Source organism: Hirundo rustica, chromosome 3 (genome assembly GCF_015227805.2).
Source record: "Hirundo rustica isolate bHirRus1 chromosome 3, bHirRus1.pri.v3, whole genome shotgun sequence".
Taxonomy (NCBI): domain Eukaryota; kingdom Metazoa; phylum Chordata; class Aves; order Passeriformes; family Hirundinidae; genus Hirundo; species Hirundo rustica.
The window spans coordinates 96,573,656-96,630,011 of NC_053452.1; the positions used below are offsets into that span (position 1 = coordinate 96,573,656).

Below are 56,356 nucleotides of genomic sequence, written 5' to 3' on the forward strand. Positions count from 1 at the left end.
CCTGGAGACTGTTAGAGAAATTCGGTACATTGTTCCCAAGCACAGGGACAAGAGCTGTTCCATGTGGTTTAAACTGGTTGCCTCCATGCTGCCTTGCTGGTGAGACTGGGCTTGAGACAGCACCTACCTGCTGCCTGAGTTTCTCTACCTGACAACACCTACCTGCTGCATCACACCAGGGTGGCATTTCTCTTCCTTGCCATTTTTTAATTGTCCATGAATCATCTTTAGTTAAGACAATGAGTAACTCAGTGATGCAACAGAAACTACAGCTCAGAATTCAGCTCTTCAGGCACTGTAAGTAAAGCGTGATACTTTTTGATTGATCTATTGTCAAAATAACTGCAGTTTAAAGCAGCATTTAATTTCAAAGGGTTTTCATTTATTTCTCAGGGCTGTGGCATAAGGATTTCTCTTTATCTGATTGGGAAAAACACAGGTGGTAGAAAACTCAGTGCTCAGTGAAAAACACTCAGGGCTCACTTCCATGTGGAAATGCACTGGAAAAGGCATTCCCCAATAACTGTATCTGATGAAGAAATGAGAGCTGTATTATTCCAGAATAATTTTAATACCTATTTTCTATGCAGCCACCCAGTTTCTGAATTAGCTCTGAATAAGGATTAGATTCAGACCAAAAAAGCATTCCTACTCTGAAATAGAAGCATCCAGAGAAGATGTACGCCCAAATAATGTTCTGGAATAGCTATTTCAGAAACTTTCCCAGCAGTGAGGAGCCCTGAGGGCAGGCAATCTGAGGTCTTCCAGCAGCATCAGGGTGGCCAAATTTTGGACTACTGTGAAATCTTGGGTAGAGCAGGGAAAGCTGCCACTACCAGCCCTTTGCGGAGCTCCTGGAGAAGTTCAGTGTGCAGGGTTTCTTGCAGAGAAACAGATCCTATCCTTGAACACACACCTCCAGTTCACAAATGTGAGTACACATGATGCCAAACTGGCCTATGTCCGTCAGTCCAGGATATTTTTGCTTGACCTCCTCTCTCTCTCTCTCTCTCTCTCTCTCTGTTTGGCAGACCGGTTATTTTTATAGAGTTAGCCCAAATACATACTGAATATACTGAAAATACTTATTTCAATTTCTTCTTCACATTTGTCCTACAATATCTTACATATAAAAAACTCTTCTGTATCCCTTTTTTGAAGGCCAAAATTCAGTTTGGGAACTTCTGACTATTCAAGAAAAATTGAAATAAAACTTTCATGTGAAACATTTTTTCTTGCACTGAACAGTGAGATAATTTTTTGAGTTTCATTTACCATATAATGAATGTATAAATGAGACTATAAAATATGTGCATATTATTTTTCCTAGTTTCTTTTATGGAAATACAATTCCCCCCCTCTATTGCATTGCAGCCTATCTACACATACAATCATAGTCTTCCTTTTTGCTAGTGAGTCAACAGCCATGCCGTGTTCTAAATGTTCCTATTATTTTCTGATTACTGCAGACAAATGTTATCAAGTACGTATCTATGTAAGTAACTTTATGTTCCTCATAGCTTTGAATGCAACACAAAGTGTATTTGCATAACTCAAAACAAAAACAAGCTTATTGTTTACCATTTATAGTAGGTTGACCCTGGGTAGATGCCAGGTACCCACAAAATTCATTCTCCCTTCTGCTGTGCAAAGGAGAGAGAAAAATATACCAAAGAGTTCATGGGTTGATTTCAGGACACAGAGAGATCACTCACAGGCAAAACAGACTCAAATTGGGGATATTAATTGAATTTATTACTTAAAAAATCAGAGCAGGATAATGAGAAGTAAAATAAGATCTTAAAAACACCTTCTTCCCACTCCTCCTTCCCAGGTCTACCTCCTCCCCTGGCAGTACAGGGAGATGGGAATGGGGGTTATGGTCACTTCATCACAGGTGGTTTCTGCTGCTGCTCAGGGAGAGGAGTCCTTCCCCTGCTCCAGCTTGGGGTCACTCCTACAGGAGATGGCTGTTGATGAACTTCTCCAACGTGAGTCCATCCCACAGCATCACTCCTGCCCAAACTGCTGCAAGGTGGGTCACTCTGCCACGGGGTGCAGTCCCTCAGGCACAACCTGTTCCAGCCTGGCTCCCCCATGGGGTCACAAGTCCCACCAGCAAACCTGCTCCAGCGTGGGCTCCTCTGTCCGTGGGTCTGCAGGTCCCTGCCAGGACCCTGCTCCAGCACAGGCCTCCCACAGGGTCACAGCCTCCTCTCAGCCATCCACCCGCTCCAGTGTGGGTCTCCTCCATGGGCTGCAGGGGAGTCTCATCTCTGGTGCCTGGAGCACCTCCTGCCCCTCCTTCTGCCCTGACCTTGGTGTCTGCAGGGCTGTTCCTCTCATGTTCTCATCCTGCTCTTCTCTGGCTGCAATTACAACTATGCAATAACTTTTCCCTTCTCAACTGCGTTATCCCATAGGTGTTACCACCATTTCTGATTGGCCCAGCACGTCCATCCTGCTGGCAGCTGCTCCAGAAGCCACTCCTGCGGCCCCTCCACTACCAAAACCTGGTCGTGCAAACCCAATACAATTTTTTATAAAGTTTGTTGTTTATTTTTTTTTAAATCTACACAGTATCTACAAAGTACTTCTATACCTCCACTGAAACTTTTACTAGCTTCATGCAAAGGAGTAACCTACCTCACTGGTTTGTGTCATCAAACTAACTCACTTTGGAAGTTTCAATCCTCTCTTGGCATATGTTCAAAGACACCAGAATGGCTCAGCTGGCTGGCGCTGCAAGAGGATGGGAATCCTATTCCTGCAGGAACATCCAATATGGAGCAACAGAAATGCTAGGGTAACCAAAGCTGTCATTGTTTCTCAATTGCCTAAAAAAAGGTGAAATCTGAGCCTAGAAAACACTGCTCTGATAATATTGGCACTGTTTTGATGACTTAACACTGTTATATTAATAAATTATACTGACAAAAAACATGATTTTTTTCCCCACCTTTTCATAGTTTGGAAAATTACATTAAGCTCTACCAACAAATCCCACCAAAATGGAAAGGCTAAGCCCAAAGGGATAAGGAGGAAATATTGTACTGGTGTTTGGGATAATTTGGCTTGGTTTGCTGTGGTATTTTAACCTACAACAAATGCATATAATTTCCTCATTTAGTGAGGAAATATTACTGCTGTGAATTCAGTCTGTAAATGAAGGTACAATGGGCTCACTTAGATGGTTTCATCCTCTTCAATCACTGGCTATCAGACACTAGATAGAAAATAGTAAGCATTTCACTGACTCTTTTGTTCACCATAGACTATTAAGCCTTGAAGGCAAGGAAACCTCAGACATACCTGTGAGGCAGGAGAGTATTTTCTGTTTATTGGTATATAAATCAGAGGGATGTCTGTTCTGATGTTTGCCCTAGCTGGATGCCTCCTGTACACATGATTTTCTTAAAGCTAATTTGAGTGTCTCTGCCTGACCCAGCTCAGATGTGTGCCCTAGCCCAGGCAGTCCCAGATGTGGTTAAAGGGTGGTATGGGGTCTCTTGAGGGCAGAAAATCCTCCCCCATGCATCATTAGTCACTGAGCATCCTCACTCAGCCATACCCTGGGCAGGGCAAACAGAGACCTCATTTAATGCCCACCCCACACACTGGGGCTAAAGGTACCCTTTAAACTATTTGGCAGGAAGGCAAATGGAGTCACCTGCTCTGCTCTGCTTCCAGCAGTGCTCCACAGCCCCCAGTAGTGCTTTGCTTTACATTCAATCACTTACAACTGTGCAAAAGGGCAGAAAGCCCCCACAAGTATGCAGAAGGGAGTAAAAGGTTACTCCCACACTGCATTTCTTTCCACAAGCTACAATATTTAGAGTGTGATGAGTCTGCTGACTGCAGCTTAACATTTTTAAATTGGCAGTCAGTATTTCTGCCAGAGCATTGCCTATAGCTGATCCAAAAGAATGAGATTTAGGGAGTTAATTCTCCGTACAGAAAGAAAGGAAAAAAAAAAAAAAAAAAGTTTTACTATTATTTACTGGAAGCTGTCCCATAGATCATTCAAGGTATAGAAAAGGCTAACTGCTACTAATAGAGGATTTCGGTGTTTCAGATATTGAAAGGTTTCAGACAGCATCTCTAAAACTGAATATCCATAGTTAAGGGTTAGGCCAGTTCTTTTCTTTCCTGGTGCTTAGGGACAGAAATCTTCCCAGCACTGTTTCAAGATGGTGACATCTGGAATTGTTCGGCAGCTTTTAATTCCATTCCCTTTAGGTGTCTAAACATGGATTTAAAAAAAAAAAATAGTATCTACCTCTGATCACAATTTTTTCCTTCCTTACATATGCTAAAAGAGTCCCCCCTTGTGCTCACATTTATGGGTAAACCCAGCAAGTTTTTAGAAGAAATACAGAATTTGATTGAAGTGGGTCACTGTCGTTATTTTCATTATGTAGGTCCCTAAAACAAAGCTCAGAGTAACAGTAATACTCTATAGTTTGTGCCTATTACTCGGGAATCTCAAAAAGCATTTCTGAAACACTGAGCCAAGTAAAGAATGCAACACATCTATTCATATTTGGAAGGCTTCTGCTAGGTAAGTAGTATACCAATTTTGCAAGTGAATGAACTGAAGTTTGGTAAGAGTCACATAACAAAAGCAAAATTTAAACTGGAGATAAATTACTGCAATAGTAAATAAACAAACACTTTGTAATTTGTTTTTGTCATCTGAAATTTTCAATCTCTGATATTTGTTTAGTTGATTTGCTTTCTTCCCAGGACTAGGGCAAGCATTCTTCTAGGTTTGATTAGATTTAGATCTCTCTCTTGTTCCAGCCTTGTAAGGAAGCAAAATGAGGTGCTTTATAATACCGAGGATCTGATTGCACTTCTTTTCTCCAGCCTTGGTTTCAATTACCCTTTTTTTTTTATTTATTTTTTTTCCAGCTTTTTTTAACATTTCTCACTTGTCTTGCACTTGTGCTTTGCCTCTGGAAGGCTGTGTCTCCATGTGCTGCCTGGTGCACCCATGCTAGGGGGTACAGTGTGAGGAATCATCCTTGGCCGTGCTGAGGCTGTCTGACAGACTGCAGGATTGGGCTGCTTTCTGTGGAAACTGAAGTGCAGGGAAGCCGTGTTGGATGCACAGCTCTGCAATCAGCAGCTCAGATTCAGTACAAAATCTTGGCGGTCAGGATCTCTGCTTTGCAGACCTAGACCTGCAGACCTTTAAAAAACAAGATGCCCTGTCGTTCTAGTATTTACAAGGATGAAAAAACAACCAAACAAATAAACAAATAAAAACACTAATGAAGTAGCTTATATCACCAGAAAAAAAGTATTTTTGTTAATTGAGTAATTCTACAGAAAAAATATATACAGAAGAATGGCTCCTCCATGTAGGGTTTATTTAGTGAGGGTTTTTTCCCCATACAATCCTGTGCCATTCCACACACAGATAAGCTTTTAAGGAAAAATGGGGCCACACAAAGCTCTAGGATCTACAGTTTTAACATTTCCACCTTGCTCTGTTACACTGCACTTGGATATAACAAAATCTTCAGCTCACTGAGTAAAGCTGGACACTTTGGATGTCACATTTTACACCATGCACAGCAATTTTGAACTGAATATAAAATTTACCTTTTCACTTTATTTTTGCTTTCTACAGGTCATGTCATAACCTTAGTAACACACTTATTTCTTTTGTTTTACTGTGTCATAGGTTAAATTCTTATCAGCTACAATCTTTTCAGTAATGTCAGTTCAATAAGAGCTCACTAAGCTTCGATTCAGTTTTCATCCACAATGGAATATCTTCAAGCCACAACTTGCAAACCTCCCTAAAGGACTCAAATACTATATTGCAGCAGCCTGGTAACACAAGCATAGGCACCGGCAGTGCTAAGTCATGAGCTTTAGATTTCTGTACAACAGCTTGCAATGAAATATCTTATGAGACGTGGCTGAGGGAGTCAGCAAGGAGGTTCTGCATATCAATGTTTTTCTGTGATGAAGAACACCTTAGTTCTGTTATAAACTACATTTTTTCAAGTACTGTAAATCATTCTTCCACATCAAAGTTAAAAACTGCACTTTCTAGTGGACAAATACTACTATAAGACAGCACAAAACTATTTTCTTTGAAATTATGTTTATGAATTTTATAACAGCTCTTACTCATAGCTATCTTGGTTATTCACAGGTGGGAAATATAAAAATCAGATAACAAAAAGGGTGATAGTAATAAGCATGAAAAATTTCTTACAGTTTGTTTTAAACTTAATAGCATACAGATTTATAGCACAATATTACACTAACAGTCGTTTCAACTAAGACATTAAAAACCTAATAAATGTTCCATTAAATATAATATGCCATTTCTTTTATGCTGGATGGAAGTTTTGCTTATTCTGTGGTTGAAATTACAGATCACTGCAATCATGGATCTCCTTCATTATCCTTCATTTGCAGAGTTGGGTTAGGAAGTGAAACGGAATTGTCTTTCCCTGGGACTACCACTGTTGCTACAGGTGATATTCCCGCTGTTAACCACTGCACTGGACTACCCTGCCATGTGTCACTTACCTTGTCAAGGTAAGCAAATTTACTGGCAAAGTCACTGTTTTTTACCAGTTAAACTAGTAAAAATGACCACTTACTCTGCAATCGAGGTATTTTCTATTGCTGACCTAACTTTGTGAGCAATGTCTGCCTGCAGAGAAAAGCCAGTATACCTAGAAATATGTAATTCTACAGGACAGTGACAAGCTCCTCCATTCAAAAATGTGGGCTTTGGAACTACAAGGATATTCAGTTAGGCTATGCTGGATTTCTGGAGGGCAATTGATCATAATCTACATCTTCCTAGTAAGCATACCTAGGAATTACCCGTGGGAAGTATGGGTGGATAAGTCACCATCTAAGTCACCTTCCAGCTGTGTTTGTACAATTTAGACATGGTGCTTCTCATCTAAGATTATGCAACATTATTAACTTCTCCTGCTTTCAGAAAGCAATTAAAACCCCCCATAAATAAACAAAAACCCCTCAAATCTCTTTTGGACATGATGTTTCTGTAAGCTACTCCACGACTCATGTGCATCAAAAGCCCTGCTTGGGATAGTACTGAAACAAAAAAACTAGATTTGATTAATGTTGCATTCATGTTTCCACAGACCGTAAGGAGAAATGCCAGTGGCTTTTTTCATAGAAGGGGGTCAGCACTAGGATGGGTATTTTGATTGAGTAAATCGATTGATTCTTATGCTAGTGTAATTCACAAGTTTACTCAGGCATTTCCCTGCAGGCTCATTTAATGGAGAAAATCTGCATATATGTATGACCTGCAGAATTTCTATGGACTTGTACGTGATTAGGTTAAGAACTTTCACTTTTTTTTTTGCCTAGTTGTTGTTATACTTATTGTCAGAGATATTGTAATGTCCAAGTCTTCAAAAATTACACAGTAAAATTATGCTCCAGATCTCTAAAGAACACAAGGATCAAGAAATTAAAGAAAAATATGTAACATTTTATACATTCAAGTACCTGCCACCTAAAAAATTCTCATTCTTTTTTGCAGTGGCAGTGAAGTGGCACATGACCTCTGCTAGGCAGAAACCAAATGTTTATAGGAGCATCATGAAAGGAATTCCTCATTTTTGTGGGCTCAGGTCCTGCCTGTTGTGGAACTCTCCTCAGTAGCATGATGGTCACTCTGGTCACTAAAAAAACTGGGAATTGATGTGCCACTGTTTGGTCTCCGTGCTTAGTCATCCATCAGAGGGCATTACCCTTGCTGTATCTGTGCAGACTGAAAAGACTTACGAGGGCCAGGCAACCAAAAGCTCTTTGAAGGAGGCTAACAAAAATGAGATTGTTTTCTTCTTAATACTGGGCTGATGAGGGGGTAAGCGCCCAGCTTCACATCTCCCAGCAACCAGCTGCTGTGACACCCAGGGATGCTGCAGAGCAGGGAACTTGCAGGTCCTGTACTTAGGAAGTTTGTGGTTTAGCTTAAACTGTAATGAAAGCAGCCTTTCTGGATTGCAAACTGGGATTTAGCAGAACACCAGACCCCAGCACAGGTTAATGGGATGTGCTGCCTTCCCTCTGAAATTACCTCACTGATAGGTTTTCATCAGTGTACACAAGAAAGATGTGGTGCAATACATCAAGTTTCCAAGTCTTTATTTGCAAAGAACACAAAAGAGGACCATTAAAATTTATCATGTACAAATAGATTAATTTGGTGGCTCAGCTGAGTTATCATGTGCCATTTGAAACAGTTCAATACTTGCCTTTGAAGGCAGTGGCAAACTGATCCACTGCAGGCTCCTATGCTACTGAACTCATCCAGAAACCTTGCACAGGACAGCTAAACCAGATGTTATTTGCTCTGAAATTCAAAGGAAACTTTACTTACTAAGTAGTTCTTAAGCAAAAGGCAGGATGACTGACTTTGCGTGCACACATAATGGCTGCTTCCCTTCAAGATCAACACTGAGGTCAATGTGGAATTGCCAAATCAAAGATGAAGTTTTAAAAACAGTTTTGCAGAAGTAGAATGATGAGATTAGAGCACTATACAACAGCACAACAGACACAATACAAGACACAGCAGGCAATGCTGTTTCTAAATGTAAACGTTTTCCCTCATAGGAAATGTAAGTTTATTCGTTTTGATCAATCTTCACCTTTCCTGAAGCATATGAATTTCTTGGTTCCAAGTAACTGATGTTTTATTTCTTTTTGTTGTTTGCAATAGATATAAATTCCTGACCAAATGGACAACTATATAGTAAACTATTATGGTATTAAAAGCAAAAGGATTTATGTAAATTATGTATTGAGCCTGCTAAAGTGAGGAGGAAGATACAGTGGAATTTCAAAGATGTTAGTGATTTTACAGTGTATCTGTAATAGGTGAACATGTAAACTCATCAACAGTGGATGAAATAAAGGCAGGGAAAGCTATGGAAAAAATAAATTACATTATTTTAAATCTAAATAAAAGCTATGCAAATTTAAGCTATAAAATTCTTATGAGAAATAAGTACTGGTATGCAAATATATCTACAGAAGATAAACTCTTCTAATTGAAGCCTTTCCTAAAGTCTCTGAACTCTCTAAATAAAAGTAAGCTTCTTAAAGCATAAGGAAATTCTCAGCCAGTATAAATCTCTCCAGCTTTAGCCTAAACTGAATTCCTATATTGGCATAAGCCCCTTGTGGCTAAAGCAAGCTTTATATTCCCTTGCTGCCAAACATAAGGGACATAGTCTCTGTTATCTGGCCTACACTAAGCATAACACACGCAAAAAGCAATGCAAGCTTTCAGAAAGTAACGCTCACCTGTATCTGCTTTACAGTAGACCTTTCTGTTAAGTAAAACTGGTCATGTTACTAGTGAACACCTGGGGAAAAAAATATTTGGATCTAAAATTTTAGGTGCTGTATAAAAGGTGGAAAGTCTAGATTATTGCAGGTTTACGTCTCACTGGGGATATGTGAAGGAAATTGTAAAGTAGCAAGCTGCCAGTTTCTTTGGGGATCCACACTAGCTTTATATGCTAGTGCCTTGAGAACAGCAAAAAGCAAAAACTGATTGGTGAAAACTTGATTTTGGAAGCACTTTGGTTTTTAGTTCTGCTTTTGGAATATCTAAGTGCTGAGAAAATATTGTCTTCGAAGCTGAGATTAGAGACAAGAAAACCTTAATGACTTTATGATTCTATGAAAACTGAGGGATGCAACCATGGAATCCGTTTACAAGTTTTCTAAATTTAAATAATCTACACAGTTGGATAAATAATACCAAAACAGAACTTAAGACACTGCTCCAACATCCACTAGATTTTTTTACGCCCATAATTTCAAATATTTGTTCAGGAACATTTTAGATAAATCTCTGTCTGAAGAAATGGGGCTAACCTAAGGTCTGCTTTCAGTTTAGGTACTGCTATGATCAAGAGGAAAAAGACATGGAAAAAAAAAAAAAAATCACTCCTTTCACTAGGTTTTGAACCAACTGAAGCGAATCTTTCTCTTGTGAAATTTAACTGGATAACAAAATCTCTTTTTTAATACTGATCTCAAAGGCATAAGAGAGAAACCAAGAAGTAATCTGATAAAACACCTCTTTAGATTACACTGATATTTCTACACTGCACATATTCAGATTTTTCCTCTCCCTTCTGTATGAAGTTATTTTGAATTAAATTACACTTCTGCTAAAGTCAGGGAAAACTTTATCAATTACATCAATGAGGTCAAGATTTCAGCAACTTGATCTAAACATAGAAAGAAAAACACACCTTCATCTTGCATCATTAGCCCATGCATGGGAACTTTTTTTTTCATGCTAAAGAAAATTAATACAAACGGCAAATTTGGGCAAGTGTCACTGACTCCTTCATATGTTATTAGAAAACTAATTAATAATCAAAACTGAGTAATAACTTCTGTAGAAATATTTATAGCTCTCTTCCTGACTTTCATTATCCAGGACTACAGCAGTCTCCTATATTAGCATGTCACACTCACATTGGTTATGCAGAAGCATTCAGGAAAATTATCTGAACCACCTACAGGTGTGACTTGGAAGTGTATTAGTAAAACTGCCTTTAATTCTGTGTGGACACAGCTTCAGAATTAAAGCACTTTTAATTTAATTTTGCATATATCAGAAGCAAAGTAAACAAACTGCAATCGAAGTCAAATCAACAGTAAAACTGTATAGGTAAGAATTAAATATAATTTAATCCACATTTTAAAGGCTTCCAAAGTACAGTAAGCAAAATCCTTAATTGCAAAATGTTTTCTTCTGAATAAGATTTACTTGCAGTTTTGTTGAGATCAAAGTAACTTGCATTAAAATTATTTTAAATTTTCAACTTTCATGAATATGGCGTGCATAGGGGTTTTTTTTCCTACAGAATTTTATGGAAAATATATGGTCACAATTTCATGAGCCATAACTCTAACTCCATCTGTTAGGCATTTGGGACAGTTTTGGTGCTTAGCTAGTATTTATACTTCTTCCAATGCCATTCAATCTTCTAATTTTCTCAGTGCCTTTGATTGCATTATCCATAGTATGCTTCTATACTATGTATAATTCTATATCTCTTTACAGTAGAAACCAAGTACATTTCTCAGATTCTGGATTCCACTGGCCTTCTCCTAGTCACAGATTATAGACTGCCAAACGTTTAAAAGGGCAGGAGATTATGTGTCTGTATTGCATCATAACACTTGAGATGCTTAATGGGCTGTTTGGACTTGACCTTTATCCTTTGCCAGCAAGAGAAAGTTAAATTACTGTAAATTCCGTCATCCCCTGAAGGTCTATGCTTGAGCAGAAGCATACCTGAGTTCTGAGCACCCTGGCTGTGGGCAGAGATGGGTGGAAAGTAAGGGGCTGTTCAGGTGGTCACAGGGCTGTCCTGCAGTGACATACAGGGGGACATTTTGCACTGCATGGCACTGTTCCACCCACAGGAATATGACCAGGTGACCCACATAAGGTTTCCCATCATGCTATTAACATTCCTAACTTCTGTTCCATAAAAGCCAAGTTTTTTGTGTGGTTTTCTTTCTCATTACATTTAAAAAGAAAAGAGAAATGTAAATACATATTATGGAGAAAAGTTGAATCCATAGTGAAAACTCATGGCACAGAAGTCCATCAGGCTTTTTAAAACCAAAGATTCTGATATAGTCTCTAGAATAGGAAGCTAATACTGGCAGGACATGCCATGGGAAGTACCACACTGTACTTATTCCATGCCTGGTGTCTTTTCTTAAACATCATTGTCAGAGACGGGATGCTGGGGCAAATGGACTTTGGGCTGATTCAGCCATACTGAAATATATGTCCCTTTAGGGTTCCAAAAGGATAAGCAATGTCACTTCTCATTCCCTGGTTTGCATCTCTTCTGCATTCCTCACAAACCTGCCTATTGCTACAACTGCACAATAAACAGCTTTACACCTTCCCTTCTCTCCAGCAAGAGGATATTCACACTCTTTCTCTGCAGAGAGAAGCATGGTATTTAGGTGTCTTCACAACTTTTGTGAGGAAATGACTGCCTGCCTGCATTTTGGGCTAACAGTGGAGAAAATAAAAAGTCTTTCTCAGATGTGACGTTTTCGTATCACATTGGTCAATGCAAAGCAATAGAAAACAAAACCACAGTGGGACAATAGCTTTGAGGGAACAGGGCATGGTGGAACTGGAAAATTGATAAGAAATTTATAAATGAGGCAACATCTATGTGCCTATTCTTCTGTAGGCTTGAAAAAAGCTTCTGTGGCTTTGGGAAGGTTGTATCACTTAGATGAGAATATTCTGAGGTTTTGATAGCTTAAAAAATGTATTTGTAGATATGCAGTCCATGACTACTTGGTGACAGTTCTGCAACAGTGCTTGTTAGTGTAGATGTGGAATTGGAAAAGAAAGTGCGCTAGTGGATAAACAGCGAGAATGTGAAGTCAGGATGTTGCTGCTTGTTTAGTAAAAGATCTGATAGTGCTTGCTAGAAAATCTGTGTATTTTGGCTTCAAGCATACTAAGTGCTTTATTATTAATCATGATTTGTTGTTTTATTCCAGTAATAACTAACTTTGAAAAAAAAAAAAAAAAAAAAAAAAAAAAAAAAAAAAAGTAAGCTGGAGTTCTCAGCTATGAAGATGTATTTTGACTAATATGTTGTCAGGATTAATTCACTAATATGTAAGTGAGTACTTTCAGATCATTTCACCAAAGTTGCACTACAAAGGATGTATGCAATTTGTTTTCTCACATCTGAAGTCCATTATCAGTACGACAAATAAAGAACATTTTAAATGTCAGGGAAGAATAGAAATTACGAATAAACAAAATTCTGTCTTAAATCATACATGACATATAAAAAAGCAGGCTTGCTCACTGCAGAACAGTATTTAATATTTGCCTAGACTATTTATTCTTCCAACACTTTTTCATTAATGATCACTTGAGATGTTTATAACACAATGGGCAGCAGACACAAGACCTATTCATCAGTCTCCTCCTGGTCACAGCCAAAGTAGCCTTTCATGCCACCATGAGACACAAACTCAATGAGGGTATCCTGCCAACTGCATCATCTGCTTCCAGTCCCTCATCTTCTCATGCTGACAAAGAGAGCACTGGTGGGCAGCACCCATGGCTTCCCTGGACACATTCCAGGAGTGACTGATGCAGTTGGGGGCTGCCCTCCTCCAGTGCCCGTCAATCTACTTTTGAGCCTGATACACTCACACATTTTCCTTTTAGTCTTTTTTTGTCCTCTGGAATCACTTGTTCTCATACTTCTTTTTTTTCTCCAGCCCCTTCTGCTCAGAGGGCTTGAAGGGTTGGTTACAGTTGGGCTACAACTTGTCTCTAAAAAGGAGAAAGACAGCTAACATGGTTTAAACAGGACTTAATTAAAATTTTTTGCTCCTTTCTGCAGGGTCTAGTGAGAGCTTATGTGCTCACAGCATCACTGAGAAATACTTGAGGAATAATTGGTCCCAGGAGAGTCATATGCGGGTGCCTTGAGATTCCTCCTTTACACTGAGTAGTTTCCTTTGTTATCTTTCCACTGCTGATGTTAACCAGCAGAATAAGCATTGAACTGGAGTGTTTCAGTCATATTTTAATTCACCAATCTCTTTCTGCTGTCCATCTTTTTGGAGGGTTTTTTTTTTTTTTTGTGATTAATAGCCTCACAATTCTCTGAGCAAGAAGACAGCTTGGAGGTGAGCCTTGTGCTCTTCAGTGCCCTTGTGCTGTAAATTTGGATCAAAACTACAGGTAAGAATTGGATCTCCAAAGAAAACCGAGGCCATATCTGTTATAGCCCAGCAGACTCCTGCAGTCCAGAGATGTCACTTGGGGTCAGAGCTGCTGCTCTGGTAGATAGGTGTGTGGGGGCAAATCGGTCCCCATTTTTCCCCCCAGAACACCTTGTTTTCATCAGATAATTGTGGAACTACAAAACAAAAGGCCCCACCTGCAGATCTTTGTCTGTTTGGAGTGCTGGTATAGCCATGAAAATATCTCAGGCTGAGATTGCCAGTTCACCAGGCAGAGAAAGCCTGCATCTGCTGTCAAAGTTTTACTGTTGATTTAAATAAAATGCTGGGGAGGTTTCATTATGTTTAACTCTTACCTACTGCAAAATAGATCACCGAGTATTCTAGAGGATGATGCATGTTTGATTACATTTACTCTTCTTGAGTGAGTCTGGGCACAGTCATGAGAGTATTCTTATGAGCTGAACCACATACTCTGTGGCCTAAATATTCAGAAGTTTTTCTCCAAATTTTTCATTTTTGTTTGATTTTGGTAATTAAAGTTAGGAAATGCACTATATTTATTGAAAAAGAGTTTGTGATTGACATAATACAAAATATAGCATACCTCAAAGAATGGAGAATTTCACCCACTTTGGATTATGACATTTGTTTCCTGCAAACAATGAAGTCTTAGTACTTGCAATCTTCTGAGTGCACTTCTATCCAGTGTAGATATTGCAGAGAGCAGCACTGTTTCAGGTTAACTTTTTTGTGTCTAGGAAAATTTTTTGAAAATACTTACGAAAAAGAAAAGGGATGTAAAATCAGACAGGTTAGGTAGTGGTGTGCTTTATGTAATATCTATTTCCTGTAGAGGTCGCTGTCAATTTGATGTACATTACAGCAAAAAATCCTGCAGTGGAAAATAATGGAATATATTTTCATTTTATTAAAATCTAGCTTGTGAAAATTAGCATAACACTTGAAATCTGAGCTTCATACTATCAGCTTTTTTGGGCTTACTTGTGCTACCTGATGTTCTTTGTATCCTCATGAAGTTCCTGTTTCTTGAATACAACTTCAATGACATTCTTTGGAAATGAATTTGCACAGTGTGCAATTACACTGTTGAAAAACTTCTATTTCCTTTTTCAGTTATAAATGCATGATCTTTTGTCTAAATGGATGCTTCCTTGTTTATATCTGAGGAGAAGAAGCAATTATATTAGTTCTATCCACCTTCCAGACTTTTTTCTGTGTACATTTATTCCATTTCCTTGTATTTATTTCTGGTTTAAAGCACAGTGTTCATCTATCTTCATAACGTTATTTTTCCATGTCCAAGTGTCTTTGTCATCAGTTCTGGCCTTCTTCTATTTTTGCTATGTCATCCCTTGGGACACAAAATCTCTGTAATAAATCATAATGACAAAGTATAAATTAATTTGCATTTGCACACAATAATCTGCTTCCTCTAGGACTCTTGGTATTTCTTGAACTGACAGTTGATTCAACCAGCTGTCAATTTTAAAAATAACTCTATTTTCCAAAAGTATTTTGCTTTTCTCTCTTACAGATTTTCTTTGGACAAAGATCTATACTGACTAACTTACATGCCAAGCCACGAACAGTTTTCCTATACATGTCAGTATTTCAAGTCAGAGTGGGTTTGTTATCAATAAGAATGGAGTTTGGCTAGAGACAGAATATCTCCTTTCCCTTGTAGGGTTGGACCTCACCTTTCTATTGGTAAGCCTTGCAAATTTAGAAAGAAAGGTTAGACCATTTTGGGGTGCTTTCTGGCTCCTAAACCAGCTATATTTGTGTTATGTTTTAAGTGAGAATTACACTAGGAATCCCAAAATGTTAGAATGCAACCTTTTTCAAGCTGTCTAGAACAGCTTTTCTGTAATAAATGTGACTTACACACCTATGTATATATAAGTGAAATGTAAGTATTGCATTTGAATGAGCTTGGACTTTGTGATGACTTGCAGAACTCATGTACTGTAGTCATCCAGAAATCATATTCCTAAAAACTGTGTATTGTATCACGCAATCTGTATTTTCTCATACATATGTTTTAGCTTGAAGTTGGCTAGGGAACTGCTAGGAAGCATGGGGGAAAACATGAAGAAGAAGGTTTTGCCCTGAACTCTGGTATTACTAATTGCTAAACTTTCCTCCCTTTCTGCAGTTCAAAAGACACAGCCTTGGCATTGCTTATTTTTGTGAACGTTGATACAGCTGTAGGTAAACGTGTACACTGAATACCCCAGAAAGCTAAGATGAAAAAGGGGAAACAACACAGTGTTGTTCTCCGCAAGTTAGAAAGGGAGAATAACTGAGATATGACATCTAGGCATTTAAACTTTCATGAGATAAATTCCAGACTGGGACTCTGGCACTATCAGTGTCCAGAAAATGAAAAACACAAGGGGGTAGGAATCCAGGAAAGGATATACAGATACTGCAGTGCCTATGCGGTATTCTGGCACAGTGCTATAAAGACAGTTTTCACCATGAAGTGGTTAACAATGAGCCCCTGCAGTGGGAGAGGGATGTCTCCCTAATCTTGTGGTGTGTGCCTACACTGCTGGGAAGTGGTGAATCTCATCTTGCTACTGTGGTCTCCAACTGCCTGGCTGAGGTCTGAGTACCAAGTGCAGCTGAGAAGGTTGGCAGTGGTGGCAGCAGAGGTGGATATGTCATCTCTAGCACATCATGGGGTTTTTTTTGCATCTTGCTTGGAACAGCAGCACTGCAGCCATAGCAAGGTTAGTCTGTCAAGAAGGGTGAGAGACCACTCCGATAAGATACTGCTTGTGGCATAGATGAGTGAGAGATGCCATGGATAGTAATAGGGATTTGAAAGGGAAGTGCTGAGAGCTGTTGGGATGGTTCCAGTACCTGAAACCATTGTGCATGTACTTGAAGTCTGGTAATATCCAAAGGTCCTGCAGCCTGGAGTCACTGAAGTATGCTAAAGCCACTAAGTGTCATGGAGTTACTTGGTGTGGTACAGGGGATCACCTCCTTACTGCTCTTCACTTTTCTCATTTTTGCTCTCTGTCTCCTTAGAGCCTGGTTTAGGCCAGCAAAAGAACTCCATCCTTTTCTGTCCTGGATCAGAGCCTGGAGTAAAAGAGAAAAGGAGAAACATATTTTTCAGCAGCATAATGTTTTGCCAGGTCATGAAGTGGCTGCTAAAACCGTGTTGTCTGGCTTTTCTTTCAAAACAGCTCAGTACTCCTTGGGAGTCAGAGACAAAGGCTGCATTTTCTGTTACTTCTCTTATATTTTTCCCCAGCTCTGTGCTCCCTTAAGGGAGACAGGATCAGAATTCAGAAGAGGAATCATCAATTTTTTCTCATAATGATATTTATAAAGATGTTCATGGCATTTTAAATACCACACAAGAAGTTTCTCAAACAGGATTTCACAGCCTTTCCCTTAATACAACTTAGGGACACATGACAATATTGTTTCTTAGAGGAAGAAACTTTGTATTTAAGTGTTTTGTATTCTTTTTCACCCTGGGCAGATCCAGTTGGCAGATGTCAGCTTCTTACTCTGGAAAAACAAATTTGATTAGTCGTTTATAATTAATTTTAAAAGGAAATAATAAATTTATAAGCCCAAAGCTGTAGAATGGATCAGCAGAAAATAATATTCTTCTCAGAAGAACTTGAGATAGTGCTCAGCCAAGCCCTGGGGTCTTGAAGATAAATAGAAAATGTGAACTGAAAATCTCACCTCTCTAAAGTCAACTGGATAGATTTTCAGTGACCAAAGTAAGCCAAGTTTTCATGCTGAAGTTCAAGATCTTAGGAGAAAACCTAAGGGGGGGGGGGGGGGGGGGGGGATTCAAAATTAATAGAATTTAAAAAAAAAACAAAGGCATGTAGTTAATTTTGTGTATTGGGAATGCAGTGTGACTTTCTTAGTGAGACCAAAATGGAGAAGAATCATAAATATTTGCAGGATTTGAGCCTAATGGTAGAGTTGGTGTTTCAGGTAGCCATTAGAAAAATAGCATAAGGAAGGCTTTGGATTAAAATAGTAGGGTCACCAGTAACATGATAACAAATAACTTATTTGATCTTTTCAAGGTCTAAACACAGAATTCAAAATCAAATCAAAAATCAAAATCAAAAATCAAAATCAAAAAAATCAAATTGTTGTTTTCTACTTAGAGTTACACAAACATGTGCCAATATAACTTAGAAATATTTTTGTTTATAAATTTGAAGGAGTGAGAGGTTAAAGAACTAGTTATAAATTGACTTGGCCTTCTAGAGGAAATCCATGCTAAACCTGATCTGTCTTTAATAACCGAGAATGTGTTTTGTGTCCTACCCTCTTGAGATTCAGTTAATATTAATGCAAGCAAGATGTGAAAGGAAATTCTGTGCTTCACTTTTTAGTAGCTTTTAGTCTCGCAAAAGAAGGGATTGAAAACGAGATAAAGAAGACTTTGAAATCTTATTGCAAAACTAAAGGCTTTTAGAGTCCTTCAAACACTTGTGCACTTGCTTTATGTTCATTGATACAATTTTGTGAAGTTCATTTTCATGACAGAGGGTTAAAACTGCACTGATGTAAATTCTGTGGTTACAGGTCCAAATGAAGCGAATGTATCTTTTGTGGAGTTAGCTACAAATTATAGTTAGCTACACAGCATTCCTAAGCCCTTACAGAAATCCTGAATCAGTACAAAAGAGAATTTAGAGTTAAAACCATGATGGTTAGCTTAGTACATAGGACATTTTACGACAGAAAAAGCCCTTTTCTCATTGATTTGCAAATCTCGAATCTGTGGGTGTCCTGCCGCTGATGGGAGCTAAAGGCAGCAGGTAGCACACGGAGCAGCTGGGCTGCGGGAGCTGCTGCTCCTGCCCCGGGGTGAAGCCTTTTCCGGTTAAGCAGGTAGGTGCACATTGCAGCCAAAAACACCCTCGGCAAAGCACTGATTGCTGCTGCTCGGCCCCGAAGGGAATCAGGCAATAGAGCAAGACTTGCAAGTCCGTCATGAGGGATCCTTGAGTGTTACGGCCTTTCACTAGTGAAATCATAGCAGCATTAAGCAAGAGAACAACCAAAAATGGTAGTTTTAGAGTAGTTTACTGGTTCTTTGGACATCTGACCCTAATACACAGACCAAAATGATGGGAAAAGGACTGCTTAGGTGGGGATTTTAATGGAAAAGTATCCTAGCAAATCTGTCTGAAAACTAAGAATCAATGAAAATACCAGCTGGTACACAGGGCATTAAATCTGGATCATTCAGCCATCAAACTGGGAGCTCTTGGCACGCACTGGGCTCCACCAGGCTTTTCCACCCTGGCTGCAGGACTCCATGGGTCAAGGGGAGCGGGCCTGTGGTCCAGGCTGGGGGGCTGGCTGTGCAGCCTGCCCTTCCTCAGAGGCACCCCCGGGGACCCGCGGGGGTACCAGGGTGCATGGGTGGGTGCGCTGGCAGGCACACGGGTGCGTGCACAGGTGGATACACAGGTAGGTACGCTGGTAGGCACACGGGTGGACAAACTGGCGGGCACACGGGCAGGGTACACCAGGACCATTTGCAGAGTTGTCGGGCCATCTATGGCGCTCTGCGGGTGCCCCTACTCCCGCTACCCAGACGGGTCCAGCTTCACCTCCGAGTGCCCCGCGTTATCCTCACAGACATCCCGCTGCCACCGCTGGCAGGGCAGCGCCATCCGCACCCTCCACAGCATCGGCCGGCTCTCGGCGAGTCCTTATCCTCGGGATCCCCTCCCGTGCCCGCGGGAGGCTGCGGGGCGGGCGCGGGGGTGCTGCCGGCGGGCCCGGCGCTGTTGCCGCGGTGATGCCGGGCAGCCAGCCCTGCTCGTGCCCCCGCCCCACAAACATGGCAGCGGCGGCGGCGCGGCGGCTGCGGGCGGCGGCGGCTCCGGCGGGGAGCGGCGGCAGGTGAGGAGCGGCGGAGGGCGGCGGCTCCCGGCCCGGCCCGGCCCGGCCCGGCCCGCCGCCACGGGCCGCCCCTCCGCACCCCCGGCTCCGTCCGCAGGCCGGTGGGCGAGGCGGTGGCGAGGGGCGGGCTCCCGGCGCGGCCAGGCAGCTCCTCCCTCCCTCCCTCCCTCCCTGGCGGCCGGGAGCCCCCGGCGGGGTGACAGCCCTGCCGAGCGCAGCCGCCCCGGCCGGGGCTGCGGAGCAGCGCCCGCTCCCGCCTCGGCCCGCTCGCTGCCGGGACGCAGCGGGGCCGTCCCCGCGCCCGCCATGTGGAAGCTCAACAAGAGCAGCAAAGTTCTGCTGGACGATTCGCCCGAGGAGGAGGAGACGCGTCCCCGCGGGCCGCCGCCCGCCGCCGCCTTCGCGGCCCCCCAGGTAGGAGCACGGAGCCCGGTTCGGAGGGGTCGTGAGGCTCGGCCCCGCTCCCGCTGCCCTGCTCTCCGGCGGCATGAGTAATCACTTTTCCCACCCTGATGTGCCGCCAGGCTGGCCCTGGTCGGAGCTGGGAATGTTTGAGCGGATCGTGCGACTGTCACCTGTTTTTTCGGGGTGCTGTCTGGCCTATCCACCCCTGTTTCCTTCCAGCAGCCGGCCTCCGGCGTTGCTGGATCTTGCTGTCCTTCATTCCAGTGGCTTCTTACCGCAGGGTACTTTCTCTCCTAACCCTAGGCAGAGGCACTGCAACCCATCTGTTAAACACAATACATTAAACAAGGATGTTTAAGAACTTTATTTGCGCGTTTGTGTAGAACACTGGTGTTTCGGCAGGATTACTTTTTTTTCTAGAGTTTCAGTAATGGTAGTTCACGATCTTTTAAATAGCTGCAATCTTGTTTGAAGGCTTTTGTTGTTAAGTACCAATAGTGGCTTTCTCTACAAATATAATCTGAAAGGACGGATATCAGTTAAGTATCAGGGAAAACAACTAAAAAAAAAGTTTGTTGACTTGCTTTCAAAAACTTGGTAGCAGTTAAGCATCCTTCCAGCTCAGAAGCCTGTTATGCTGTCCAGTACAGCTTCGTTGCTGATCTGTTGCCACAGAGTTATTTTAGATGTTGAATGAGAGGTTCTGAAGTAAGCAATTGCCCAGGGTTGCAAAAGAGTGAGGTTTCTTTTCAAAAGAAGGTACTAAAGCCTTACCAGCTCTCTACCCCATGCTTACCTTGCTGAAAGAGCTGGAGTGTGTCTGGAGAAATTATCCTCATCTTGAGTTTCTGGTTGACAGGTGCTGTGGGCTGTCAACACATGTGGCAACTGCTGAAGAGCAGCCTCTCCCAGTCACAGTAGTTATTCTCTCCATCTTCCAGTAGCCACAATCACCAGTTTAGCCTTGCCTTGCCCTTGCCCCTGCAGAGTAAACAGTAGAGCCTTAGCCCTTGCTGCTTCTTTGACAGCAGCTGTGGGGAGTCATATGGATGACTAGGATCTCCTCCTGCAAAAGGAATGGACACGAGACCCCCTTCAGTGGATGGCAGAACATCTAACCTCTGCCTCCTATAGTTCCTGTCTTCAGGTGCTTGTAAGCTTCCACCGGTTTTGCTAAGCTATTGGCTTCTACTATCATAGCCCTTGTAGACTTGCTCACCTCCTCAAATCCTCCTCAAACACCAAAGGTCACCAGAAGCTTCCAGTAAATCCCACTGACTCTTTCCCACTCCTCTACCACTAATGGTCCAAGCCCTCATTGAGGCTCCTGACCATAGCCTCCCAGTCAGGAGAGGATTCTTGAGGCTTCTGTCCAGACAATTCTTCGAGCCCTCTACCTTAGCAACAGGGGCTGTTTATTTTATTTTGTCCAGTACAATTGTCTTTTACTGTCCTGGGCCTCTGTCCCGTTAGTGAAGTCTCAGGTTATAGTGGTGATGACAGTGATTTCTTGTGCAAAAGTTTTGCATTTTCATGAACTTTAAGAAAATTCCTTTTCAACTCCCAGTGGAGCTGGGATGCTGATTTTAGTGTTTGGGGGCAGCAGGAGAAAAATAAATTATATTAAGTTATTAAGTGAAATATTCTTGAAGATAAAGGATTTGGTAAGGTTAGCACAACTGTAGGGTAGCTTGGCACAGAGTCTGGAGTGAAGATTATAAGCTGTTAGTTATTTTGTCTGTTAAAATCAAAATCTTTTATAAGAAATGCAACACCCTGCCCAAAATATTTAGCAGTAGTAATTTTAGAGTTTATGTACACTTTAAGGGAGAACAGAATATATAGAAAGCTCTGACCACTTGATTGACACTGTAATTCTCATGATCAGGGCGGCTTTTAGGTCAGCCATAGGTACAATGTGTCTAAAGCATGGCTGGGACAGGTGTCAAGGGAGCCAAATGCACTTGTTCAGCTTGTTGTAGCTGATCTGGTTCATGTTCCTTGCTTTTAGTATTTGAAATTTTTGATGTTTCAATGTGTAGAGGGATTTGGTAATGATCTGCACTCTGCTGCTGCATCCTGACCTGCATCAGCCAGCCCCCCGACTTTGGAGGACAGTAGCACCATGAGAGCTTGGAGGAGTTAGGGGGGCAGTTCTTGTGGTACCTTAGCTGTGCACGAGGATGCCTCAGTATCTGTGTAAGTTGTTACGATACCGCCCGCTGTGAATGAAGGATTACCTCATCAAGATGAGAAGAATCCAGGACTTCCCTAGTTTTTTATTGTTGGAGCCAAAATCCAGATAATTAGTGTGAGTGCTTTTTAGTAAATGAAGAAGCCCAGCTTTAGATCTCATGCAGAGGCCGACTGTTAGATTTTATTTCTTTTTCTGATACATCATTTGGTAAAAGAGAAGATGAACCAGAGTCATTGTGTTTTGACTTTGATTTATGATATGTTGTTTTCCCAACAACCATCTTTTGTCTTTATTTTCATAATAAGCAAGTGGAAAGAAAATCCTTAAGCTTCTACCATTTGTGCTATAAATAAGGCTGAAACTTTTTACTTCAAAGGCAAGAAATTGGTAGTCACAACTATGTCATTAAAGCAAACCATGTTGAAAGTATCCCAATATAATGAAATGTTGGTGCTTTATGTTGTTTCTTCAAAGCTGAGAAAGACTGAAGGAGTTCTCACTGTACAACCTAATAATTAGGACATTGCAGTAGCAGACAACGAAGAATTAGTCTACTATAAGTTTAAAAAAAAAAAACCAAAAAAACCCCACCCAACGCAAAAAACCTCTTTGTTACTCTAGAGCAATTTTAATCATCCTATTTAGATATGGAAGCCTGATCTGGGCTTAAGCAGACATTTGAATTTGTAGATGTTTGTGGTTTTTAAACAGAAAAGCCTAGTTTGATCTAAAAAAAAAAAAAAAAAAAAAAAGGTTTGACAGTTCTGGTTTTATGTTATACAGAATGGTTTGATTTTGTTCCAGGGGAGAACAAAAACAAATTTTGGAACATGAAGATTGAAAGGCAGGGTACTGTCAGCCTCTGGCCACTTTTTAGCAAAAGTTTCTGCATACATTCAACTACTTTGAATTGTTAACACTTATTTAAAATAGTAAGGTGTTTCCTGAGATAAGAAAGACAAGTAAATTTTGAAACAGTACTTGTGTAAATAAATGTGTGGATTATTGTGAGGTTTTTTTAGACCAGACAGTTTTAGACTGTATCTTAGAAGTTAATTTTAATTTATTCTTTGAAGCATAAGTGTTTTCAATTTATGTAGTGAAGGTGCTTTATTCACTTAAGTTATAATTGATGCATGAAGGTAACTTGACATGCGTAAATAGTACACACATGAGAAATGAAATTAATGTGCTTTTTGTGTGTCTCTCTGAAAATATGCTAGAAATGTACAGTGGTGCATGCCAGACTTGTGTTCAATTTGGAATATAGTCATTATGTTTCAAACTGTAGTTGTATTTTTGGAAAGGGGAAAACGCTGGGTTTTGATTTTTGGAAGGCATTGTTTTTGCAGTTGCGCTAAGTTTTTCTTGTTGCAGTCCTACCATCTAATCAGTTCTCAGAGATGTCAATGCTGTGTCAATATCGCGTGTAACTCTGACGTAAAATGGCACTCCGTGTTAAAATACATCTATATATTAGGGGAGGGGATGGGTGTCAGGCTGACCTATATTATCTAATGAAACTCTGTCTTTCATGTAAAAATATTTCAGCACCCTAGCCTTGATCTGTTCTTCCCAGTTTTAATTTTTGTTATGTTCAAAGAGAATGTGTGCAAAAACATGTTTCATGCTGAATTTTGTTTAGACTTGCTCAGGATGTTTGAAGGTTGGCTATACAGAATTTTAGTTATCTCTTTTAATGAAGATGTTTAAGTGTCTGGTACAATTTTAATACTACCTTTCATCTTGGAATGAGTTGAACTCAGACAAGCCCTGCAGAAATGGGTGGGAGCTGAGCAGCATTTCTTATGTTTTACTAATACATTGAATAAGGGTAATTTTTAATTAAAAAAGTAAAGTAGAAGATGTTAATCCAGTTAATGCCTTTCCTTCACTTTCTGGACATTTCTGTCTGAAAGGCTTTGCCTTCAGTACTCTAATAATCCCATCATATCTTCTCCTCTCTGCTAGCTTGGATTTTTCTTCTTCATTGGTGTTGTTCCGGTGACATTTCAGTGGCATTTTCCTGGCTAAAATCCATCACCTGTTTCTGTCATCATTCTTGAACATTAGATTGTGGTACTGTCAATGAAGAGTTTCCTGAGCCTTCTTTGGCCTGCCTTTCTTGCTTTTCCTCCTTCTTATCACATACAAAATCTTTCAGCAGTTTCTTGAGTGGGTTCTGTTTATTTCTCACAGTCTTTCTGGAGCTCTACAGAGCTGACAGTGTCTTTTGGGGCTTTAGGCTTTCTAAGTTTTAAATCCTTTTCATTTTTGAGGTGATTCACTTTTTAATTTATACTGTCATTTTTTACACAGTTGACTGGGATCAGATCTGTTTCTCACCTCTTATCTCCTCCCTCTTGGCTTATTCTGACTCTTAAAAGTCTGCAAAGCACATACTGTCTGTTTGGTCTCCTCCTGCAGACACCATCGGTATATATTTTTTTCTTTCAGCCAAGCTTGCAACCAGCAGGTTGTCGGTGGTTTTTATCTATTGTGCAAAAGAGAATTTGTGTCCTAGACTTTACTATTGTTTCCTCCACGAATTCCAGGTCAAGGCTTTCTCTCTCTCTCTTTTTTTGTTTGTTTGTTTGGTTGGTTTGGTTTGTGTTTGTTTGGGTTTTTTTGTTTGTTTTTGTTTGGTTTTTTGTTTGTTTCTTGGTTTTGTTTTTTTTCCTTGCTGTCTAGACAGCTGAAATTCTTCTGCAGACCCTCACTTCCCATACTGATGGTGATTACTTCCTCTGCAGCTTGTAATACGTATGCTGTGGTTTCCCATCCCCTAGTTCCTGCAAATTCCATTGCTGATACTAATGTTGTTGCTTACAGCATAAATTTTAAGTCCTCCTCATCCTTCAGATTCCATTTCTTCAGCTGGCCTCCCTTTGTTTCAGGAAGTTTGCATTTAAATCTCTGTCCTTGTGTTCAAGGTTTTTCTTAGTACATTCCCTTCCTCTCCCCCATCTGTCATTTTTATGACTCGTACCTTTCCTCAAGCCAGTTCTGCTTTACTCCAATTGCCTGGGTCTGCCAGCAGCAGCCGTGTCTGCCATCCTCCCCTCCAGGCTAACACAGAATTATTCACTCCCACTGATCCACAATCCCACCATCATCTTCTCCTCTACAGCTTTGCCTGTGATCTGTTTTCCCTAAGTTATTTGTTGCATCTTGGGATTTTATGAGGTTTCTGGGGCCATACTCTCCTGCCACTGCTGGACTTCCCACCATCAATATACAAAGTAAAATGTAATCGGTTTTGAGAACAAATGCATAATTTTAATTCTTTACTGTTAAAATAGGTTTATAATGTTTTCCTCGCTTTTATAGAAACTATTTGCTAGATTGTGTGAGGACATCCTTAACATAAGTAGAGTTACTAGAACTTGCTGAACACTTCACTAGGTTGACTTTCTTTCAGCTCTGTCATCATCAAACATTTCCAACAAGTTTTGCTACTGGTTCTCTGTGAGGAGCTCCAGGAAAATGTCTGTGTGATCGCTGCACGTGTGATAAAAGCCACATATCAAAAGGAAGCTGTACGTGTGCTGCTGAACACTGTAACAAAAAATGATGCATTCAGCCCATTTTGCAGAAACTGTACTGGGAAAATATGGCCATTACTCATCCAAGACCTTTATCGGAGACATGTAGTTTAATGGCAAATTCCATGTCTGAATAAGAATTGTGTGTCTTCTACTGTCTTTTGAATTAGCATCTATTGGTGTGTTTTCTGGATAAGGAAACAGCAGATGTGAACTTCTGCTATGGCTAAGTTGTTAAAAAAATTGATAGATTTTCAGCTGGAAATTTCATCAGAATTGAAAACTTCACTGGAATAGTTGAATTGTTACAGAAATTGAATTAAAATTAATTATCTGACCTTATTTGTTTCAGCTTAGACACTGATTTTTTTTTTTATCTTAATACAGCTCTTTCCATTTCATGAAGCATATTTGAAATACTATAAATTAGGTAAAGCTAAATTCTTAATGACATTTGAGCTTTTTTAATATTTTAAGGTGATCAATCTTTAATATTCTTCCAAAAATATTTCAGAAAATCAAAGTCTGAGTAAGATGTGTTATAATCTCTTACTACAGAGATACACAGTAATGTGAACACTTAATAGACTAATGTTGTGTACTGTTATAAAAACAGAGAGCATAGGAATCTGGTGTTCCAATGTTTCTCTTCATAGTGCCAGTAAAATGCAGAACTACAGAAATATTCTTGTGTAAATACTTACATTCTGAAATTAATCTTCTCTGGTACACTTGGCCATTTATATCAATTGACAGTAAAAATATGGAAATAATTTAGATATTCTGTTTTAAAATGTAATGGAATGTGAAATAATAACTGAAGTGGTTGAATGAAACAGAATTTGCAAATGCTAAGCAAGTTCTTAACAGCTGTGGATGCTAAAGAAAAGAACATCATCTTTATTGTTAGTACTGAAAAAATTATTTGAAAGAGGAAAACCAGTTTCCCTATGTTTTCACCTCTCAGTTGGTCTGGTGAGTAATAAGCAGTTACGAGAGGCTGAAGCCTAGAAGATGGCAGCATTTTAAAATATGTTGGGTGGGCTGTTTCCTGTATCTGAAGTAGTTACCCAGACTTTTTAAAGTTAGTGGAGTGAAATAAGTTCTTTTAGAAATGATCTGATGAATTACATTTTAAAAGGATGCATCCAGTTTAGCATTGTCTACGAAATATATGCCAAAATTAAAGTATATTCTTCAACACACTTATGTTTTCTATTTCTTTTTTCTTTATCAACAAAATTATTTTCAGTTTTGCTGAAGACTGGCAGAGGAAACCTGCAGCATAGGAGTCACTGCCACTATTTAGATAGTTTATTGTCATAATAAAGATATTTTTTCTAAGTAGAGGGAGCAATCTGGTGTGGAAAAGTATTGTTTATAGAAGAGAAAAAATGAATTTAAAATACCCAATTACTCTTAAGCAAGACTTTAGAAGTGCCTAGGTTAATTATTTTCATTGGTGACATTAAAAGGAAAATTTCATTTATACTGCCTGCCCAGATGGCTGGTTTGATTCACTCATTGCTTCTATGGAAGATTGAGATCTAGCAGTAGATGAAATGTGGATGAGGCTGATCACATTATCTTGATCTCAGTCTGGGCTTTCTCTGCCAGAAAGGAGCAGAGGCAAGTCACAGTTCAGCATTGGGGTTTTTCTGCTGAACACAGTCTCATGTCCAAGAAGAAAATGATGTATGACTGACTGAGTAATGCAGCCTTTATTTGTTGAAATTGAAAGCCTTGTTTTTCCTTAAAGGCATGCTCAGTTTTGTGTAGGTGTTCAGGTACAGTTCAGCTTTGTTTTTCAGCTGTGGTAAAGGAATATTGAAAGTAGTAGTTGTTTCAGTGCCCATTTACATTTGATTGCTGTTGCATCAATTTCCTGACACAGAAAGCATGTATCCATGCATTGAGTTTCTCCAGGTGTATATTAAAGATGCAGGGTAAAAAAAAAAAAAAAAAAAAAGAAAAAAGAAAAAAAAAAAAAAAAAGCCAAATGCCACTTATCTTCTACTGATAACTTTCTTCTTGCTCATGTTTGAGTGTATTTTGTGTTGGTTTTGATTCAGTTCTAAACTTAGATAAGCAGACTGACTTTTGCATGAATGACCAGCTTTAGTCTTGTTTATTTCATTTTACATTATATTAAGATCCTTCTCAAACTCAAGGAGATATTTTCTTTTGTTAGCTGTATTTTAAGATGGTGATCTGGCTGTGTGATCTCCTCTTCCCAATCTGTGTTGTTTCTGGTCAGGCTGTGTATATGTAGTTGTTCTACTGTTTGGTTTGTAATCAGTGTTTTGGGAATCTTTCCAGCTTCAGAGGTTGACTTTCAGGTTTGTGATTTCCTAAATGATTTTTTTTAAAATTTTTTTTTTTAAACCTTCCCCTCTCCTATCACTGAATAATATTTAGTAGGGTTTGTGGAGTACTGGAAATTATGTTAAATTCTTCCCTGGAGTGTATCTCTTCAGGTGCTGTTTGTTTTCGGATTTTTTTCTACTTGAATGATACATTTGTGGTACATAATCTAATTTGCACTTACAGGCGTGACAACCTAGACTTTATATTATACTCAGTCCTTGATGAGATGTGATGATAAGCAGAGGGGATGCAATAAATCAGTAGAAGGGTGAGAATTTGTTCCAAAAGGACCTAGTCTTTTAACAATAGCTTGTTTACTCTCATGTTTGTGCAGCTAATATGTGTTTGTGTGTGTGTACGATAGGAAGCTCCCACAACCAAGTAGAGAAAATTGATAATGTTCCATTTTACTTACTAGAGCACAAGAAGGGCATGCAGGATGAAATTATGCTATTATTTCCCTTAACTCTTTGATGTTCAGCATTCTTCATCTTGGCCTGAATTATGAAAGTGAATGATCTAAAGAGACTAATTAATTACTTTACCACAAAGGAAGCTGAGGGAAGCAGATTACAATTTGATCTCTGTACAAAAAGGTTTGTGTGCTAGTTGAATTAGTCCCTTGAGTACCTTATGGCTTGCAGTATGTCCAACAAAAGGGCACTTGTTTCCTTATGAAAACACGCTGTGCATACCAGCCTTCCCCTGCCAGAACTGGAGGGCTATTCAAGTTGCTGATCAGTATTTCCCACTAGTGTTAGCATTTTCACATAGAAATATCTAAATACTGTAACGTAGTCCAGCTTTTTCTTTTAAATTGAAGTAAAACAATGAATTTTTGTAACTGTAAACCAACCAGATTAAAACATTCTGAAATAATTTATATGTGTTCAGCATCACTATGTGTTATGCCGCCTGATAGAGTGGAGGTGAGCTCTTTTTACATGTAGCTGCACAGTAGATTGTCCTCCAAAGAAAATTGATAAACCAAATAATATACTCTCTCATCTCAGAATGGTAACAGAAGTAAGGAATATGTATCATGAGAAGGGTGTACTAATGTGTATCACTCAAAAATCCAAATTAATCTGTGGGTAAAAAGGGAAGATGGGTTGTAGAGATGTCTCATCTCTTCTCCTGGGTTCTTCTCAGTGGTGGGTGGCACAGGTCCCCTCCCTCCCTCTGCTCTTTCCCTCTGTATTTTTTTTATTACAAAGCCCATCCTTCCTGCACAGTGCACAGGTCTTTCCCTGCCACGTGGGCCATAGCTGGCTCTGAACCCCTATACCTGTTCTTCTCCCCCTCTGTTCTTGCTGTGTGGCATTAATCTGCTCCTCTCTGCTTTCCCTACGGATGGATTTTCCACAGAACATTTGCAGATCTAGTCTGTTGGAGATAGCTGAATTCAAACCTACAGGCTGTTTTCAAACAATGCATGGGATGTATTGATGGACATCACAAGCACTCTACCGCTATCCAAGTCTCATTTTTCTTCAGCAATGCATTTAAAAGGATGCTACAAATAGTTGGATCAGTCTTCTGCCCCAAAAAATGTATTTTAGGGATTGGATTCTCACCAGTTTTTCTTGAGGGTTTAATGTATTTCAGTCTTTGTATTTAATCTCTTTAAACTTTGTGTTGTCCACTTACTGTCAGCCTGGGTTGTGTGAGTATAGTTGCTGCAAATGTGTCTCATTCCTTAGGAGGTACCACTTTGTATAACCGTGAGTAGTAACACTGTATTAATACAGCAACACAGCCTTAGTTTTCACTTTTTAAAACAAGCAGATAAATACCCCTTTTTGTCTACTATTTATTGTTAATTACATCTTTTGTTGACAATGATATTCACGTTTTATTATGATGACTCCCTAGCACTATAAGGTGCTCTTTGCATCTTGTGGTTTTCCCCTAAAAACTTTTACTGCATACTCTTGTCTAGAACATGACATCTCTATGCACTTTTGTATTTTTATTTTCCTTCCTAAGATACTTGGAGAGCTGGAAGAATTAAAATGAGAGGCATTATTTCTTTGGAAGGTACTAACAGTGTCTTGTTTGTTCTGGAGGTAGTGTTGTTGGTTGTTGAAACTGATAGCTCTGCCAGCTCTGGATGTCTGAGAATTTCTCCTCTTACCATGTTTCCCCTTGGAGCTTACCCAGGTTTTGTTGTTGTTTTTGTTGCTTTTGTTGTTTTTTTTTTTTTTTTTTTTTTTTTTTGTTCTTGGGAAAAATTTGGATAAAACAGCTGATGTATTCTCTAGCTCGTACCCTGTGTCCTAGCAGAGACTACAACTTGTTAAGTTTAGGACTTTGCAACCTCATCCAAAAGTTTGAGAGCTGAGAGCATTGAGGAGCAAGAGAATAATATGTGTGAACTGGTTCCATTTAAAACATCGCCAATGTTTCTCTTAAAAGTAGAGGAAAAAAAAAAAACACAAAGGGGTGGAAGTAGTTGAATTTAATTTGAGAGAACTACACAAATCTTAAGGTTTTCATTTTTGGTATCTCATCTACAATCCTCTTGTGTTAGACAGCTAACTGAATTTGGAAGTTAAATAACTTGTTGCAAGCCACAGGAAGTAATAGTCTCATTTTGAATGATAATACGAGTTCCTGACTTTGTGTTCTACCCCAGCAAGTAAATCTAGCTATCTGCAGCTCATTCTATTCCAACATACTATTGAAGTATACAGCAATGGTCTTCGTATTCTATTCTAAAAATGCTCTGTCCTTGTCCCTTGTATAATATAAAGTATTGCCTGTGAAGTAAGTGGAAACATTAGTATGTGAGTAAATATATATAAAGAAATATAAATAAGTAACCCTAAAAAAAATGCATGGGATTTGAAGTTGGTCTGTCAAAATGAAGCTGATACATCTGGGCCCCCACATGACTAGAAATACATAACACTTCTGTGCTGGTTTTCTTGCCTCTTTCTGATGCTGATAGCAAAGTAAAGGAGGCCTTTGGCAATACGTAGGAGCCAGGATAGTGAGTGTTTTAGGTGCCTTGGGATATGTGCATGTGGAGTGCATATCACCTCCTTAGCATTTGCTTTAATTGAAAAGGAAGGAGCTGATAAATTTGATTCTTGAAATAGTAAGTGGCTGACGTAATCAAAATATGGACCAGAGTGAATACTGGAGATTTTGTGAAACTGCTGCTTCAAAGACACTTTCCACTTTTCTGTTTTAATTCCGTTTTTTTTCTGAAACTGAGATTAAATAATTTTGGTCATATGTAGCTGTTCTGGTTTTGTACTTGGGACAGTTTTTATTTGGATTCATATGTAGAGCAGAAAAAAAAAAAAAAAAAAGAAAGGTAGCATTTTTTTCATTAAAATACAGAGTAAAGAAATTGAAAATGATGCAGTTTTCTTGAATTCTGTGTCCCACTTCCTTTATCTTTGGCCTCTAAGGCCTCTAAAGTACTCCCGGCAGTGATCTTACTTGCCACGTCTTGAAGAGAGCACTGATAGTAACAGGAGGGCCTGACAATACTAGCATAGCAGTTTAATTCAGAGATGGACAGAAATGCTGCCCTACTGAACAACCTTCACAGGCATCTTTAGCTTTCTAGTTTTCTTCTGAAATCTATAGTTGTGCATGGAGGGGAAAGGAATGTGGAGGAAAGTCTTTCTTTAAGTTAAAGAAATGCAGAGCTTTTTAATGCAAAGGAGGAAAAAATTCTGGGGCAGTCCTCTTCCCCGAGCCCACAGACAATCCATAAACCAGACAGTATTTAGAAACTCAGTGCAGATCCAAAAAATGAAGATACTACCATTAAGATTAAATCAAACTAATTGTACTAATTTTTATGATGCAAGGGTATTTTTCCCTTTGTGGTATGGGGTTTTTGGTTCTGTAAGGGTTTGATTTTTCATTATTGTAAGTGTAGATTTGTATTTTAGTAATGGTGTTCACTTAGTTTTGTGTCTTAATCATGTTTTATCAATTTTCTTTTATGATGTGCCAAATAGAATAAAAGCATTTGTAAATAGTCTAAAATGTGTCAGTGCTAATTGTCAAACCAAAACTGACTATGGGCCTTTTTTTTATCTTTATCCTTCTTTTGAGAATAAAGACCAGTTTCTTCATGATGAAGTTTCATCTTCAGTGTCACATCTTGCATCAAAGGTAAATACCTGTTCTTTGAAAATGTAACATTTAATATCATATATATATATATTTCGGTCCATATATGTTAGAAAGTTTCCAGGTTTTCATGGACAGCTGATAAAGGAATTTAGATAGTTGATTGATGATTTTATAATTATGTGTGATCCTTGGTCATGGGGTTCTCATTGAAGTAATATTAGTAATGCAGGATTAGTTGGAAAGCTCCCTTATTTGCTTTCATTAATGGGAAGGGAAATGTATCCTGATTTTTTTTTTTTCTCCCAATGGTGGCTATTAAAACATAAGATGAAAATAAGAAGCCACAGGAATAACAGAAGTCTAAAGAAGCAGTAAATTCTAGCTGCAACTAGCAATAAAAACATGAAAAGTAGAAGAGTTTGGGGTTGTGTATTCCATTACATGTAGCTCCACTGGCTCTCTGACCACAAGAGGTTAAGGACTTCATTTTGTATCTCTTTCAGGAAAGAGAAGTAGGCATGCAAGTTAATTTTTTTTTTTTTTACCTTGATATGTGTCCAAGAATCTTCTTTAATGTTCTTGAAATACATTAGTAGAAGATGAAAGAAGTGGAAGTTATTATGATAAGCTAGAGCTTGTTTTGAAATTCCATAGGTATAAAGAAAAGTATTTTAAAATAGGTTCATTAGTGTAATAGGATACTTTACATTAATATGTATAAACTGAACATCTGTCTCTGTTACTTCTTTTTGTTCTACTTCAGATGCAGCATGACTTCCATTGAAAATAGAGGTCAGATTGTACTATACCTTTTTCTACCCTTTTGAAGAAACATATTCTTTTTTATGAAAACATAAATTACCATATATTTTGTACCAGATGATAAATGTTTAGAGAGAGAATCTTAAAACAAATCTATTTTCTATTGAAACTTTTTTTGGCCCTTTCTTAGTCATTCAGGAAGGCTTGCTAAGTGTGTGTTCTGACTTGAAAAACCAAAAATGTCACCAGGTAAACCACTGAGCTACAGTATTTTTGTCTTTTAAAGTAAAACCCTCTTGTCTTAAAAATGTATTCTCAAGAAAGCACCTTATCCTTCTCATCTTCTCTTTCTAAAAGCAATTCTGTATTTTATTTGGTTGTTCTATTGTCTTAGAAACTGTCAGTACAGTGATATTCCAGAAGTTCTAAAATGTTAACATGTTAATAAAAAGCTGATGAATTGCATGTGTGGCCTTTCCAGTGCACACATGTCGTAAGTACATTACTCTCCATGTTGAAACAATATGGTGAAGAGTAGCAGAGTTCTTGAAGAAGGTAGTGGATGAATAGTGTGTGTTCTCCTTGGGGAGACAGCCTTCCTGGGTCTCTTAAAGCCTGAGTTTTAAGACAGTGTTGATGCCCATTTGCAGAGGAAAGCCTTTGACCTAGGTTTAGAGGTCCAAAAGTGGGAGCTAGTCCTAAAGGCTGCAGGTGGAGCTTGGAAAATGGTCTTAGATCCTGCTCTTGCAGGAAGCTGCCTACTGAGCACTGAGGACAAGCAGTGCTGAATTGTTCTTGTTCTCTCCTCACAGCTCTCTTGAAAGGCAGATATAGGTGGTTAAAAAGCCTCATGACATCTCAAAGTGAGGAACCAAAGTGGTGCTCTCCAAAATGTAGAAATCTGGAACCTGTGTTCACACTCTGCCTGGACATGTGAATTAGAGAGTAAGTCCTATGAGGAATGAGTGAGGGAGCTGGGGGTGTTTAGCTTGGAGAAAAGGAGGCTCAGGGGAGACCTTTACAGCTACTCGAATGGGTGTTGGAGCCAGGTGGTGATTGGCCTCTTCTCCCAATTAGCCAGCAACAGGACAAGAGGAAATGGCCTCAAACTGCACCAGGGGAGGTTCAAGTAGGACATCAAGAGGAATTTCTTCACTGTATACATGGTTAAACATTGAAATGGGCTGGCCAGAGAAGTCATGGAGTCGCCATTCCTGGAGGTGTGCAAGGAACACCTTGAGTGTGGCACGCAGTGCCATTGTCTGGTTAGCCACTTGGTGTTCAGTCACAGCTTGGACTTGATGATCTCAGAGGTCTTTTTGAACCTAAATAATTCTATGATTCAGCCTCTGAAAAACTCAGTCTTTGCCAGTCTCACCACCATGCTCACCTTCTGAATTAAAAGTACAGTAAAAACTTCATCTGCAGTTGTTTTTAGGCCAGATTTTGAAAAGAGACAAAGTTTTGAGAAACAAAATAGATCAAGAATGTTAATGCATGCAAATCCATGGAACCTGATGAGATGCATTTGTAGGTCCTAAGGGAGCTGGTGAACAAAGTGGCTAAGCCACTATCCAGCATACCTGAGAAGTTATGGCAATCTAGGGGAGTTCCCACTGACTGGAAAATGGAAATCATGACCCCTGTTTTCAAAAAAGGAAATAAAGAAGACCAGGGAACTGCAGACCAGTCAGTCTCATCTCTATGCCAGGCAGGGTCATGAAGCCAGTCCTCTTGGAAACTATACTAACGCTAATGAAAAATAAGGAGGGAATTGTTGGCAGCCAACATGGCTTCTCTAAGGGAAAATCATGCCTGACAAATTTGATAATGTTCTATGACAGTGTTACAGCATTGGTGAATGAGGGAAGAGCGACTGATGTCATCTGTGTGGACTTGTGCAGAGAATTTGCACGATATCCTTGCCTTTAAACTGGAGAGCATGGATTTGACAGATAGCTCATTCAGTATAAATGAGAAATGAGCCTAGAAATTGACTATATGCCGTGCCATGTATGACGTGCAAAGAATTACGGTCAGTGAATTGATGTCCGAGTGGAGGCCAGTGACAAGTGACAATCCTGAGGAGGCAGCATTGGGACCAGGCCTGTTTATTATCATTGCTGGGGCATGGACAGTGGGATTGTGTGCACCCTCTGCAAGTTTGCGGATGGCACCAAATGGTGTGATTCTGTCAACAAGCTGGAGGGAAGGGATGCCATCCAGAAGGACCTTGACAGGGCAAAGCTGGGCCTGTGTGAACCTCATGAAATTCAACAAGGCAGAGTGCCAGATCCTGCAGCTGGGTCATGGCAATCCCAAGCACAAATACAGGATGGTTGGAGAATGGATTGAGGACAGCCCTGCTGAGAAGAATTTGAGGGTGTTGGTACATAATCGGAACCATTAGCCTGCACATCAGAGGCTGACTGACTTGAGAAAACCCCCACAATCCCCACCACCGCCAATGCTTTAACATCTGTAAGTCAAATTTGGAGGGAAGTCGGTTTTTAAATTTTGGTTATCTGTCTTCTTGCTTATTTTGGATAGGTTTCCTGTCATGTGGGAAGAATGCTTCTTTAATTAAAGCTGATTGGCATTTCTTTAATTGTTAAACACTTCATTGTAACTTTATTAAACTGTAAGGTACTTACATGGAAATTCTATTTCTAGCTTTTTTATTTTAGCTTCTTTTTTTTTAGGGGAGGAGTGAGGGAAACTGTGGAACAAACAGTTATTTATTCTCTGTCAAGGTCAAAGGAAAATCCATTCCTTTTGTTTATATTTATAAAAAAAATCTGCAAGTGTTTTGTGAAGTGCCTTTACTTAGCTGGACAATTTTGATTCACCAGTTGCCTGCCAATCCTCTGTGAAAATACTTGTGAAGGTCTGCTGAAGCATGGTCCAAATATAAATTTCTGGAAATCTCATTTCATACATGCTGAGCAGTGACTTTTTAGGGATTAGCTGCTTAACTATACAATGGTATTGAATGTGCTGGTTCTCACTGCAGGTGTACAGCAAAAATGCTCTGTAATTGCTTATTTTGCTTGCTAAGACTCTGTCATGTGGCTTGTTCTAGCCGTCAGAGAGTGATTCCTTTGCTCTACAGCCCTGCTGGCCTGGCAGTTGGGAAGTAGAAGAGTCTAACAGGAATTCACTGAAAGCACCAGTATCCATTCCTAATACAGTCAGTGTAAAGTTCAAACATACTTGAATCTCTTGCTTTGTAAACTGCTTGTCTTGTACCTCTAGCTCTGTGACCCAAATCTTATTATGATTCTTTGACTTGATTGAATTCTGTGGGTTTTTTCTCTCCCATTATAAGATAATTTGTATTAACCACGTCCAGCTGATGCACAAGTTAACCTGTTTTCAGTCAAATTGCACGATCTTCCTTTTTAGTATATATTCATCCGTATCTGAATACTTTTTTTGCGTGCAGTGAACTTTTGAAATTTGCCTTTGGGACTGAACTACTTTAGTTTAAACACAGATGCTGGTATTCCTGGTTTGTTGCCTTTTACCCTAATATTTCATGAACCTTCTTGCCCTCTAGCAGAGCCCTATTAACCAGCTGTTTACCTTTGACAGTAAAGTTAACTGAAAAGTCTTTATAGTGACGCTTTACTGTTTCCCAGTGGACTTTGGTTGTTCATTTATTAGTCTTTGCCTGTTTACCTCTTATGGGAAGATAGGAGTCATGTAAGCATCAGAATTTGTTAATGTGGTGAAAAATGGTGTCTTTAAAGTAACTTTGTTATACTACCTATCAACTTTTTGTAGGAGACTTTCAATTTAAGGGGTCCTGACCATTCTGGGATATTTTATAAAGCTAACTATCAGTAGACATTTGTCCCCTGTTCTATCTAAAGAAAGAAAAATTGCAGTCAACATATACAATTTGTATACAGTTAATTCACTTGAATCAATACAGGTAACAGCTGAAGTCTTACTATGAAGGTTGAGATTAGAGTGAAGCTTAGGGGTTTGGGGGAGCCATACTGCATGTATAAAACTTCGATTATGGAAGAAAGATGATAGATGACTGTAATTTTCAGAGGGTGCTTCAGGTGTTAGAATAGTTGCTGCTACAAAAAAGGTGCTGTTGCCCCTAAATTCTACATTCTTTATCTTTAATGAATTGATTCTTGGGACTAACTTAAAAGAATGCAAAAAATGAGGGAGTTAGATTTCTGCTGGCTTAAGTCGTTGTCTTGCTGTGGAAAGACAGATGTTTGCAAGGGAAGGCAGGAGCCTCCCTTGAAATGGAAGATGTAAACCACCTTCCTCCAAATTATTATAATTTTGAAATTAAGGGGCTCTCAGGCAAAGATATGGGAATAGGAATAACAGTTCTTTACTAGAAAAATAAAAAATGCAGTAATACAAACCCCCTCCTTCCCCCCACCACTGACAGAGCCAGAATAAAACCTGCCGCTCTGTCATTCTGTTGTTCAGGGTGTTGGTACCAGTCCAGTTAAATTGTGGCTGCAGTCCTCCTGGAGTGACTGATGTAGTTCTGTTGAAGCAACAGTCCTGTAGAAGGGTGTAGTTTTTCTCTGAAGCTCCAGTCGTGGTGAGATAGGTCCAGTCTTCATCTGGGAATCCAGTGGAGACAGCCCTGCTGTTCTGACTCTCAGATTTTATATCCAGGTAGGAATGCTTGTCTCCTCCCCCCAGGTGGAGCATCTCACAATGGGATGATATCATTTTATCAGTCGCGCAGTGAGACTCAATGGCTCATTAACAGAAGATATTCCCCTGGAGGAAGGATGGGTCTTGGAAGACATAAAGAACACTGCCCCACGTGGTTTTAACAGATAGTAATTGAATACATACTTTTGATTACATCTTGCATTGCAACCTAAGACAGTAGTTGAACTGGTTTTCCACAGCATCACACAGGTATAAAACCATAGCATAAGGAAAGCAGTATCAGTGAGCAGGCAGTGGGCTGGGTTGACCCTTTTCAGCAGCAGTATATGATAAACCAGATCTGCCACCTTCTGATCCCCTCTCTCTGCGGATCTGTCTGATGGATGGGCACCAATACTGAAGCACGTGCAAAGCAGAGGGGAGAGAAGCAAGCAGAGAAGTGGCAAACAGCTTGACCAGGGATACAGACCACATCCTTTGCATGATGTTCTGGGAGGGACTGCTTGTACTCCCAGTTTCAGAAGATTGACTAATTAAATGGCAGCTTTCTCGTGGTGGAAAAAAAAGTACTTCATAAGCTAGGAGCTAAAGGAAAAGAATCTGTGCTCTGGGCTTGAGCTCTTAATATACCAGTTGAAACAGACCATGATGGCTTTTCAATAATTTGCCAGTTGATGGATTAATATGTATGTTTTGACACAGTGCCAGATTTTCCCCACCCAGCTCCCAACACTGGGTCAAGAGTGGGCTGTTCCCAGAAAGCAGCACAGTCTGGGATACAGCTGTAGGGCTTATGCTTAGGGCTGTCAAGTGTCGAGGGCAGGAGCAAGAACAAGGGAGAGGTCTTCCATGTGGTTTCCAAAAGGTTTTATTCCAAGGAAGCGTCAGGGATGAAAGACTGAGAACACAAGTGTTCAGGAGCTTATATATGGGGGAGGTATCAGGGGGAGGGTACAACTTTTAACCAATGTGGAACACAAGGGGAAGGGAACAGATCAAACAAACCAATGGGGCTTTGAATATTAAGGGATTTCCGAGGGAGTTTCCAGAGCAGGGGGCAGGTATCGTGGGATTGGCAACTCCGAAGGAGGAGGAACAGAGAACATTCTATAACAAGGGATAGGCCTTAGGGAAGATGGACAGCTGGGGAGAGGGTATAACAGACTGAACGAACTAAGCAGGGGGGAAACAGAAGAGACTATTAGGGACAAAAACACATGCAACAATGTTTAAATTCACTTTTTTACTGATTCTTTTAGGTGATTGCACAAGGAATTGATGCACAGGTTTTCACAACCTAAAGTGGAGGATACAGGAGAAAATTTATTAATTGCTGTTCTTGTAGGTGTACTCTTTGCTGTCATAGTCAAACTGCTATGAGACCAGTCTGCATTTCTAACTTCAGAGAATACTGAAATGGCATCTTGAGAAGTTTCTGCTTTGTTTCTTTTGTTTATCATTGACGTTTTTGAAAAATAGTAGACTGCAGCATCCAACGTGGTCCTCTAATTCTAACATCTGATGTTACAGTTGTAGTCAGTAGTAATTCTCTTTTCCTTAATAGTGGTCCCTTTTTTTTTTTTAGCTGTCCCATGAGCATTTCACTGAAATTCTTTTTAACCTGGTTCTGAGTGTACACCTGTACACCTACTCCAAGCTCAAGCCCAACCCATCAGGCAAAGAAAGAAGCAAAGGTTGCACGAGGCATGATGAACATGATGTTCCTGAAAAACCCTGATCTTTAAAGGGAGGCATTCTAGAGGTAGAAGCAGGGTCAAGTGACCTGAGGGGAGTATAGATACACTCTTTGAGTATGCAGGGATGGGGTTAGGAAGGATTAAACCCACCTAGAGTGAAATCTGGTGAGCAACAAGAAAGGTTTCTGTTTGTACCCCAGTTGCAGAGAGAGTGAAGAAGATGGAGCCTGACTCTTCTCAGAGTGCTCAGTGAATGAGCAAAAGACCATGGGCATAAACTGAAATAGAAAAAATATAATTTAAAAATATGAAAAATCTTTTTTACCATGAGGGCAGTCAAGCCCTGGAACAGATTTGTGGAGAGGTTGTGTATTCTCCAGCTGTGGAGATACTCAAAGCCTGGCTGTCCATGATCCTTAGCAATCTGCTGAGAGTGACCCTTCTTTGAGGAGTGGTGTTGGACTAGAGTCTCCAGAGGTCCTTTCCAGCTGTAAAGGCTGTGTAATTCTGTGAATTCTGGATGTTAAATTATTTCTTTTTCCAGTGATACAGGGAAAAGTAGTTTAAAGATTTGAGAATATAATCAGGTCAGTTAAATTTATAAACCTTCTAGAAAATTTTAGGAGTAATACTTTTGTCTAGGGAGTTAAATCATAAAAATGAAATACAGAGCTTCTGCCAGTGGATTGATGCTTTAAGACCATGTCAGTACTGTGTTTTCATACTTTGCATAAATTTAATAGTTTTACATGAAACAAGTCTCCTGTGTGGTGAGGAGTCAGCCTACTGAAGTGTCATCTTTACGTACTGACCTTCTTTTGACATCCATTGCAAGGAAGTTGATTGCTCTGGGATATGGGTCTTTCTCCAGGTGCACTGCAAGATTGTGATTCCCAGCTGATTTAGATTCTGGCAATCTGTGACTGTGGCAACAGAAGGTGTTGTCCAGGGAGAGCATAACATAGCTGGTGTCTAGAGCCTCTTCCCCTAACATCAAGAATCATTGTTTTAAGGTATTAGAGACTGCACCCTTTTAAATGGGGGGGGATTAATTTCTGGATCTCCTGTCTGAATTTGTTTAATTCTTCTTGTGATGGTTCCCAGCACTTTTTGGCTATACAGCTGCTGCATGTCAAACTGACAGTTCCAGGGAATGGTGACTTCAAGATTTCCTTCCTGAGCTGTACCTACCAGCTGATACAGTTGTAACTGTTCCAGCTCCATGTGTCAGTAGGTTAAAAGTGTTTAAAAAACTCTGAAAAGGAACATGGAAGTGTTCTGAGGAATTTCATTATTATGTGTCAGCTACATGACAGCAGTAGTCAAAAAACAAGATTGTTGTCTTAAAAACAGTTTAGTAGTTACAGAAAGGCTTCTGGAAGTGTGAAATATGTATTTGACCTCCTCCTTCACTAAGGTTTAAATTCTGGAGTATGCTACCACTGAGAAGACAATTGTCCTAGGTTACAATGTAAGATGTGCCCAAAGTATGTATTCTATCACCATCTACATGAGCTGTTGAAACTAGGTTGGGCAGTGCTTCCCTTGCCCCCTCCCTCCAGACCGTCTTCTGTTAATGGCCCGTCAATGCCCTGCTGCATGACTCATAGGTAACTCCCTCCAGGAGCTATCTCTGTTTAATGGGCAATCAAGGACCCATTGGAAGACTGATAAAATGATATCAGCCCAGTGTGAGATGCTCTGCCCACGGGGAGGAGCCAGGCATTCCCACCTGGATATAATCTGGGATTTAGGAGAGCACAGGCAGCCTTACCCACTGGATTCCCAGAGGACAGGAGCTACCAGACCTTTCTGTGGGAACAGTGCTTCAACAAGACCACTTCATCTGGACTGCTACCACCACGGTGTCAGGTTGTATTCTGACTCTGTCAGTGATCTTTTGTACTATTGCATGTGATTTATTTTATTTTATCTTACTTTTTTTTTCTCTCCTATTAAATTGTTTTTTTCTGACTTGGAGTCTCTCGCTGGTTTTGCCTTCAAGCCAGCACATATTTTTTGGTCCCCAGCATGGAGTAGCAAGGGGGCAGGTACTGAGAAAAGTCAGAATTACAATTTTGTAGTGAGGAAAAAAAAAAACCAACCAGCTGTCCACTATGATGCTCAACATGCTTTCATATATCTTATACCTAGCTCTCTACGTTTTCCCACACATGGGGCAGTATCTGCCGGTCTTAATGTTCCTGTGTAGACCAGGGTATGGTACCAAAATTCCTTTATTGGTCCATTATGTTTATTGTATGATAACCTCTGAGGCAATGAGCATCATTTGGAATATATACTCTATTTTGTTTTCTTGTCCTGGTCCAGAATGCTACATCTGGGCTCTCAACAATCGCATCCAGCCCCTGTGGGGAGGGGTAAAGAATGCTTTTTTTCAGTCTTTTAGGCCTGGCACAGCAGTTTTCAAAAGTATTGGGTTCTTTCTAGGTGCCAAGGACAGCATAATATTGTTGTTAGTTCTGCTTTGTCTTCTTTGCACAGCCTGCACCATGCTTAAAAATCAAACACTACCTGGGGTGGTGCAGTGTCTCCTTGAGAAAGAGGGAAAAAGAAACAAATGCAAAACAATGGCATCCCTGTCTACACAAACTGTCATAGAGGAAACAGGAACTGCATCTACTCAGACGGTCACAGAGGAGAAAGGAACCAAAAACAAAGCAACAGTGTCAGTGTCTACACAAGCCGTCACAGAGGAGAAAGAAACCAAAGGTGCCATCAGCATCTCCACACAAACTGTCACCGAAGCAGAACAACCTAAACCAGTGGCAGTTGCCCCTGTTCAGAAGAAGCAATCAAAGAGCAAATCAGTCCGCATAATGACTGATGAGGATGTGGCAGGACCTTCGCACCCAGCAGAAGAGACAGAGCCAGAGATCATCACCCGCTCTCTATCCCTGGGTGAACTGCGTGACCTGCGGAAGGAATTCACCCGCCAGACAAACGAGTCCATCCTAACCTGGCTGCTCCGCATCTGGGATGCCGCAGCCAATGACACCATTCTGGATGGAAGTGAGGCCAGGCGACTGGGATCGCTGTCTCGGGATGTGGTCATTGACCAGGGGATCGGGAGAGCCCAACAAACTCTCAGCCTCTGGCGGCGACTGCTAACAAGTGTGAGGGACAGATACCTTTGTAAAGAAGACCTCCAGGTGCACCAAGGAAAATGGAGCACAATGGAACAAGGTATCCGATGCCTGAGGGAATTGGCTGTGCTGGAGATCATTTTCTCAGAAGACGAGAGATTTCCTAAAAGCCCAGATGATGTCCAGTGCACATCGCAGATGTGATTGAGATTTGCACAGCTTGGACCAGAGATGTACTCCCGTTACCTGGCAACGCTGCAATGGAGGGAAGGTGAGGACAAGGTGGGCGTCTTGGTCAATAAACTGAGAATTTATGAGGACACTGTCACCGCCCCATTTCGTACCCATGTCTCATCCGTGGAAACAAGGCTGGCTGAGCAAGTCCGGGGCTTGATTGAAGAGGGCCATCAGAAACTGAAAAAGGAACTTAAGGAAGAAATTTACCACATCTTGCAATCAAGGACCCATTGTAAGACTCATAAAATGATGTCAGCCCATTGTGAGATGCTCTGCCCAGGGGGAGGAGCCAAGCATTCCCACCTGGATATAATCTGGGATTTGGGACAGCACAGGCAGCCTTACCCACTGGATTCCCAGAGGGCAAGAGCTACCAGACCTTTCTGTGGGAACACTGCTTCAACAAGACCACTGCATCTGGACTGCTACCACCACGGTGTCAGGTTGTATTCTGACTCTGTCAGTGATCTTTTGTACTCTTGCATGTGTTTTATTTTATTTTATCTTACTTTTTTTTCTCTCCTATTAAATTATTTTTTCTGACTTGGAGTCTCTCGCTGGTTTTGCCTTCAAGCCAGCACAACAATCAAGAGTGACCTGTTCGCACCCAGTCAGTGGAGTGAAAAGATGTTTCAGGAGACTGGTGCTGGTGCAGGCAGGTAGAGAAGAGGAGGCTTAGGCATGGTAGGCAGAGGTTCTGGTTGCACTCTTGCACTTCCAGGTTTCTTTCAGCTTGGTCTGTTTAATATGTAGTAGGCTTTGTGCAATGAATTATATCACATATTGGCAAAATACCGTTTACTTCAACATTGGTGTTCTTATGCAGATGTCTAGGTTTGAAAGACAGGTATCTGCTAGGGAAGGGTGGGGCTTCTTTAGGAATGGGGAATTCTAATCCCCTCCTTCTAAATTATTATAAAATTTTCAGTCAGAGCTATGGGGAAAGGAATAACAGTTCTTTACTAGTAAGTATAGCAAGGCAAACAAACAACAACAACTACGGCATTAATAATAAACAGAACCAAGAACCTCGAGGGGCTTTGTTTCACAAAGCCCGGGGCAGTCTGATCCCTTGGGATTCCGAGAGCACCAAACTGGAATGGTGGAAACTCTTGGGCTGGTGGCTGGAATGGCAGGATGTCCCTGGCAGGCAGGGGAAAATGTCCCAGCAAAGTGAGCAGTGCTGAAGGAGCCGCGATGGCCGGACAGGGCTGGCCCAGCTCCAGCAGGGCAGGCGAAGGGGGCTCCGAATTCCTGGGCACACAAGTAGATGATGGTAGATTTCCCAGGACTGGACTTTCTGTTGACAGTGGACTCCTCCCACAGCAAGCAGCACACAACTTCTTTGGGCAACCTGTGCCTCACCACCCCCAAAGTAAAGAATTTCTTCCTAATATTTAATCTAAACCTACCCTCCTTCATCTTAAAGCCATTTCCCCTTGTCCTATTTCTACATGCTCTTGCCAAAACTCCTGCTTTTCTTGACAGCTGTGGTTTTGTTTTGATTATTATACTCATAATTGTCCTAGGGTAACTTTATGATGCTTGTATCCCCAATCGTCTGTTCTGTTTGTGCTGTATATTGAGTCCTGTGCCTTTAAGACTGGTTCTAAGAGCAAGGAGAAGCGCGGAGTTTGTTTTGAGAAAACTGCCCGACTCCTCCACGTTCTTCTGTGGACGGGGTGTTCGGCGGAGGCTTGGAGAGACTGCAGGACAGAGATTTTTTTTGCTTTTAGTTAGTTTCAGCTAGCTAGGGCAGAGAAGTTCCCTGGACTGGTTTTTTCTTTTTTCTTGGAACTGTTTAAACCTGCTCTGGACTGAAAACCCAGGGGAGCACTGGGGGCTGCACCTGCAGCCCACCGGGGCCTGGGCCTCGGCATTTTCCAGCAGCGCCGGAGAGACTGGGACTGAGGAGAGACTGAGAGAGAGACGAGCTACACCCACGGCAAGGACTTTCTCAATTTGCCATCTCACTTCAGAAGGAGAGGTTTTATTGTTTCATATTATTCATTCTTTATACTTGTATGCACTTCATTTGTTTAGTAAAATAGTTTTTTCCACTTTTCTCCAAAGGGTTTTTTTTTTTTTTACCGGACCGGTTGGAGGGAGGGGCCACTTGGGTTTGCTTCCTTAGAGGGATCCTATACAGGGGTTTTCTCCCAAATTTGTCCCAAACCAGGACAATAATATATCATATTTTTTAATATAGTCCGGTAACACTGACAGACTATCACTGCCATTCTTACTGGATCCTGTGAAAAAGAGCAGCAACTTTCATATTCTGTGCTTGACACACAAGTGTGTGTTTTTATGAGCATGCTATCAAAGTAAAAATAACCTATACCTAGTTATTTTGCCTTGAGGGGGAGAATCAAACCTTCAATAAAGTTTAAAAAGTAATTTATGCTGTATGCTTAATGGTCATGGTAAAACTAGAGAACATGCGGTAGTGCACCAGTGCCGCATCTTACATTGCACTGGTGAGCTGATGCTCTTACCCCTCTTGCTTGCAGGGTTGGAAGTTGTAGTTTAGTGGTTACAGAGAAGGACGCAGATGTGTAAAGCAGGTGTAATCTAAAGAGTTTCATAATGCATATGGCTCTCCTGTCTGTTGTAACTCTTTCTAGACATGATAGTTTGTTTCATTCCTTGTCTACTGAAGAAGCCCTTTAGACTGTCCTTAAAACTGCCTAGATTCCCTTCTTACTGTGATACATTGAAATGGAGCCCAGTTGTACTCAATGACATCACAAACCCACCAAGGATTTGTATGGTTTACTCAGCAAGGAAGAGCTCTTCCTGCAGTAACTGGGCTGGCTCTTTTCCCAAGCGTGGCCATCCTCTGCAGCTCTATGGAGTGCCTCAGTGCCAGCGGCTCCACGTGCAGGAGACACAGCCACTGCTGCCTGTCAGCCAGTGGCAGTCCCACTCTGTGCTCGTAAGTCACTCACACTGATGAGAATTTACTTCTCTCTAGGTTCAAGGTGCAAGTTTCCGGGGCTGGAAGGAAGTGACGTCCATGTTCAATAAAGATGATGAACAGCAGTTGCTAGCAGGATGCAAGTCTCCAAAATCCAAAGGGTGAGTAAAACTGTTTGGTCTATCTGCTATTAAAATACACTCACTGGAATGGAAAATAGCTGTGCAAATGGAGCTGGATGCTGAGAAGCAGCAGTGTCCAACTGCTGGAAGTCAAATCAACACAGAAAGGTTTATGGGCAAAGCTATATATACATTAAGTTTACAATGAATAAGGCATGCTGTATTAGGAAAGGACAGATGACGTTTTTAACATTTTTAGTTTTGTCAGGAAGAAAAACTAATTTAGCTGCATCATTTTTTTACTGTAGAAAAGTAGTAAAGACTTGTGAGTAAAAGGGTCATTTTCACACTTTCTTTTTCCTCTTAGGGATTAATTATGGTTGAGTTTACAAATTCCCTTTTTTACATGCCTTACTCTCTCTTTTGAAGTCTTACTACACCTAGAAAGATTAAGTGGAGTAGCTGTACTAGGATCTGCGAGTCCTCCCTGCTGGCACTGAGCTGTGTTTTGGCACAGTTGTGTGCTGGTATGGTGAGAGCAGCTCCCTGGACAGACAACTTCCTGTTACAAGCATCTCTAGGCTTGACCTGCATGTGCTACCTCACTACCTTGGTTACAACCCAAATATAAGCATAGCAGTCTTAAGCATAGATCTTAAATATAAGATCTGTTCCTGACAAATATTAGCTTTGATAAGACTTGCTGTAGGAGGTTTTGGTTCCAGTTTACTTTGAAATAAATGTGTTTCAGAATGCAAGTGTGTGTGTATATATATATGTCTGTGTGTGTGTGTATATATATATATAGGGGGTGTATGTGCATAAATAAACAATTTAGAATATAAATCTGTATATTTTATTTCCATTTGAGTCTGTTCCATAAAAGTTCCCAGCTACTATCCCTGTGCAATTTTATGTTACTAAGATACTAGGCTCTTGTAATAATGCTTTGCAATTGATGATGAATATAAGAATCAAGTAATACAGTGAAGTATGTTAACAGAGTTGCCACCAATGTAGAAAGCTATTTTGTTATTGCTATAAGAACTGCCTGTTTTTAAACCTTGGAATATTTTCCTTTAATTATATACCACGATTTTTGCTTTACTTTAAGAAAAACATGCAACTTTTAAGTGTGCTGTTTACAAAATACAAGAAGAGTGTTTGGAGTCTGTGGCTGGTTTTAGCAAGACAAAAATTCTAAGGAATCATAAATTCAAAATCCAGTAAAGGAAAAATTATTTTTAAAGGTATTGGTTGAGTTGCTTCTGTTTAAATATGATAGAGCTAAGCTTTCATTAACGGAACAAAGCTTTTTTAATATAAATGTTTAAAAGAGATTCAGTGGTGTGGTGTTTTGGTTGTGGCTAAGGAATTGATATGCTACTACAGATAATGTTTTCAGTTTGCTTTTTAGCTCGTTGAACCCTAAAGGTTGTGCCTTTCACCCCTGTTGTTCAACCTTTCCTTGTGGCTCAATTATTTGATTAATCAATTATTTGATTATTTGCATAATATAAAGTTATGCATAAACATTTGACATTCTGTAATTTAAGTAGTTCATGCTGCAAAATTATTCAGGTTGAAGATTCTTAATGGGATATGAAAAGTAATAATATGAGTACCCTTTCAAATATCTGAGAGAAAAGTTCCAGGGGGGTTTTTTTGGGTTTGGGGGGGTGATTTTTGAGAGTTCTTACCAGAAATACAGAACAGCTGTTTTCATGTTATTGTGTGGCTCTTTATGAAAGTATTAATAAAAAGCCTGGTATCTTTAGAGTCCTAATACTGCATGCATCAACTGTTTTAAGGTATAAAGTTTGACTGATAAGGTGGCAACAGGTTTATGAAACTGAGTAACATAGTGAGTGTTAAAGCTGGTGTTAGAACATTTTCATATTCCTTCTACTATTGTACTCCTAGGGTTTTTTTAAATTTTATTTGTTTGTTTGCTTTACAGGGTTGTTTGTTTTGTTTGGTTTAAGTCCTAAATTGTTCAAATGCATTCTAAAATACTTCATACATTTCCAAAGGGAGCTCTGTGGAATTCACTCCACATGGGGTATGGGGTAGGGATGGTGGTGTCAATTCTCTTGTAATAGAAAATGACCATACTCAGTCCTCTTTTGATTTATCACTGCAAGATTATGCTGTGTTTAGGTTTATGTGCATGTTGAGGGTGTTTTTCCTAAAGCTACAGCAATGGATGTGCTGCCATAGACTGACAATGATTAGCACTCCTTACTGTAAAACATAATTTAATTGAATGTTTATTAATAACTACTACATCGTTAAATGAAGGACTTAATCACCACATCATTGTTATTTTCTAGAACAAACCTAAAATTAAAGGAAGAGATGAAGTCTGAAAAGAAGCCAGGATTTTGGGACAGTTTGGTCATAAAGCAGAATGTTGCATCTAGGAAACCAGATGAGATTGAGGGATGGGAACCACCACAGATTACCACTGCTAACTCTACCAGTGATGCAGCAACTCCTTTAAGTGACTATACAGCCTGGTCAGGCTGGGAAGATGAAACCAAAGGCTCCACAAAATACACAAACCTGGCCAGCTCAGGAAACAGTTCCAGGTGGAGTATCAAATCAGCTGGAAAGCTGGTTAGTATTCGACGTCAAAGCAAAGGTAACCTTACTGACAACTGGGAAGAGCTAGAATGATACTGGTAATGTGAAATACTTTATATGTAAGAAGAGAACAGTTCCATGATTTACTCACATGTTTAAACCAAAATCAATTCTGCTCAATATTGCACCTTTATACAGTACTTTGTTTTATTCAGATTGTTACAAATTTTTGCTCACCTGATAGTAAATTTTCTTATTACATTGTTAATAGCTATGTTTTCCACACTGAAAAAAAAGTAGAGAATCTATTTTGTGCCTATATTTCACATTCAGACTCTGCAGTATGTCAGATTGTTAGTTTTACCAAAAAAAAAAAAAAAAAAAGTAATTCCTTAGTGAATGTATACACTGGTTGTAAATTTGACTGCCTTATGAAGGAACTTCCACTAGCTTGAGGTCCTGCTTCTTTTCTGGTATTTGAGGGCCATTCAAAATTTTAGTTTTGATGCTGTCCCTTTTAAACTAAGAATACCAGTCTGTTATTGCAGGGAAAGTGCTCGTACTTAGTACTGTTTTCCAAATCTTCAGCCTCAGCATATGCATCAGCTTGTGCATACAAGATGCTTACTGCCACATTGTGCTGTACTCTGTGCGACATAGGAAAATACTATTCTAATGTAATTCCTTCCTTTACAAGATTGTCACCAACAGTTGGGTCAAATGGGTCTTCCAGAGTTGGGGTCTTTCTGTGTTTTGTTTTGTTTTTTTTTCCTGTGGTTTTTTTTGTTGTTGTTGTTGGTTTTTTGTTTGTTTGTTTTCTTTCTTTTTTTGATTGGTTTTGTTTGGTTTTTTTTTTAATATTGAACTTTTTTTGACAAAGATAAGTTTCTCAATTTTTAAAATGCATGTTATGCCCAAAATAGAAATGATTGAAAATTTGGAAAACAGCATTGAGTAAAGTGTAAGATGATCTCAATATTCTGGGGGAATATTGAATCTGGAGATAGGAATAAGTTGCTTCTTATGGAAGGGCATAGTTTTCATTTTTTTTACAATAGCTCTTCCTTGTTCTACAAACAACTTTTTTGGTTTTGGCTGTGTTTTTCCTTTCTTCCCACTGCATAAGCAATGATTAAATTATACTCTGGCATTTTCAGGGTAGCTGAGTAACTGAGCCATTGCAAGTATGTGCATGCACACAATTTCTGAAGCATTTTTATTGAAAAGTTCCATCTTATGAGCTACTGATACTTTGATTTTTTGGTAAAAGAAGGTGAAATGTTAAACTTGAGGTTTGAAATGTATATATGACTAATAAAAGTGCCTCTTTTTAGCATATTATCTCTCACTAGCGGTGCAGCTGATGTCAGATCCAAAGTTAGTTTCTGTTTTGTTTATATGACCCCCACAAAGGCTACTTTAACATTCATGAATGAAAATCAAACCAAAAGTTTCATAAGAAATGAACAGTAGGCCTTTTCTCTCCTGATTGTTAAGCTGGTGTAACAGAACTGAAATTTGACTGTCTAGCAATATGGCCAATGCAGTCAGAAGATGAAGCTAGCATGTTAGAGAAAATCAGCATTTTAACAAGAAAGTATAGCCCTTTATATAACAAATGTCTTGTAAACATATTTTTGCAAGAAGCTTATGGTGATGAAAAGGGATGCATGCAAATTTTTTTCTGTGCTTGTTTCTATTACTGCCACATTACTCCTCCTTTAGCTCTCTCTTTCTCCTCTTTCCTCCAATTCATGTATCGTTTTTTGGCTTGCAGTTCCTGCTTAGCTTTTTTTGGAAATTCCTGCTGAGATGTGCCTGAAGGGAAACTGTAGCAAAATGGTTTTAGTTGGTTTTTTTTGTTTGTTTATTTGGTTGGGGTTTTTTTTCCCCCTAATATTATTGGATGCTAAAAGATGTTGCTTTTAAGTTTACGAAAAAGAACGGTGATGTTTTGTGCTACAAAACAGAATCTTGCAACTAGCAAATATACTTGTAGAATTTGCATTAGATATTAAAAAGTATTAATAGGGGAGAAAAGGTTAGCATTTATATTGCATTGTTTAGTCTGTGAGTAACCTCTGTTTTTGCCTTGGGCAAGTATGTATGCTGAGGTTAATTATAGGAAAGAATTAGTATTCTTGGGTAAAGTATGCTGCATTTTATAGTTTATAGAATACCCTCTAAGGCATGAGCTAGTATTTAATTTGGTTGTTGGTGCTGATCTGAAAGAACAGAAAAAGCTCTGTAAGGAGCTCTTAATATTTTGCTCTCAAAGACGGACTGAGAACTTTTAATTTCACTCCTGAAGAAACTATTTATACTGTGACCAGTAAGGGTTTTGCCTTGCACATTATACTGTCAAGTGCCTGTTTCTCACCTTGATGATGTGTTTGATGCACAGCTTAACTGCAACCTTTTTCAATTTGTTTTTAGATGTATGAGAAAGAATATGCTCATCTGAAGCCTATTATAAAACAAAAGTGGGTAATTGAGATATGTAAAATTCCAGTTTCACTCCTAGTGATGAAAGTTTTGTTGTGCTTTTTAAGTGATATTTCCTCAGAAATAACCATTTTAAGGATCAACATTATTAAATTTAATATAATTTATTGTTATGCTTTAATAATGTATTTGTCTGTTGAGAACTCACTGGTGTGAGCTTTCCTTCTCATGTTTATAAATGTGTCTGAATTTTCAGGATGGGGTCCTTTAATCTTTTACATTTGTTAGATGCTTAACTACATTAAATGTTATAAGCTTAAGCTATACACAGCTCCATATGTGGAATAAGTGTAGAAAATGTCCCTTATATTTGTTTTGAAATTGCATTTCAATCTATGTGAAATGTTTTAGAAGAAGGTAGCATTAAGATTGTATGATAAGATTGCACAAAATAAAATATAGTTTATATTGCTTTCTCGTAGCCAATCTGCATGATTGTTGGCGTGGTTTTAACGGGAATTAAAAGCTTTGCGTGGCTGTTACTAGTCACTTAGCCCTGAGCAAAGTTCTTTCTGAGTATTTTTATTTATTAGCATCATTTGCAAAAAGAAAAGTAGTATTTTCCATATGAATAAAGATTTAGTTTGAACTGAAATGCTTTATTCTTTGACTTTTTTTGGTCCCATTTTATTTGTCATGTGAATATGTTTACATTTGCTTGGACAGTTTTGGTCACCACAGTATAAGAAAGATAAACTATTAGAAGGTGTCCAAAGGAGGGCCACAAAGATGGGGAAGGGCCTTGAGGGGAAGCTGTATGAGGAACAGCTGAGGTCACTGGGTCTGTTCATCCTGGAGGAGACTGAGGGAAGACCTCACTGCAGTTACAGCTTCTTGTGAGGGAAGGAGGAAGGGCAGACCCTGATCTGTGGTCACCCGTGGCAAGACCTGAGGGAATGGCCTGAAGCTGTGTCAGGGGAGGTTTAGGTTGGATATTAGAAAAAGATTCTTCACCCAGAGGGTGGTTGGGCACTGGAACAGCTCCCCAGGGAAGTGGCCACAGCACCAAGCATGACAGAGCTCAAGAAGCATTTGGACAGTGCTCTTGGGCACGTGGTATGACTCTTGGAGATGGTCCTGTGCAGGGACAGGAGTTGGACTCAGTGATCCCTGTGGGTCCCTTCCAACTCAGCTGATTCTGTGATGTTACTTGCATCATTGTAGAGTATAGCTAAGGAAATGATAGCAATGTTTGCCCAAACACTGTGAATCATGTCATCTTGCAGCATCCTAGATTTAAAGTGTCACACACTACCCTTAAAGTGGCAAGAATTCATTGTTTTCAACAACTAAAAATATTTTGCTTTATTGGTATTTTTTTTGTTTAAAATGATGTGGAGCAATTTGTGTGTTTGGTTTTTTTTTTTAACTTATTGGTTGTTGTGAAAGCTTGGGCAGAGCAGCATTCTTTCCCTGAAGATTTCACCAGGTACTTCTAGAGTGGAGGACCTGAAATGCTTTTGCACACACTGGCCCCATAACAAGGTGAGATCTGCACAACCTGGCCTGGGACATGTGGAGGAGCATCCACTGCTTCCAGTGGAGCAGCTGCAGAAGGAAGTTTATTGTCAGTCTCTCATTCTTCCACTCGTCTGCTGGCTTTGTGGTTGTCTGCACAGACTTAGCAGGGAACATTTAGGCGAGATGTTTCTTGCCATAGTGCCTGAAGCAGCTAAACCAGAAAATTTCATTCATACAAGTTATATTCTTAGAGGAGGAAAAAAAAAGCTGTATTGAGACACCTCTGACTAGACACAGGTGGGTCAGGTGCACAGCTAGGCAGGTGAAGGAAAATGGAAGGACCTGCATTTCCAGACCCCAGGCAGAAAAGGACCCCGTCAAATTTTGAGCATAGATGTTCCTGTAGCCCAAATGAATTCAGCCTGGCATCTGTCTCAATTTCTGAAACTTTTTAAAATGCTTGTTATTGTATGGGGAAACTGTAGGTCGTGTGCAATCTGAAAACATGAATGTGCATATTATTTAGCTGTTTCTTGCATATCCAAACCTTCCATGCTAATTTGGGTTGGTTTGTTTGATCCTTTTCCTCTGAGTGCCTGCTACTTTGTTTCTGATGTATCTGGAAAATGAAACCAGTACTGTGAAGAAAAGTAATTTCCTAAAAGGCTTATCACCAGTGAAAGCTGGCAAAGTGTGTGTATCATTAGATACCATCAGTCTCAAAAATTTCTTGTAGCATGACTGGTTTATACTGTACAAGACAGGGAATCAAACATACAGGCAAAAAAGCCAGTTTAGAAGTCAAAAGGAGAGAATTAAGTGCCAACAGAATCATAGCAGAAAATAATGCTGCTTCTGTAGTTACAAAGAAATAAAGAGTATTTATTGTCTCTAGTGATAAATAAAAAAAAGGAATAAAATAATAAAAAATAAATAATAATAAATATTATAAATAAAAATAGGAATATAAATAATGGAAATTTATATGAAATATATAATAGTAAACAAAGTGTAGGGAGATGATGATGGTTTTTCACATGGTATCTACTGACTGTTTTTACTGGTAATGAAAAAAGACATACCTGCTCTGTACGTGGGAAGAATTTTTTCCTATTCTGTGTCTAGCAATTACTAAAAGATGCAGTAATATTCTCATAAGAAAGTGAGAATATTATTTTCAAGGCCATTACAATTTGGTGAAAGCTTGGCTGTCATTTAAATTTTTATGCTTTTGAGACCCAAATAACACTACTGGAAGGTTAATTTTGAACTCTGAGTTTGCTATTGGAAAAGAAAAATTATTATTCTTTGTGTAGAAAAGTGCACAGCTGTGTTTTCTGAGATTGGTTTGTCCACATCTGAAAATAATCATGTTATATCTTGCTTTCTAGTTGCTCCAGCTCCATGTACTGAGTTTAAGTAATTTTTCAGAGAATTGTCCTGTTTAGTTATTTGAGATTGTATAGTAAAATATACCAGATTTGATACAGAAATATTCCTATAAATTAGCAATATCTTTTGGCTTTTTTTATCTTGTACCTTTTTCCTTGAAACCCCAAATGCTGTGGTGTTGACCATCTTCTTTGTCTAGGAGTCTTGGATCCTCTACAAGGTTACTCTGCTAAATTCTTCTGGTATTTGAGGGATGGAGGAAACACTGGTGTGTGTGTGTTTGTGCTGGAGAAACGAGGGGAGACTAATGTATCCCGACACCAAGTACTGTACTTGACGTATTATTTTTTTTCTGCTACAGCTTTCTAATATGAAAGATAATTCATATTAATTATTCTTTGATATTTTGTACTTGTAGTCTGTTGGCTTTTTAGGAGGAGTGTCACACATGCAAAGACATCCTGATTACATGAAGACCCACTCTTTGGTGTTTCTCTCATGACCAACACCCCCCTTTTAGGCTGAAATGCCTTCAGTTTAGGTAGTGCCTGTAAACAGTTTATCTTTTGAACATTTGGACAGAAACTTGGCAACCAACATTTGATAGGACAAAAAAAGGAAAACAAGTCAAGCATCACTTCCCATTAGGAAGTAAACCATTGTTTGATGGGATGAAGCACAAGATTCCCAGAAGTCATACTACAGATAAGAGTAAATCTGCACGTAAGGTTATTTTGAAAATTAGACATTTCATGAAAAAGATGAGTGCTCTTTTTTTTTCATTTTGTAAACTAACCCTGAAGTGCAGTATCTGCACAGCATGGCTGCCTCGGTGCTCCCTGCCCGAGAGCAAGTGTGACCTGACCAAACCATTGTGGCCAGGGTGAGTGGCAGCTGAGGCCACAGTGCAAGATCTGAGCTCCTGAGCTGTGCAGTGAGGACTGGATGCACTGGGCACGGGCAAGGGTTTGCAAGACCAGGGAAGGAGCTGATGTTCTGGCACCGAGGAATGGAGCACACTATAAAGAGAAGTAAGAACTCCAGAATATCTGGGAACGTTCATATAACTGTTCATACCAATATTTACTATTAGACCAGGGTTTTGCTCTTAGAGAATCAGAACTAACACATGTCTAGTCTTTTTTCCTGGTGGTTTTTCATGGTGTTCCTATTCAAGTCCAGGACTTTCAATTTTGATGAATAACAGAAAATAACATCCCCTGTGCACAGGGACAAAAAGCAAATTCCATTTGTTTGCAGCATTGGTGTTCTTCAGCTTGCAGCAAACACTTCTCCAGATCCATTGCATACTACTATGCCTATAAATTGGACTTAGTTGAAGAAAAATGTAGAAGGCGAGTGCAGGTGGCAGAAGAAACAGGATCAGCAGAAGGCCTATGGGCAGCTTGCAGCAAGAGCTTAAGTGGTGGTCAGATTAATCTACTGAAGTGAGGGGGCTGAACTAGGCCATGGAGCAACCCTTACCCTGGTTAGTGGTGGTCTGACTTCTGCCCAGTGGCTGCTTAAACATGGTGGGGCTTCCATGTAAGAGCAGGGGGAAGGACACAGGGAGCACAGGATCAGGCCGTACACTGTAGAGCTGTGTAAGGAAAAATAGCAGAGGTGCAGCCTGGGACATGCAACTGCAGGAGTTGTTGCATTATGGTCAAGCGTATCTGGTTCTAGTGAAAATGCTGCCAAAGTATTGCTTTTATAAATTCACCAAGTTCCAAAGGGATACCATTGAGTTCAGATGGGGAGTGCAGGTTTGCAGCTTTAAATGGGGCTAAAACTAATGGCTGTGCCTAAGAGAATAATGGGGACCAAAACATTGGGAAGAGGTGCTCTCAGCATGCAGAACCTTGTTCTGTATCTAAGCATTATGTGGGAATGATAACTGACTTTAGCAAAGAAATGGTTCTTCCATTACTGTTTTGCTATAAATACTACAGAAAAATAGCATTCAAGTGGGAAGAGCATATAAAAATCAAGTAAGTAAATTTTGGAATTAAGTGGCGGCTGTTGGTGTAGACCTTGAAAGTTGTTAGAAAAACTTTCAGCTGAAGGCACAATGACTGTAAAGTGCAACAAATATAAAACTGAAAATGTTTTATTCATATTTGTAGAATATACACATAAAAGTGCAGGAAACAAGCTTTACCAGCATGCCTGACAGGCAGAGGGACAGGTCTGTGTGTGGCACAGAGGGAATTGAGAGAAAGAAACCCACCCTTACTCTCATGTCTCGTGTTCTAATCCACTTATCTGTCATGTTCTTCACTAGAGACATTTTAAGCATTAAAGGTAACCCTCATCCTACTGAACATTGTAGGAATTTTTTCTGGGAATTTTGTTCCAGTGTCTCTGAGCCTTGCAGATGAAAGTTTATAAATACTGCAAGTGAACAGCATAATTAGCTGTTTCAATATTCTCAACTCTAATTTAACAACTGTCTCCAAACATTTGATATTGATTTATTTAATGCAGGTATCTTTCTGACAGTTCAAGCAGCTTTAGTTGTACATTAAGGGTCTAGCCTTTCTGTAAGTTCTTTGCAAATGGAGC

General features: G+C 39.8%; 1 protein-coding gene across 1 annotated transcript; it reads left to right on the plus strand.

Annotated features, from left to right (window-relative positions):
- Positions 1–19,993: 19,993 nt before the first annotated feature.
- TDRP (testis development related protein) lies at positions 19,994–51,484 on the plus strand. Its single transcript, XM_040060590.2, has 4 exons — positions 19,994–20,142; positions 32,323–32,382; positions 45,783–45,886; positions 48,181–51,484. Exons 1-4 carry the CDS (start codon positions 20,035–20,037, stop codon positions 48,524–48,526), a joined length of 618 nt encoding a protein of 205 aa, XP_039916524.1. The 5' UTR covers positions 19,994–20,034; the 3' UTR covers positions 48,527–51,484.
- Positions 51,485–56,356: the final 4,872 nt, after the last annotated feature.

Bases quoted from the DNA above. Each gene is read 5' to 3' on its own strand.
- TDRP (XM_040060590.2), top strand. From the start codon at position 20,035: ATGTGGAAGCTCAACAAGAGCAGCAAAGTTCTGCTGGACGATTCGCCC. The intron at 32,383-45,782 runs GTAAATACCTGT...ACTTCTCTCTAG, and splicing joins TGTCACATCTTGCATCAAAG to GTTCAAGGTGCAAGTTTCCG. The intron at 45,887-48,180 runs GTGAGTAAAACT...GTTATTTTCTAG, and splicing joins AAGTCTCCAAAATCCAAAGG to AACAAACCTAAAATTAAAGG.